The 71,882-nt window shown below is 47.8% G+C and overlaps 1 protein-coding gene across 2 annotated transcripts; it reads left to right on the top strand.

Moving 5' to 3' along the window:
* Positions 1-16,864: 16,864 nt before the first annotated feature.
* On the top strand, positions 16,865-39,339 carry LOC146193830 (uncharacterized). 2 transcript variants are annotated; one of them, XM_084602846.1, is made up of 4 exons: positions 16,865-17,063; positions 20,172-20,445; positions 25,260-25,430; positions 37,306-39,339. In XM_084602846.1, the coding sequence occupies exons 2-4, from the start codon at positions 20,410-20,412 to the stop codon at positions 37,501-37,503; spliced, it is 405 nt and encodes a 134-aa protein (XP_084458972.1). In that variant the 5' UTR covers positions 16,865-17,063; positions 20,172-20,409; the 3' UTR covers positions 37,504-39,339. The 2 variants fall into 2 exon arrangements, with proteins under 2 accessions (XP_084458972.1, XP_084458971.1); XM_084602845.1 differs by having other exon boundaries at positions 16,865-17,304.
* Positions 39,340-71,882: the final 32,543 nt, after the last annotated feature.

Here is a 71,882-nt window from a genome sequence, read left to right as displayed (position 1 = left end):
GCCTAAGGTCTCTCCCGTATTGAGCCACTCATAGTTGCGGGCGTTGCGGACGAGCGTCAGGTCGGGGGAGGTATCCCGAGTTATGCTGGTACCGACTCGAGTCGGATGCTGCGGGTCAGTAAGTAAGGTGAGTGCCATGTCAGCGATGGCGGAAGCTAGTTTCCTGCCTTTAGTGTCTTCCTTTGGATATCCCCATAATGGGCTAGAAGCGTTAAAGTCGCCGACTATAGCTAGGGGAGCTGTGTGAGCTTCTCTTAGTGCTTTGATAAAGATAGCGTCAAAGGCTGCGCGGCGCTGTTTGGGGCGACTATATATATTGAGTATATAGGTGCCCTTGCTGTTACGGTGTTGTGGTAGCAACTTTATGAAGGTATATTCAATGTCGCTGTGTAGGTCAAGGTCTACAGTGGTTGCTGTGCATGATTTGTGGACCAAAATACATGTCGAGGGGTTTGTTTGATGTGTTGAGTATCCTCTGATCTTAGCCTCCATATTTACTTCTTGCAGGGCTATTATTTGCGGCGCATGAGAATAAGAGTCTATGTATTGTTGTAATGTTTCCCTCTTGCGCTTTAGTCCCCTGCAGTTCCATTGTAGGATGGTGAGTTTAGGTCTTGGTTGTGGCGCCATGTTGAGGATTAGAAATGTGTGTCGGATCCTGTGGTGGATCTTCAGGTTCTTTATCAAGTTCAGGGATGACTAGGCGACGATTTCCCATTTTGCCCTGTAGTTTTGTGCCCTTGTTGTGAGAAACATCCGAATATTCCTGAATTTTTCGGTCAATTCTAATCTCCTGCGCTTGCATCCTGATTAGAACTGGTTCAAGTTTTTCCATCATGGGCTTGATGACTGATTCTAACATGCTTTTGATTGTCGTCTCGATCATAATTTGTAATTTATTGGCCATGAGATCTTGGACTGTGTTTTCCAAGCGGGTAATGCGGTCCTGTGTTTCGGTGTTCTCAATAAATTGCGGCATGGGTGCCTGCGGTGCTGCTGCCTGCGGTTGTGGTACCTGCGGCATTGGCGCCTGCTGTGGCGTCTCTAGTGCAGTTTGCCTGTCGATAGTGCTAGTATTTAGCTCCTGTGGGTACGGAGGGTGTACCTCTTCCTTGTCCTCCTCCATCGGACATGCCTGTTGTGTCAATGGAGGTAATGTGTTCTTCGGGTTGGCTGCGACGCCTAATTGCTCTTTTAATTTCCTATTTTCTGACTTTAGTTTCTCGATCTCTGCTTTAAGTTGTTTGTAAGCCAACGCTTCGGGGGAGGAGGCAGCTACATCTGCCCAGCTCACCTTGCCGTCGTTGCGCTGGTCCTTGTAATGGGGTCCTGTTGTTTTCTCAGCTGGACGACTGCCGGTGGGGTGCGACGCCTTGTCGCTAGTGTCACGTCCTTTGCTTGATGACCGGGAGCCGCGTGGTCCTGAGTTGCTGCTGTTGGACTGGGCCCGTTGGGTCAGTCGGTCCCCGCTGTTAGATGTGCCTCTGCGGCTGGACCGGTCCCGAAACTTGGCCCTGGACTGGTGACTGTCTTGACCTGTCTTGGATTTGGCTGGTTGTGATGTTCGGTACTTGAACTTGCATTGATTCGACCCCATGGGATGTGGGCCTTCGCACACTGTGCACTTGGGTTGGCAGTCATGGGCTTCTTGAATGTCGTCCTGGCCACACTGCGGACATCGTGACTGCGCAGGGCAAGGGCAGACATCCGCCCGGTGTCCAAGTTTCCCGCACAGCAAACAGGCTGGTGTTGTTTTCTTGTACAGGCGCACAGGAAGCGCCTCTCCGTAGTAAAAGACGTGAAAAGGGACCTTTCTTCCTTCGAAAGTGACGGCCGCTTTGTTGGAGGAACCTAGTTTTCTCACGCTCACCACTGGTGCGTCCGGGGAGCGAAGCGCTTCCGTGATGTCTTCGTTGGAAACCCTAGGGTCCACCTGTATTACTCCTTTACATGTGTCGTCAGAAGGCCGGAGGTAGGAGTACACTGCGTGTGCTGTGTCCCCTAGTTTAAGTTCTTGAATTGCGAGGATCTTTCTGATTATTTCGGCATCTCGTACGCCGACGACGATGATGTTTTGTTCCCAAATGGGCCAAACGCTGAGCGCTGCTGATGTGTTATTAATGCCTGCTGCCATGTGCAAGGAGCTTCCGAGAGTGTTGCTTCCCCTGAATTTGCTGAGATCCAGCGTTCCTCTAGGTTTGATTATGATGACTGCATCTTGCTTGTCGAGACGCGGCTGCGGAGGAGGCTTCCAACGCTTGACTTGCGTGCGTGGCGTCTCCTGCAGCGGCGTATCAGCTGCGGCGGTGAAGTGGCCATCTGGCGTTCGTCCTTTCTGCCGTGCCGAGCGGTTGTTACGGGCTGATGCGCGTTCCCACTCTTCTATCTTGCGTTGGATGTTGGCTTCTGTTACTTTGTCGAAAACTGGCGTTTTCGCCTGCGGAATGGTGACGATACGCATTCCATCCGGGTCGTACCCCGTCAAGGTTGTCATGATTTGCGGCAGAGTTTGCCCGCGGAGCCGCGGCGGGCAGCTGACTCGAGGCCTATCTGTTAGGCTTAGCTACTCGCTCGATCCGCTTGAACTTGAAATCCTCGTTGAAAATGGTCCCACCTGAGAAACGGTGGTCTCCTCGTTGTTCTGAAGTGCCCGGGAACAAGTCCTGCTGCTTTTGAAGCGCTTTGAAGCAGTGGAACTGCCGCGGTTTCCGCGGAAAGCGAAACGCGCTGCAGCTCCACCTCCAGAACATCCCTCCATCCTACCTTCCCGCTTTAATCGCCCTCCAATAAACTTTCTCCCCAGTTAAGCTGCGCGACTTCACTGCTTTCCATCCTCCTTCCGCATCCCCCCCCGAACATTGCCACTCTGGTTCACCGCAACTACACGGCGATAGAGCATCCTCTCGACGTTCCAGAGTGCACGCATCTTTTCCTAGAACTCTTCCCCCGGCGGCGAAAGGATGCCAGTCTCTTTGTTCTTAATGTCTACGGCCCTCCTCGCACACCTTCAGCTCCTCTCCTCCTCCTTCTACGCAAAGCCCTTTCTCGCGCACATCGCAACGCGCTCCTCATTCTTGGGGATTTCAATGCACATCACGTAAGCTGGGGTTATCCTGCAAACTGTAGGAAAGGTCTCGCGCTGTGGACATTCGTACAGAACGAACAGTTATCCGTCCTTAATGATTTTTCTGACCCAACCCGCATCGGCTCCAGCGTCCAACGCAACACTAATCCGGACCTTTCCATCTGCAAAACGTCTTAGACGCAGCGTGGACGAACACCTGGGTCTTTCTCGGCAGTGACCACTATATCCTTCTTGTACATCTCTTTCTCTCTTCCTAGCCTATCCTCCCGCCAGAGTCTGAGCCAGGTAGTCGACAGCGATCGGTTCCGCCACTCACGGCAACATGCCCTCACCTCCATCTCAGACCTTTCTCAATGGACTGCCACCTGGCTCAAAGATGTTTCATCCGCCACCTCTACCGTCCCTACCCCTCCTCACTCCTCTACGGCTGACAGCCGCCTCCTTCACCTATGGGAGGCGCATCATTCCCTGCACCGCCGCTTGCTTTCACAAAAACACAACCGCTCAATACGCCTCCGCCTTGCCCGCCTGGGTATGGAAATTGAGGAGCACTGCTTATACCTCACCAGGCAGCAGTGGGGCCAGACCTGTGACTGCATGGCCGGTAACCTCGGGCTGAGGGATACGTGGGCGCTCCTACGTGTCCTCCTTGACCCGTCGCATGCCAACGCCACGCAACGCAGGGATGTGACGCGCCTCCTACAATCTTCACCGCTATCCGATCCTGATTTCCTTCTTGGACTCCGAGATCGCTATCTCTGCCCTTCCCTTCCGTCGTCCCTCCCTTCCTACATCGGCACCATCATTTCTGCGCTTGATGCAGATATCACTTTGGGGGAGGTTTGTGCGGCGCTACATCAGCTCCGCACCACTTCCGCACCAGGAGCAGACCAAATTTCTAACAAGGCCCTCCGTAAACTGGACACATCATCCCTAGAGGCAATTCAGTTCAGTTCAGTCGTTCAGTCGTGTCCGACTCTTCGTGACCCTATGTACCATGTCACGCCACGCTTTCCGGTCTGTCACTATCTTCCTAACATCACATAACTTCATCTGCAGTGCCTCGAGGATGCCATCTAACCATCGCGTTCGCTGCCTACCCCTTCTCCGGCGACCCTCAACCTTTCCCAACATCAAATCTTTCTCCAGCGACTCCTCTCTTCTCATCAGTTGACCAAAGTAGCTGAGCTTTAACTTTAGAATTTGACCCTCCAATGAGCAGTCAGGGTTTACAGCCGACAATATCGACTGATTTGATCTTCTGGCCGTCCAAGAAACTCTCAAGAGTCTTCGCATCCATACATCACAACTGGAAAGACCATAGCACGAGTTATACGGATCTTGGTTGGCAGACTAATGTCTCTGCTCTTTACTAGGCGGTCAAGGCTAACCATTGCTCTCTTTCCCAGAAGCAGGCGTCTCCTAATTCCATGGCTGCAGTCTCCTTCCGACGTAATCTTGGAGCCGAAGAACAGAAAATCTGGCACAGCTTCCACTTCTTGTCCATTGATGCTCCAGGACTTGATAGGGCAAGACGCCATGATCTTTGTCTTTTTAATGTTCAATTTAAGCCCAAACTTCTCACTCTCTTCTTGTACGCGCATCAGAAGTCTCTTGAGTTCCACTTCACTTTCTGCCATTAAAGTGGTATCATCCGCATATCTAAGGTTGCTGGAACGTTTTCCAGCAATCTTCACTCCAGCTGAAGACTCGTCCAGACCGGCCTTCCTCACGATGCACTCTGGATCTAGGTTAAATAGGCAGGGCGACAGTATGCAGCCTTGCCTCACTTATTTCTCAATCCGAAACCAATCAGTAAGACCATGCCCAGTTCTGACTGTGGCATCTTGCCCTTCATACAGGTTCCTGGTGAGACAGATGAGGTGAATTGGAACTCCCATCTCTTGGAGCGCTTGCTCTAATCTGCTGTGATCTACGCAGTCAAACGCTTTCGCATAATCGATAAAGCAGAAGTAGATGAGTTTCTGGAACTCTCTTGCTTTTTCCATCATCCAGCGAAGGTTGGCAATTTGGTCTCTAGTTCCTCTGCCCTTGCAAAACCCAGCTTGCACGTCCGGGAGCTCCCGATCCACATACTGCTGCAGTCTACCTTGGAGGATTTTCAACATCACCTTGCTGGCATGCGAAATAAGCGCAATCGTGCGGTAGTTGGAATAATCTTTGACACTTCCTTTCTTTGGAATGGGGATGTAAACTGACCTCCTCCAATCCTGTGGCCACTGCAGGGTTGTCCAAATCTTCTGACATAATGTCTGCAGAATGTTAACAGCATCATGGTTGAGGTTTTGAAGCACCTCAGCTGGAATGCCATCATTTCCGCTAACTTTGTTCTTAGCAAGGCTGGCTAAGGCCTATTCAACTTCACTCTTCAGGATGCCCGGCTCGAGATCAGTAATTACAACCGTCTTACGTTGGGTTTGCACATTCGTGTCCTTCTTGTACAGTTCCTCTGTGTATTCCTGCCACCTCTTCTTTATCTCTGAGGCTTCAGTGAGGTAATTGCCTCGTTTGTCCTTTATCACGCCCAGCTTAGCACAGAAGCTTCCTTTGATATCTTTGATTGTCTTATACAGAGCTCTTGTGTTCCTTAATTGGCTGTTGTCCTCAACTGCTTGGCACTGTATGTTCAGGAAGGCATTCTTATCTCTCCTTGCTATTTTCTGAAAATCCGCATTGAGAACCTTGTATCTTTCTCTTTCCCCCATAACTTTTGCCATCCTCCTTTACTCAGCTATTTGTAAAGCCTCTTCAGATAACCAGTTTGCTTTCTTGCATTTCTTTTGCTTTGGAACTACCTTAGTAGCAACTTCTTGTATTATATCACGAACATCAGTCCACATCTCTTCAGGCTCTCTGTCTTCTAGATCTAATTCTTGAAATCGATTCCTCACTTCCACAGCAATTTAATTTGATCCAGATCATACCTGAAAGGCCTTCTAGTTTTCTGCGTTTTCCTCAATCGAAGCTAAATTTTGGCAACAAGAAGCTGATGATCTGTGCCACAATCGGCCCCAGGCCTTGTTTTTACTCCTTGTACAGCGCTTCTCCATCTCTGCCGGCAAAGAATATAATCGATCTGATTCCTGTACAGGCTGTCCGGTGAAGTCCATGTGTACAGGTGCCTCTTGTGTTTTTGAAAATGAGTATTTGCTATGGTCAGGCTGTTTTCTTGACAAAACTCTACTAGCCTCTGCCCAGCTTCATTTGGCTCGCCAGGACCGAACTTGCCTATAATTCCGGATATTTCTTCACTCCCGACCTAAGCATTTCTGTCTCCTATGAGAAAAATGACGTCTGATGATGGGGTACGGTCTAAAAGGCATTGTAGGTCCGCATGAAATCTCTCAACGTCAGCTTCTTCAGCAGTAGTGGTTGGTGCATAGACTTGGATAACTGTTATGTTGAAAGGGTGACCTTGGATCCGAAGTGAAATCATTCGGTCATTTTTGGGGTTGTACCCTAGCACTTTCTGTTTACTATGAGAGAGACCCCATTCCTTCTCTTGGATTCGTGCCCACAATAAAAGACATAATGGTCGCCGCAGTTAAATTCTCCATTCAGGTTCGCTTGAGCTCGCCGATACCCAAGATACGGACCTCTTTAACAAACATTGGCACGAAGGCACTCTGCCTTCTGAGTGGACCCACGCTAAGGTAACCTTCATCCCCAAGCCTTGCAAACCCTTAGACATTCAAAATCTCCGTCCTATTTCCCTCACCTCTTGTTTCGGTAAGCTCTTTGAGCACGTCGTTCTAGACCGCTTGCAGAGCTTCCTCGAGGACAACCATCTTTTCCCGGATTTGATGTTCGGCTTTCGCTAATCCCTCTCTACACAGGATGTCATGCTCCAACTCTCCGAAGAGGTCCTTCACCCTCTTCACGCCAAGCGCACTCGCGCGATCATGGCACTGGACTTGACGAAAGCATTTGACAATGTCTTCCATACCGCCATCCTAGACGCCCTTTCTACCCTTAACGTGGATTCCCGGATCCATGGTTACATCAAGGCTTTCCTTGCCCATCGCACGGCTGAGATCTCACTCGGCACCCTCTCCTCTCTCGCTTTCCCTCTTGGAAATCGAGGTACCCCCCAGGGTTCTGTTCTCTCTCCCCTTCTCTTCAACATCACCCTTTTCCCTATGGCACGTGCTCCAGCTACCATTCCTAACCTTTCCCATGCTTTCTACTCTGATGATGTCACCCTCTGGGTGACTACCGGTAATCTTGGAGAGATGGAAGCCGCACTCCAGGCGGGCGCTAAAACGGTCGCCGATTATGCTCGCACGGTCGGGCTAGCTTGTTCCCCGTCCAAGTCCGAGCTCCTGCTCCTCCTGGCTCGAGGCATAGTACTAAACCTCATCTCCTAATCTTAACGTCAGTATCGACGGACATCCCATCGCTTCTGTCTCTTGCATCCGTATTCTCGGTCTCTTTCTCCAATCCAATGGCAAACACACTACTGTCCTTTCCCGCCTTACTACCACCGTCCAGCAGACGGTACGGCTGGTCCGATGGGTCGCTAACCGACATTACGGCATGCGCGAGCCCGACCTCCGTCGTCTTGTTCAGGCCTTTGTACTAAGCCGCCTTGTCTACTCCCTCCCCTACCTCTTTCTGTCTCGCGCCGAGGAAGACAAGGTCCACTGTCTCATCCGCCAAACCTATAAGTCGACTCTCGGGCTTCCCACTTCCACCCCCACTTCTCGTCTACTGGAGATGGGCATCCACAATACTCTTTCAGAACTTGTGGAGGCCCATCGCGTGGCACAACTAGATCGTTTATCTCGCACCACCCCTGGCAGAGCCCTTCTTACTTCTCTTCGCTTGACCCCTGTCTCCCCTGTCTGTGTCAGCCATCCCTTGTCCAGCTCCCTCTTCTCCATGCTCACTGTCAAGCCCCTTCCCAACATGCACCCTGAGCATCATGCCACTCGCCGATCTTCCCGCGCCTCCCCCCTCTGGTGCCAGTACGGTACACGGTCCGACGCCGTGTATGTTGATGCGGCCTCCTACCTCTCGCATCCCGCCTATGCCCTCGCCACTGTTTCTAATACACGAACCCCCCTCTCTGTCGCCGCTATCCATGCTCTCACTTCCACTGCTGCAGAGGAAGCAGCCATCGCCCTCGCCATTGCCAGCACACCAGCCCTTTTCATATTTAGCGACTCTAAGACCGCAGTCCGCAACTTTGCAAAGGGTAGAATCTCTTCCTCTGCGCTCAGTATCCTTAAGCACTCCTCCCCCCTTCCCGATCTATCCAACTCTTTTGGGTTCCGGCTCACGCGGGGCACCCTGGAAATGAGCCGGCAAATTCTGTCGCTCGCGAAATGACAGACCGAGCTGGCCCCCTCCACCCCGGGATGGACACGCGTGACTCCTTCCTCACCTTCCATGACATCACCCTCAACTACCGCAACTCCCGACTATCCCTCCCCCCCCCTTCACAAGTCCCTATCTAAAATCGAACAGAATACGTGGCGCCATTTACAGGCCCACACTTTCCTCTCCCCTGCACGCCTTGCCCTTATTCACCCCGGTGCCTTCTCGCCCCAATGCACACTTTACATCTCTCCCCGAGCAGACTATGCTCACATTCTTTACTCTTGTCCGGCGCACTTTCCCCCCGTCTCCTGGCAAATAAACAGCCCGCATCTGTGGGAGGCTGCTTTGGCCAGCTCGGAGCCGCATATTCAACAGCGGCTTACGACCTGGGCAGCGGAAATCGCCGCCAGGCGTCACCTGCAGGCCACGACCAGCAGCCGGAAGGCCACCCACGAAACGCGGGCAATATAATTTTTTTTATTTTTTTGGCCTTCTTTGAATAACGTTTGTACCACCACCACCAGTCACAGCGCGCACTATCTGGCGAGGTGAAATAGGCGGGTCATCAAGCCCGCCTGTTCGAAATACTCACACAGGCTCACGTATGTTCGCTCGCGGACGTGCGCACTGCCCGGCGGCCACAGGAGCACAGCTACGCTGTCCGGGATTACCCCCTGCGCTCTGTAAGCCGCCAGCAACTCACGTCGCGGTTCGGCTAGCGCGGCGCAGTGCAGTAGAAGATGCTCGAGAGTTTCTACCGCGCCACAGCCGTCACACACGTCATTGGTGGCAAGTCCGTGGCGCATCCGTCTTTCCCCAGGCCACACACATATAATGCGTGCACGGAGGATCATTGCGCGGTGCAGCCGAATCAGCGAGCGGCCGCTGACACTGTGAACGCGCTCACCTCTTGCGATGCGTGGGTCGGGGTGCTGCGTCCGGAGGTGGTCGTCGATTACCGCACTCACGTCCTCCAAAGCGAGTTGCTCGTCGCTAGGAGGGAGTTCATATGCTGCGGTCGCGAGCTCGTCGGCACGTTCGTTGCCCTCTATGCCGCAGAGCTCGGGGATCCACTGTGCCCTTATAGCGCAGCCGCGGTCCGCCAAGCGCAATTGAGACGCACGCGAATCTGACACAGCAGCGGAGTTCCCCGGCCGGTGGTTCAAAGGCGGCTGAGGGCAGCGCGGGAGTTACATAGCACGGTACACCTGGGTAGCGGCGGAGTTAGTTCAAGCAGTAGATCCAAGCCTAGGCGTAGGCCCAGCAGCTCCGCCGTGGTGGAAGAACCCAGGAATGACAGATGCAGCTGTCTGTGCAGTTGCAAGGCGGGGATGGTAGCCGCCGCTGCTAGCGACGGCTACGGCCACGAAGCCGTCGGTATAAACGAGGAGGTGGTGTTGGAGTTCCTCGTAGATGGCTGCTCTGGTCAGCTGCTGCACTGCACAGAGCGGTGTGGTGAGTTTCCCTGCGATTCCGACAATCTCTCGCTGAACTTCCGTAGCAGCGGGCCGGGGCGACAAGAGGTCGTAGGGGGGCATTGCATTGGTGAGCTGCTCGTACTCGAGCAGCGCCGCTCCCATGCGCGGGTGGCGATGATGTCGCAACCGATGTAGTAGCGGGCCGCCGTCCTCTGCGCGCTGTAGGCGATTGATGTGTCGGAGCGCCCGCCGCGTGGCATGAATCGAAGTTGTAAAGGCCACGCACCTGCCTCGGCCAAAGTAGCTGCGCATTGAGAGTTCTGAGGAAGGCCGAGGCAAATGCGGAGCGCCTTGCGATGCTCGACCTGTAGCTTCCTCCAGCATGGTTTGCGCAGTGTGACGAGCGGTAGCGCGTAGAGTATTGCCGCCACAGCCGCGGAGTTGTAACGCAGCTTGCTGGGAGATGCTCTGGCCTCGAGCAGTGAGCCTGTGTACGGCGGCGGTGGTTCTCTTCATCTGCAGGCAGGCCTTGATTGCCGCGGGTCGGAAGAAAAGGCGCTGGTTTATGTCCAACTCCAGGTACCGCACCGAGCGTCGCCACGGCAGGAGGGTCCCGTCTAGTTTTAGCGGCGGTGATCGCTTGCGCGAGCTCGGAACACAGGCCATTGCGACGGACTTGTCCGCGCGGAGCGAGAGACCTAGGCCGTGGAAACAGTCGCTCACCGCCGTTGGAGCTGCCTGCAGGCACGCGCGCACCCGTTCCGTCTCGCCCGGCGGTCCCAGGTACCACAGAGCAATGTCATCTGCATACATGGAGATGTAAGTACACATGATGCCGGCCGCCTGCAGTCAGGCAGCCCGGCACCACCGACATCGCTACATTGAACAGCAAAGGTGACAGGACAGAGCCCTGCGGCACGCCTAGCCCGACTGGGCGAAGCGCCGAGAGAGCACCCCCCACGCGAACGCGCATGGCGCGTGCCTGGAAAAAGCTCCGAACGTATTGTAGCAAGCGTCCGCCCACGCCAGCCTTCTCAAGCGTCGTGAGAATGGGAGCGCCGCCGACGTTATCAAACGCGCTCGACGCGTCCAGCAGTAGAAGCAACGCAACCTGCCTCACTGCCTTCGCGTGCTCGAGCGCGCTGACAACATCGTAGATGGATTTCGCAGTGCGCCGCGCATTCCGCGAAAGCCCGTCTGCCGCTCATCAAACAAATCCGCCGCCGCAGCCTACTCGTTAAGGTGATGTAAATCTATGTGTTCCATGAGCTTACCAGCCGCAGATAGCGCCAGTGGACGCTATCCCTCGAGCTGGGTTGGTGGGCGTCCTGGCTTGAGGATGGGGCAGACGACTGCCGTGCGCTAGTCCTCCGGGAGGGTCCCGCGTTCCAACACTAGGTTGATCTGCTGCAGGAGAACCAGCCGTTGATCTGCGTCCAGGTTGCGCAGCATCTGGTAAGTCACGTCCCCATCCGGCCCTGGCGCCGAGCGACGGTGGCAGCGCTGTAGAGCGGTGCTGAGCTCCGTCACTGTGAAGGGGGCATCCCAAGCGTCACCAGGGGTAGGAGCGCTGGCGCTGTCTCCGGGGCTCACTGGGGAAGTTTGGCTGCCTGCGTTCGCGGGGCTTTGCGGAGCAAAGCGGTCCGCAAACCGCTCAGCTACCTCCTCGTAGCTAAGGCCACTCGAGATGGCGAGAGCGGCCAGCGGCTGCGGGTTCGCTTGTGGCGTTGTGATGCGTCGCAGGATGGTAAAGAGCCACCGCGAGCTGCAGTCCTCATCCATCTTCCTGCAGAGCGATGCCCACTGCCGGCGGTAAAGTTTATTGGAATGCCGCCTCGCTGCTGCGTCTAGCCGATTGTATACTGTCCAGTTAGTTTGTCGGTCCGTCCGCTGCGCTCGTCACTCAGCTTTGTCGCGTTTTTGTCTCAGGTCGAGCAGCTTGTTTTCGGGCGTTGATTGCCCTACCCGAACCTCTACGCTTTGCTCAAACATTTTCGCGCTCGAACCTGTTTCCGGGAACGTTCGGAGAAAGCCTTTATTGGCTCATACTGCCGTCGAAAAAAGCTCTCCGGGAGAGCGGCGCACCTGATCGGTCGACAGAGAAGGGACATCACCAGCCACCAAAATCTAAGCGACCAACCAGAAGTCTCATCTTGTCTAGCGTTCCTGCTATCTGCAATCCCACACTTGAAGGAGCGCCAAGGAACGCCACGCGACAGGAGCGATGGTGTACTGTCCAAACGCCAACGGTGTTGGAAGAAAGGTTGGTTGTACAACTTTTAATTCCATAGGAAACGGGGAGTCGTGCGCCCGCGGATTAGAGGCTGGCAGGTAGCTCTTTACTTGTTGCGGCCTCTTCCGCCAGATGGACGGTGCGGTGCTAGATCGCAGGGTCCGCACTTCGCAGCAGGGTATCCCAGGCTTCTCTACTTGTAATAATTTGTCCTATCCCTGGAGATTGTGGGCACTCCCAAATTATGTGGTCGAGGTTCCCTCTCGCCCCCCAGTGTTTGCAGAGATCATTGTCCCTAAGGTCTGGTAGCGCGTGAAACGCCCAGACCGGGTTCATGAACGTATTAGTTTGTAACTGCCTCCACGCGACAGCTTCTCTATTATTTAGTCTAACATCTGGCGGGGGTACCAGTCTACGTCCCAATTTATAATGGTCGATGATTTCCCCGTAATTTTGCAGACGCTCGTTGTATGCCCAGTGTTCGGGGGGCTCGACGGCTACCCGGAAGTAGAGAGCTCGGGCCAGCTCGTGAGCCGTCTCGTTACCAGGGACGGCAGCGTGAGCGGGTGTCCAAATTAACTGAATTTTCCTATTTATCGTTCTTTGGGTAAGGATTTTGGCCGCCTCCGGTGATATCCTCCCCTTCCCAAAATTTTGAATGGCAGTTTTGCTGTCGCTAATTATGAACTTGGCTTCTGCTCCTACGCAAGCTAGCGCTATCGCAACTTCCTCCGCAGTCTGTGTTGCGGCCTCTGATGGCTGCCGCGGATACCGGTACCCCTCGGCCATCGGCTACCGAAGCTACCGCCGCACCTGTTCTGCCACTTGCCGCATCGACATAGACTACTTCCTTTGCTCCCATGTTTTTGAACCATCGCTCTAGAGCTTCGGCTCGTTTGGCCATTCTTTCGACATTAAATTCTGGATGCATATTCCTAGGGAAGGGGGGGCGGGGGGCTACCAAGGCATTTCGGATTTCACTATTAATTGTGACTTTTTTTTTAACTCCTCTGTCTGGGTTCAGGCCTACTTTTGCAAGGATTACCCTGCCCGTCTCGGTCGTGCTTAGTCTCTCTAATAGAGGCTTTACAAAAGTTAGCGCCATCTAGTGAAAGAAACAGAAACTGTGCGCGGCGGCCATGCTTTGCTCAGTCCGCCCGCGCCTCCCATCGAGTACACTGTCAACGTGCGCCTTCGTAGAACTACAGGTAGAACCCGTGCATGCACCGAAAGGTGCATTGGAATACTCACAAGCGATTGTTTCATTTTTTAACATCACAGCAGTCGCTGTTAGCTCAAAACTCTATTCGGAATGATGCCAGCATGTTGTTGCGTGCCCTTCTGCAGCCAGCTCACCGTCGTAGTCGCGCACGGAATCAATGTATACGCGTGTATGCGACCGTTCGTTTGCAGTCCTAATCGGCTTTACAAGGGCCACTTGCATCATGTAAAGCATTACTGCACGTCCCTCTGACTGGGAGCTAGCTCACAGAATGTGCTATCCCCTAGAACAGCAAGGTTGTTTTGCGCGCTATGGAGCCTTGTGAACTTGAAGGATAAGCTTATGCTGCAATGGAGGACACGGGAGAAGGAGCAATGCATGCATAACGAACGCTATTATGCAAATATGTTCCTTGAAACATTTTGTACGTAGGTTGCATTTACCATTGCGTATTGGATTTAAGACACGGGCATGATTACCGAAACTACTTTTCACAGTCGTACGAAATGGTAGTGCTTGATGCAGAGAGCAATACGGTTGTCTAGTGCGCCCGAGGTGCGTGTTTCACGCTGCAAAAGCAAGCGGCTGCCAAACCCGCGGCGTCTAGAAAAGCAGGAAAAGATGACACCCCACTAGTGTGTTGTAACATGCTCACGTCCACGTCCAGAGCGTGCAGCTCAGCTTTTATACCAATTCCAACGCGGCCGATAGAATAACGAAGCGTGCGCTTCATTTTTGTGTTTTTTTCGAGTCACCCGATGGTTCGCTAATTCGCAGCTACCTGAAATTCACTGGAATTTTTAAATATGTCGATTTCTTGTTTATTCCCTCTGTCAGAAAGTAAACATTTCAAGCCGTAATCTCATATGAAAGCGCTGACATTGGAAGCTTCGAGGAACTCGGAGGAGGAGGAACTCGGCTGAAACGAAAGAAATTTGAAAAGTCAACTCGCATTACTGCGAAGTGTTTGTGCTTTGTGCAGCTGGCTGTGTTCATAAAATCAGATTTATATTATATCATATTGTTATAGAAACATTATGGGTCACTTAAGCTCCGCTGGTAAAGGTATAACGCGATAGTGTCTCTCTCTCATACACACACACGCACGATGTTTTCGTTCTTCACGTGTTATATTTTAGCTCATGCATTTATTTATTTATTTATTTATTTATTTATTTATTTATTTATTTATTTATTTATCAAATACTGCAGGCCCCAAGTGGGCCCTAGCAGGAGGGGCGAAAAGAATACAATGCAGTGAAATATGAATTCATCAAAAGTAACATACTACACACAAGTGTAGTATGTTATATGTTGTTATGTATGTTATGTTATAATTCTATCATTTCTTTATTTATCTTTATTTTATTTTATTTGACGTTTTATATTTTTATACACCAATACGCATGCGTCAGCAACAATCGGCTTTTCATTCTGAGCAATTTGTCACTTTTGAACACATTCTTCAATTATTTCAATTAATAAATTACTTCTAAATTTTCTTCCTTAGCATCATCAAGCACTGGTTTTTCATTCTGACACCTTTAAACCCTTACTGCCCAATTTTTCCTTTTTTCATTTCTTTATTTCATCAATTGATCAATTAATTACAAAGATTTTACTAACTCGTCATCGCCTATCGCACACCAATCAATATTCAATCACTGGAAGCACAAATTGCCATGGCACTTTTTATTTTATACAACCCCCGATTATTTCCGAGATCAATGCCAACTACTGCGTCGACGGCATGAGAAGGAAAGTGCTAAGCGCCAGTCCAACTTGCGTCAAATTACACGCGATCCTTCTGTCATAAAATAAAATCCATCCTCGCTCATTTCACCAACCAAGTATCTTCCAGTGGGATGAGCGCAAACCAAGCAAACAAACTCGTGATGATCTCTCATAGGCGTTTAAGGAAACAGCAAAGGCACACCGACAAAAAAAAATCCACATTACAGAACTCTGGACACTGTACCTGGATAGGGATGACGCTGCGGATTGCCGAGGGGCCCATGCACGACTCGTAGAGCAATTTGTAACTGCGCTCGGCAGCGCGGCCGGTGGGCCCCGCCTCGTCTGTCAAACTACGCTTCTAGGCGTCGCTAACAGAAACTGCCAGGGACCGAAGAGAGGTCCAAGCACAGCACACTAGGTTAAAACGTGAAAAGCTCGAACAGAACGGCGAGCGCTGACGGACGGACACGAAGCGAACGAATGGAGCGAACAAAATATGGCGGCTAGCGCGGGATAAGCGTGCCGCTCACGGTTGCGGCTTGCCAGACGTACTTTTGTAAGCCTTCTATTGGGAGACTCGCACTGCCTCCGCAAATTCTGCCCACGTGTTATGCACCCCGAGTTCGAGGAGTCGGAATTCGCTCGAGGTACACATGGGCAGTCCTAGCGCCTTCTTAACGCATCTTCGAATCAGGGAGTCTAACTTCTCTTTTTCGCCGGCCTTGATGTCCAGGTAGGGCGTGGCGTAACTGATTCTGCTTATTAGGTATGCCTGGAATAGTTTTAGTAAATTTCTCTCCTTGAGGCCTTTTCCTTTAGTGGCGACCTATACTCAAGAGCCCGAGGGTTTGCTTCGCGTAACTTTCAAATTTTTTTCAGGACCTCCGTTATGGCCGTGGGATTGAATGACCATTCCCAAAATCCTGTTCTGATCTACTTTTGGCACCGGTTTGCCCTCCACCTGAATATGAAACTCCCCGCTATTCTTGCAGCGGAGGTACTTTGGGTTATAAACGAACAACTCAGATTTATGCGGGGAGCACTAAAGTCCCCTTTTAGCCGCGTAATCGACAATGATGTCGGTCGCTGCCTGCAGGCGTTCCTCCGTACTCGCATCGCTCCCATGGTTAATCCAAAGGTTAATATCGTCCGCATACATGCTAAAATTTAGCCCCTTGATTTGGTTGAGTTAACCCGAGAGGCCTCTCATTGCCACGTTGAATAGGAAAGGTGATAGCACTGAGCCCTGCGGTGTGCCTTTGCTTCCTAACTCTATCGTAGGAGATTCTAAATTTTGAAATGTCATGCAGGCTTTTCTGTCCGATAAAAAGTCTTTTATGCAGTTGTACGTTCTCTCCCCTACTCCGAGCACTTAGAGTCCTTCGAGGATAGCCTCGTGCCTGACATTGTCGAAGGCCTTGGTGAGGTCTAGGCCCAGGATCACTTTGGCGTCTCGCGATCGCGAGTCTATGATATCATGCTTTAGTCGGAGCATTACGTCCTGCGTGCACAAGTGTGGTCGGAAACCGACCATTTCGTGCGGCCACAGGTTGTTTTGCTCCATGAAGCACGTTAATCTCGTCTGTATTACGTGCTCCAGCTGCTCCAGCAACTTCTCTACACATGAGGGTAGGGAAATCGGTCTCAAATTTTCCAATTGCGGAGGTTTTCCCGGTTTAGGTATTAGTATTATATTTGCCGTTTTCTACTGATCTGGCAACTGGCTCGTTTCCTAAAGTTTTCCAATGAATTCCGTTAGAAGACTATTAAAGTGATCGTCCAGATTCCCACGCCCAAGGCAGATTAATGACTATAGTCGAAACCAGCCGAAACCAGTCGAAACCAGCCAAGTCACACACGAAATCCAGACAACAAATTCGCTACGCTGCGCGCGCGCGACAAACAAGACGTGTTTCAGCAGTGGCGGCTGTACACCGGCCATGACTCCACCTTGTTTCACCAATATTTGGCTTGCATGAAAAGTGCGATGTGGCGAAGCAGTGGATGGCACGCTGATGACGTGCGGTATGTACACATTTTAGAACAAAATTGGCTTTAAGCGTCGCCTTCGGGAATGGGAGGGAGCTGGCGCTGCTCTTAGTAAAGTTTTCTGAAAAGAATGACGCGTTGCTGTGGCACATCGTCGGTCTCAACCATGTTGAAGAAGGAAACTTTGAGACTCTTTACGTCATTGTGACAACTTCACATCATTTGGACTCGAGTTCCGCCTCGTACACTTCTAAGTTTCTTGGTCTGCCTACGCTAGGTAAGTTCAGAAGTGCAAGATGCCGGGCTAGCGCCCGTGTCCGTGTTTCGTCCCGTTCTTAGCGCTGTTTTATTTCATTGCGATAGGTAAGTTCCGTTATTGTTGTGTGTACTTGATACGCTTGTTATTACATAAGGATCATGGAAGACAGTTGGGCTTGTTGGTGTGTATTCGTTAATGACTGCGACATTGCAACTAGCGTGGAAAAAAAAGGACAGCGACAAAAGGTACCGACGGGACAGCACGCAAGAGGAATGCCAGGGGTACAGAAGATAGCGCAGAAATGCAGGATGTGTGCAATGCGGCTGCATCGCGTCGATTGGGTGGCGCTTGATGTTCAATGCCCGTGTCTGCTTTTATTTGGTGTCTTTCTTGGCGCACTTTTCGGCCCTCTTTGGGCGTGCGTCGCGCACGGCTCACAGTAATTCTTGTCTGCTACCTCAATGGTGCTTGGAACATCAGTATGCATGATCTGGTTGTAATTATGCTTATCGATGGCCGCGCGGCGGTGGCGTTGTCCGGATGGACACGACACGCAAGGTGCATACTTGTATGTAGGTACCGCGCGTTGCAAGTACTTTGCTACCGGGACTTTTTCCCGGCCGCGTTCCGAAACGCAAGGCGACCGTGTACTGTGCAACGTTAACCCGCGCTCGATCCCGGCCGCAACTGCCGCATTTCGATTTAGGCGAAATACAGGGCGCCCTTGTCCTGGACGTTAGTGAACTTGAAATTATCCTAGGTGAACGCCGTGGAGTTGCGGAGGTGCAATAGTACGCGCCTTCAGTTATGGTTCAGGCGGTGATGAACGCCGTATTGAAGTGGAGCGCTCCGGTAACTTCGACTACGCGGGGTTCTTCAGCGTGTACAGTGCATTGCACAGTACAATTTTTCTCTCCTGCATCGAAAAGGGTCTGCCGCAGTTGGGATCGGAACTACGTCTTTGTAGATTAGCAAACAACTGAACCACCGCGGCGGGGTGCGTGAAGAAGCCACTCACGTTTCCACTAGTTTCTTGCTGTCAGTGAGGGCCAAATGCGATAGATGGACAGCGGCTGTTTATCAGGAAAAGCTCGGCGACAGGTGGACAGTCAGCTTCATGACTATATTGTAATTCTGTGTGTATGATTGTCCTTTGGTCTGGCGACAAGGAATGTAAGGAGGAAAAATGCTATTGTTATTCTACCTTTTCCTGCCATGAGTTTGCATGCACCGTTCATTACACTTTGCAAAGGATATACTATCTATATTCTCTTATGTGGCCTTATGCCTACAAGAAACAAACCTATCTTCTAAACATAAAAACGTCTTCTGCCTTGACTGAGAGCACTCAAATTAGCTCTCAGGTGGCATTGCCATTTAGTTCGAAATAAGATCCCAGCTTGTGAACATAGCTTAAAACCAGGGCCTGTATGCCGAGTTTGCGTCATTATCAAAGTGTCGCTATCTCACGTGACCGAGCCGTCTGAGCGGCCGAAACGCTGAAACCAGATGTTACCACTATAGAACCAGAAGAGACGGCAACATCATGTTCCGGTGTTTCCACCAATCAGATGACTTAAGGTCGGGGAGATAGCAACACTTTCGATATCGACGCAAACTCAGAATACGGGCCCAGGTTCAAAGTAGTGGCATCCATCTTACTCACGTTTGAAACATTTAGTGTGTAGTATATACCTCGAGCCAAAACTGAAATTATCTCTTTATGAATTAGACCTTTCTAATCAGCTGCCAGGACTGTATCTCGTAGTTGCAAGTTTTAATGACCACTCTACTTTGGGAGAGTGAAAAAACTGGGCCATATTGTAGATCTTATTCTTTCTAACAATATTTGCTTTCTGAACACAGGCAAATACTTACTGCTCTCCAAGCACAGGTAAAACGAGTTCTTTTATAACTGTTTAGCCCACCATCTGTTTTAATGATTTTAAATGAGATGTTTTAGGTAATACACATGGCAGCGATCATTCACCAGTATTAATAACGTTATCATCTGCACCGTCAATCACTCCAACTAAACCACATAGCTGGAAGTTACACCTAGCAGAGTGGGCAATGTTTCAAGAAGAGCCTCGTTAATATTTTTTCGGACAGCCTTACCGTCGATGAACTGAATGATAGGTTCACTGCCTGCATCCTCACTGCTACACACCTTGCCATTCCTCAGTTGTTCAGAGTGGTAAGACAAAATCACAAATATTGTTACAATCAGAAATGCAGAACAGCAAAAAAAAAAAAAGGGGCAAAACAAAGCATGGGTTGTCTTCCGTAGATACCAAACTTACGATAACTTCATACTTTTTTAAAAGGCAAGGCTAAAGCTCAGTATATTCGTCGTGGGGCAGAAAAAACTTCTTTGAACAATTACGCATCATCCATAAGTAGCTGAATAACATCCAAGGAAATGTGGGAGCAAGTTTGCAAACTAAATGGCACCTATACACCCTTCACACTTCCTCTTCAGACTTTCCCACGGGCACAAACAAGTTTAGGAGAACAAGTGGATATATTGGGTGAACATTTCTCTGCTGTGTCAAGTTCTAGATACTGCACGAATCTTTTGTAAAATACAAAAGAACAGCTGAAAGACAAAAACGTCCAAAAAGCGGCAGTACAAACGAAGAGTAGAATAGTTTAATTACAGGCCAAGAATTAGAGTCCTCTCTGCTACACACACTGCAACTGGTCTCAGTGAAATGCTTATTATTAAATTATGAAATGTTCGCCCATCTAACAGAATCATCATCATTAGAAGTACTTAAAAATTAAAAAAAAAAATGGATTGCCGGAATACTTCTCTAGGCTGATTGTACCATTCCTAATGTCAGGAAAACAACTGACATCTGATTCTGCTATCATCTGTGCAGATGCGGCAGAACGCAGTATTTCCCGGATCGTCTAGCGTTGCCGGTTCCAGGAGCCACTGGTCACTGCGGGCTGCGTGGCCTTTTGAGAGCTGTGCCGCCGTGTGCCTAGTTGCCATGCAGTCATCGCCGCGATCAACGCTGCAGGCATCAACTGCACCTGTGCGCCCGACAGAGGAATCTTCTGCATAAATCAAAAGCACTGGACGAAGCAGTCATTTGACAGCTTCGGTGGCATCTTATGAACAGCATTGATTCTGCTGTCATAACTGTGCAGGTTAGTTTGTGCTCCTATTATTCTGTGTGATGTAACGATGGTTGTGCTTCTGTCACTGCCAAGTACTTGTATTGTGTCTTGTTCCTGGCGAATTTCTGTTGTGGCGAAAACACTGTCCTGTGCCTGCTGCAATTGTGATGTGGATTTTCTTGAATATGAAGAATGTGTAGCTTGTTCAGAGTAATAGAGAAGTCGTTCAATGGTAAGTACGAGACTGGAAGGAAAACTTTGCGGTGCCAAAATTGCAGAAGCTCGTCGTCTGGTGGTAGCTGCACAAGGCAAATGAAATGTACAGGAAGGCTCTCCTTGTATTAATTAATCTTGAGCTAGAAATTCTCCCTCCCCTTGTAGCTCGAGTGGAAGCTATGGAAGGATCTGTAATGCACATTTCTGCTATTTTTGGCGCGAAGTCAGTGAGCTCAAGTTTCAAAACAGGCAGCTCAATTTGAAAATCCACGGAGTGTCCTTTGTTGAAGGTGAAAACTTGCACACGATGCTAAAGGAAGTTGCAGATCAGCTGGAAGTTCCCCATCTGGACAAATATGTCATTGCGGCAGTTCACAGGCTGCCCATTCAAAAAGGTAAGATACGTGGAATAGTCGTGCGTTTCATAAGGCAGGCCATTAGGGAATCTTGGTTGAACAAGAAAAAGACTAAATGATAGTTGGCCGCATATTTTCATCCAGGAAAATTTGACCCATCACAACAGAGACCTGCTACAAGTAACAAAAAAGTGGATGAAAGAAGCACAGTTTAAGTACATGTGGCATGCACATGGAAAGGTTCTTGTGCGGAGGGCTGACAGGGCAATTCGGTCAGAGGCCATGAGGACCTTGATTGCCTTCACCCTATATGATGTGCCGAGGCAGAGGTACTGAAATGCGTGCACATAAATACCAGGTCTGTCTGAAACAAGGCGTTTTCTTTAGAATTATTCTTTAATAAATTTTCTTTTCATTTTTCAGTTATGTTCAGTGAAACATGTGGCACAAATAAGAGCAACATATTCAGAATGAAAGGCTATAATACCTATCATATCAGCCGACCTTGTGGTCGCAGAGGTGGTGTTGCCGTTCTTTCTCTAGAACAAATGAAATGTGAACTGCTAGATTTTTTTAGCATTGAAGTGTTATCTCTAATAGCAGAAAAAATAATATCCTCAGTCTGTTATAGGCCGCCAAGTGGGCATATTGCTGCATTTCTTGATTTTTACGAAGGCTTCATTTCAATTGTTGCAGAGAATAAGCTTGATTTGGCTGCTGAAGGTGATTACAAAATCTATATGGAAATTACTACACTGATAAGCACAAGTTGCAATACTCTTGTCAAATGAGTTAGATAATATTATTAATCAACCGACCAGAATAACGACTGAATGTCAATCGGTATTAGATATATTTGTTACAAATTTTTCGTCGCCTGACATAAAAGCTGGTGTCTTATCATGTTCTATTAGTGACCATCTTCCTTTGTTTTCATGTTTACATTATGCCGGCGTTCAAAAACATCCACCTGTTGAAATCTTTTACCAACTGATAGCTGATACGGCTCTTGACGCGTTTCGTGAGGAGTTGCTTCAAGTGGACTGGTGCGAAGTTCTCAATATCAATGATGCTGACAATGCCTAAAACGCATTTCTAGAGGTCTGTAAACGTTTATACCAAGTTCATTTTTCTGTTAAAAAACATCAAAGAAATAGAAAAATTCCAAAACCATGGGTGACTCAAGAAGTACTTTGCTTTGGGCTAGTTGGTTCATGGTTGAAGTGGATTATGAAGACGGCGCGAAAGCGACGAGGACAAGGAAGGAACACCAAAATAACAGGACAGGCGCCAACTTTCAACTGATAGTTGGCGCCTGATAGTTGGGACTGAGTTGAAAGTTGGCGCCTGTCCTGTTATTTTGGTGTTCCTTCCTTGTCCTCGTCGCTTTCGCGCCGTCTTCATAATCCACTTCAACCATGGGTGACATATGAACTCTATCAACAAATGAGAACAAAAGACAGGTTCTGCAAACAATTTCTTAACACTCGAAGCCGTAACAACTTGACCGCTTTCAAACAGTATCGAAACAAACTAACGAATAAACTGTGCATTGCACATGAAGAATATTTCTCGTCTTTCATGGATGTCAAAAATGTGCCTAGTGAGTTGCTCTGGTGCTCTGGGACAAATTAAATATGCTTTTGTGCCGTGATAACCGACATAGCTGCATATCTAAACTGACCAATGAGGGCAAACATTTGCATGGGGCAGAACTAGCAGTTGCTTTCAATTTTTTTTTATGAACGTCAGTATGTCAGGTAGGTCTTCAGATGCATGTAAATATGTAAACATGTGGAATGATGCGTCTATATTTCTTCGACCAGTCACAGTGCAAGACGTGATTTCAACAATCACAAATTTAAACAATAGCAGCAGTAGGGACATTGATGGCATTCAAATAAAACCTGTGAAATATGTTGCAGATATCATAGCAGCAGTTCTTGCTGATATTTTTAATATCTTCCTAACTACATCAAGATTTCTGGCTAAGATGCAAATAGCTAATGTAGTAGTTCTTTATTAAAAGGGTGATTGAAATTAGTTAAGCAATTATCGATTGGTATCTATCTTGCCTGTTTTCTGAAAGGCTTTTGAAAAAGAAATTAAATCACAATAGGCTCTCGCATTTTGTGGACTACTGTAATTTATTAATACTGCAGCAGTTTGGGTTTAGGGAAAACATGTCTACTGTATTAGCCTTGCTTCACCAAAAAGAAACAATATTGTCACGTACACGGTGACTAAGGATGCCAATGATAGCAGGGGGTAGCCCAGACACAAGAACACAGCAGCACAGACGCAAACGTGCAAGCGACACTTTTTCGTCCTCTTCAACTTCGTCCTCCTTTCACACCTCAGTCATGCGCCACCTGGCAACGCTAGGTGGCAATATGAAAGGAAAGAATTAGTGACTAGATTATTTGTCGACTTTTCCAAGGCTTTTGACTTGGTAAGTCATGAAATTTTACTGTGCAAGTTGGATATTTATGGTATACATGGGTGTGGGTTGCAGTTATTACAGTCATATTTATCCCAGCAACTACAAGTTGTCCAAATTAATAACTCGCAATCACGAATATTGCTGTTTCTTTGTGGTGTCCCACAAGGCAGCATATTGGGCCCCTTCTTATTTAATCTCTATATAAATGATATCGTTAATATCGTAGCGCCCGAAGAAGAAGATGCGCGATCGCTTGGAAAAAGGTGACGCTGCTGCCTTGACTCTCGCACGTGCCTGTCCCGCTCCTGTTGTGCTGCACTTTGCCATTGCCCTGTTGACCCGAGGTTTCTGCTGCTGTCGTATTCCTGTGTGTCAGGACGTGACAATATGAATCAGAACATCAAATTTATTATATATTGTTACGGGGTATGGATGCACTCAGGAGACAGACGCATACGGGGTAGGATCACACAGACACATTCACTCGCACATCACCGGCTCCATCATTCTCTTCTTTCTCATCCATCTACCATCCACGCATTTGCCACGCACTAGCACCGAGCTTCCTTTTCTTCCTCACCGTGACATCTCATCTTTCCAGTGGGGGGGGGAAGAGGGACAGGAAACTGGCTGTTTGTGTTTGACCACACACACGCATGCACGCACGCGCGCACACACACACACACGCACGCACGCACGCACGCACACACACACACACACACACACACACACACACGAAAGCACTGACTACACAGGGAATGGACAATAACACACAAGGCCACACCAACACACCAGTCGGAAATCTCCAATAAAATCACAGTCCAAGTTAAGTCCGGGGAGGCTGCTTGATGCTCAAAATGTCTTCAAGTGATACCGTCCCATGGCAACAATCGCTCACTCCAGTGCGCGGTGGCCGTGCGAGGGTACTCAGGTTCTAGTTTCACGCAGTGCGCACACCACGGCTCATAGAAGTTGATGAGCAGGCCACGCACATTGTTGACCACCTCCGTGTCTGGCTGGACCTTTGGCTTCTTGGGCTTGTCCTCGTCCTCCTTTTCACCCTCCTTGCTCGATGAGGAGTCTTTTACGGACTGGTCTCCCTGGCCAACCTCACCACTGCTGCCCTCTGTCTCGTCCTTGGTCTCTCTCTCGACGCCTTCAGTTTTCGTGGGCTCAGATGCCAGCTTGGACTTGTCCACATCCAGAGTCGGTTCTTTCATCTCGGTGCATCCATTGAGTGCCAGGTCTGTGTAAGCACATGAGACCTTCCCTGTAACCACGAGGACGAAAACCAAAACTGCTATCCCAGGCTTCAACATGAGCAAATCGTCTTTTTGGATGCTTTGCTCTATAGACACACATCTGACCAGCCGAGTGTTGATCTCAATGAGCTGCTGCAGGCACTTCACATCTGCAGTGGAGGAACCGTCCTCCTGTGCGAAGTGGTCGCCCATACCATGCTGTAGCTGTTGCTTCTTGAGTATTCCCGCAGCTCCCTCTCAAAGCACACTAGCCACTCCGAGTGGGCCAGAACACCATCCACCTTGACTACACGTAACAAGCTCCAGCAGCTACCTCTCCTTCCGCGCACAGTCGACCAACAACCTCTCTTCCGGGCTCTGGATTTCCTTCACTTGCCTGGTCTTTAGTGTCTCCAGTTCCCTGCTCAACTCCTTGGCTTGGGCTTCGGCTTTTCGTTCGTGTGCCCGCTTGGCCTCTTCCTTAGCCTTGTTTGCCAACTCCATCTGCCGGTCAGTCTCGCGGATATCTGCCTTGAGCTTCTTGCGAATTGTCAGGGCTGCTGACCTCTGCTTCTGTTTCTCATCCAGCTCCGTCTCCAGATCCCGCACCTGCTTAGCAAGGGCCCACCGCTTTTCCTTGGCCTGCTCGCCGCACACCTTCAGGTCGCGCTCGTGCTGGGCCTTGAGTGCCTGAATGGTGACGCCCAGCTACAGCTTGATGTCCTCGGCCAGCTCCGGCTCATCCTCCAGCTCTTTCAGGTGCGTCTTCTGCCCAGACTTCTCCAACTCATGCACATTTCGGTTTGCAGTGCCTTGCTACAGTCGAGTCCACTTATAACGATACCGGTTTTAACAATATATCGGTTACAACAATGAAAACCTGCTGTACTGTCCACTTTTGTATGTTTTCTCTGGTAAAATAACCCGCTTACTACAATGCCCCTTGCCACATTATCGGCTATAACAATGAAGTCTGCCTCCTGAGTTCTCGTGCTAAAAGGCCGTGGAATGCGAAATCCTTGAAAAGAAAAAAAGAAAGAAAGAAATTCCAGCTGCTGCACCCTTGCCGCCGCGCGTTCATACAGCAGAACCTGTTTTCTGGCCTTCTCCGCATTGTAAGCCACTCGCGCCTTTCTCTCGCTGCCCTTCCACCCCTCGGAACACAAATGGACTGCGCCCATTGCTCTGCGCTGCGCCACCCTCCGAAACACAAATGGACTTCGCCAATGCATCGACAGCGCTGATCCTCTGATCTGCTCATTCACCCGCTCGCCCCTCATTTTGCGCACTTCTGCAAACGGATTTGGTTGTATGTGCAAGTTGATTGCGTCGAAGTCGTTCCTGGCCACCCGGTTTCTCCGTCTCATTTGAATTGCCGCCGAAACGGAAGGTGGCTGATCCATCCGCTGATTATCGGACGAGGTTGCCGTGAAAAGAAAGCGCACAGCTATCGATTTGAGACAAAGTGCAGTATCGTGAAGGAGTACGCACTATCGCAACCGACGGTGGCGACGATCATCCGCTCCGCTGAGAAGTTTGACAAAGAAAAGTCCTCTTTGCAATGGGCGCAAACACGTTCAATAAGGCGCCTGACGACGACAGCGACGATGGCGTGATAGGGCAGGCTGCCTCAACGTTGTTTTCGCAAGAGGCCCTGTAGTTGATTCAGTCCCTCTGGGTCTTTGTTCTCGCGAGGGACCTGCCGCTGCACTATGTGGTGTACCTAGATGCCATGGAGAAGATGTCGACACGCTTCGCGTGAGGCAAGCAAGGTTAATGGACATGGGTTTTTCTCGTGCAAGCCAGTGAGATGTACGTGGTGAGATGCTTGTGGCGATTTCATCCAGGGGCCTGCATGCCCGAATCTCCTCTGCTTTTAAATAAAAGTTTCGTCTCTCTCTTCACCCCAGCATTACTTAGGGATTTTTTAAGCGTTTTGGTGACTCCTTTCGGGGCCACCAAAACGATGTCTCGGCAGAGCTCGCATGTCACTTGTCGTCCGTGACCCCTCTCTGCAGTTATGCTTTTTTCGTGCGAACCGTTTATAACAATTATCGGTTATAACAATGGAAATTTCGTGGCACTTGAATATTTTTATAAGTGGATTTGACTGTATTGACCAGATTATCCAGCTCCAGTTGCAACTGCTTGCGGGACCGCTCAAGCTTTTCGAGGGTGTCGCGCTCCTCGACCTCTTGCGCAATGGCCAAGATACGGGTATCCTCGCACCACTCCCGCTCGGCCGTGTCCCACTCGGTGGCTAGCCGCTCTGACACTGTCTTCTCTTCCGCCAGCAGCTGGTCAAACTTGCGATGCTTCTTCGCCAGCTACAAAACTTTGGCGCTCTGGTTCTCAAGCTCGATGGTGATTTCCTCGACCTCAGTCTGGAGCTTGCGCTTGGACTTCTCCAGCTTGTCGTTGAGGGCCTGCAGTTCCTGGATCTGCCGCTGTTGGGCCTCCATGTTTTTCTGGAGCCGCTTGTGGGCGTCCTCCCCCTGCGCGGCCACCTTGCTCTCCTAGTCCACCTTCTTCTTGAGCTCTGCCACCTGCTGCTTGAGGGCGATCTGCTTCTACAGGTTGTGCTTGGCCTCCCCCTCCTCTTCTGCTTGCTCCTGGAGGGCCGTGCGCTCGCTCTCCAGCTGCCGAAGACGCGAGCTCAGTGCCAACTTCTGCTTGGTCTCTTCGTGCAGCAGTACGCGATTCGAGCTCCTTGAGCACCTTGTTGGCCTGTTCGTGATCACTCTGCAGCCTCTGGCAGTGCTGTGCAGCATCGCTGCACGCCCGCTCCAAGTTGGCCAGCTTCCTTCGTAAGTGGGCTTCTTGATTAGGGCCCCGCTTGTGCCACTTGCTGGTTGCCGCGATGGCGAGGCTCAAAGCGGCGGGGATCGAATCAGGGCATCTGAGACGTACCTGGTGCCGGACCTCGGGGTCCCCAATCGCGACAAGAAAGGCCTCGGTGCCGATCAAGGCTACGGCGTCCTGAGGCGCCCCTGGCAGTGACTACAACACCAACTGCTGGATATCAGCGGCGAGGTCTCGGAGGCTTTCCCCAGGACCCTGCCGGTAAGCACACAGGAGCTGGTATTGGAGCCTGGGTAGCGGAGACCGACCTCCAGTCTTGTATGGCACTCTGCGCTGGGCGGGAGTGAGTGCCATTCCACCACTGCCACCAAAATGTTACGGGGTAGGGATGACACTCAGGAGACAGACGCATACGGGTTAGGATCACATAGACACAGTCACTCGCACACTACTGGCTCCATCGTTTCCGTCTTTCTTATCTTTTCTATACGCGCTTGTCTTGCGTGATAGCACCGCACTCCCTTCTCTTCCACGCCGTTACAACTTGCAGATGTTACCCCGTTGCACCCCCTTGTTGCTTCGTTGCAGATGATACTAGCATATTTTTTCTGGGACTAACATTGATGGACTTGTCTCTAATTGCAATAACACTGCAGTTCAGTTACAAAAGTGGTTCACATCTAACTCTATGAAGCTCAATGAAAATAAAACAAAAGCAGTTATTTTTCAGCCAAAAAATAGGCCCGTCCCTCCTCATGCTGATATTATATTAAACTCTCGTTCTGTTGATATTGTCGATAATTTCAAGTGTCTTGGCGTGATATTTAATGCCCACATGTACTGGGATTCTCATCTGAACCTATCACTAACAAATCTGGCTCGATTAACTGGTGTAATTGGTCGTCTGAGATACATGCTTTCTTCAAGAATAAAATATTAGTTTACAATGCTCATTTCTACTCACATATATTAATTACTGCCAATTTGTCTGGTTCAACTACATTCTTTAACTTACAAATGATATCTGCATTACGTCTACAATGCTGACTATAATGCAACAACTAAAAATTTTTCAATAGTGCCATGTTTTTGCAGCTCACAAACTACACCACTACTTCTTCAGTACTGGATATAGATATGAAGTCAAAAATGATATACATCACTTGGATACTTTGGCACATTTAGAAAAAAATGAACGCTATTTGCTACCAGACATGGAGAATGCTGGAAAGTTGCTGCATGCTGTATGACCTTTGGTATGGAACGCCTATATTTAATGTGTTACCATCACTTCTGAACCATTATCAGTCTACTAATTTTAATTTAGTTATTTCCTCCACTGCTGAACTTCGATCCATTTTTTCAGGCAGAGAAAATTGATTTAACTTGCCCTGAAGTCTTGTTTTTTCAAATCGAGGTTTTTCTTTTCAGCACAGACCAAATGTTTTGATTTGTTTATTGCTAAAACTGTTGATTGCTGTTGTCGAAACGCCGCTGCGAAATGGGCTGCGGACTCGTCAAGCTGCCTACTGGCAGCTTTTTTTTCCGTTGCCCTCCATCTATATTGCACATGGTGGAAATAAAGATTTGATTTGATTCCCAAGGAGCTATAGGTCTATTGCACTCAGCAGATGTCTAGCCAAATCATTTAAAAGCATTCTTAATATCAGAATAATGTTTACCCTTTAGCAACTGGACATCAACCAATGCAGTTTTAGAAAAACATGCTCAACAACAGATCACCTAGTTCATTATTAATATAAACAGCACGAACACGAAGACAAGAAACAAGAAAGCCACAGTACATGCGCTGACTCACATGTGCTGTGGCTTTCTTGTTTCTTGTCCCTTGTCTTTGTGTTCCCGCTGTTTATATTAATAATGAATAAGTACCAACTCGCCCAACAAAGTATATTGGTATCACCTAGTTCGCCTCGAAAGCGCAGTCCGAGAGACATTTATACACAAGCTACACTGTCTCGCTGTATTCTTTGATCTAGATGAAGTTTACGATACAACTTGGAGGTTTGGAACCCTACGCGACCTAGCCAGCTTAATAATCTGTTACAGAATGCTGAAAGTTGTGAGTTATTTTTTAACCAACTGTATATTCCAGGTGTGTCTTAGTGCTACCCTGTCAAAAAGCTTTACTCAAGAAAATGGTGTTTCTCAGGGATGTATTTTAAGCACAACGCTCTTCATAGTAAAAATGATCTCCATTTCCGAAGTAATGCCAAAATCTATTATCTATTCGGTGGGTTTGAAAGGTCTTCAGATATCTTACTTACCCGATTCCAGCGTGCTCCCAATTCTAATGTGCACCCAATTTTCATAGTTAACAAGAAAAAAAAAACATATCCCCTATTCTAACGCACACAAATTATTTGTGATCAAGAAAACCGGGAAAACTTGTGCTAGAGGAAGGGGAGATTTATTGCTGGACTTTCACTTTTCGTTGCTCTCCGATAGCTCCTTGTCTGTCGCTTTTGACCGACCGCAACATATCGTTCTCTATGCCATCCAGCGCATTTGCGATGCCACACTTTTTGAACGAGCGTTTCACCATGGCCGATGGGATTGTAGCCCATGTCTCGAATGCCCATCCAGCGAGCATCTCCAGGGGCGCAACATTTAAGCCTACTGTTCGATATGAACGGCTGGGAGCTAAGCCACTCATTGTAGAGAACACGAACCTGATCCTTCACTGGCTTGTTCAAGCACACATCCACTGGTTGAAGCTGCAACATAGGTATAACAACGAGGTCGGCATTGCACGCAGTGAGCTTGTCTTTAACGCGCTGGTCAAGTGACACTTGAACGCGTCTAGGACGAGCATAGCACGAAGCCCAGTGTTGGCCCCGGGTCTTTTGCACCACACGCAATCATCCAGTTCACGACCATGTCGGTGTCCATCCACCCTATCTCGTTTGCTCGGACAATGACTCCTAGGAGAAAATTTACTGCCTTCGGAAGTGTCTTGCATTTAAAAATGAGGAACGGTGGCAACTTGTGGACATCGGCAGAGCAGCAGAGCATTGCAGTTACTCGCGTCTTCTCATTGCCTGTCGACAAAAAAGCACTTGCTTGGCCCCTTTCCAACGGTCGCATTGACGGGCATGTCGAAGTACACGATGTTTGGTCAGCATTGGCGATTTGTCCCAGCTTGTAGCCATGTTTGTGCTATAATGAAATAATATAGCTCTGAAACGCACAAAGCTTCTTCTCAAAGGCTTGTGGGAATTTCTTACATATGCCAGTCCGTCGCCGAAGAGAAAAGCCCTTCCTTTTCATAAAATTTGATATCCAGTTTCTACTGGCCTTAAACTCGCTCCTGGACGTACCGCGATGTCTAGCCAGCTCCAGCGCTTTTACTTTTATCATCTCAGTATGACTGGTATATGGTTCTCTCGGAGTTTTTTAACGAAGTCCACTAAGTCATTCTCAATTTCAGTAAATTGGCCTTTCCGGGATTCATTGAGCCCTTTGCGTGTCGACTCACTGAGGGAGATGCGGTCTTTCTGCTTTCTCCAGTCCCGAACGCACATTTCTGGCACGCCATAAGCACGTGCAGTGGCTCTGTTGCCGTCGGTTTCAGCGTTTTTCTTTCAGTGTTTCAGTGTTTTTCTTAAAGCCGGCCTTGTAGTGGAAGCGGGGGATCTTTGGTGCGGCCCCTGCCATCGCAGTCAGGAAGTGCATAGACGGAATGGTTGCGATGCTACTACACAAAACAAATCTGGGCTCCCAGCGTCAGCGAGCATTATTGCTGACACTGACAGAAACAAACAGCTTTGGCGCCATCTTGAAATGTCAGGGGCGATGGGAGGGTTGAAATTCGCGCCATTTCGGTTTACAGTTAAATCTCGTTACAAGAGACACTCGGTTATGAGACACTGCCATGTCTGCCATGCTAACAACATTGCATACAAGAGACATGGCTACAAGAGACACTCGGTTACTAAGGACAACGTTTTCAGGTCCCTAAAGTAATTTCTTCATTATTAAGAAGAGAGACAAACTCGGTATGCTCATGAAATGCAGCTAAAGCGTACCAACTCGTACATGCTGCACTTCATATTCCCTTAGCTCAATTCTGTTCCATATCAGCATCCTTTTTGTTGTATATGTCAGGAACTGAGAAAGAGTGCTTCCCCATGATTGCGAAGTCAAAACGACCCCGTTGTTTCAGCCACTGGCATCGCATTACTGTCACCTTCGAAGCAAATCAGAATGCATGAATGACATCCAGCATATTTAACTCCTCGCTGTTAAAATTTGATCATAAGATGAAAGCTCAGAACCTCAATGCCTTTCTCTTTGTGGACAATGCTTCTTGCTGTACCAAAGTTCTCGTGCTCAAAGCCACCAGTTATTTTTTTCCTCCAAACTCCACACCCTACTTCCAACCAACAGACAAAGGCATTATGCACTCTGTCAAGTTGCTGTACAAAACAAGGTTGGTAGAACGCCTGTTGCTCGACGGGCAGCAAGACTGTACAATAGTAATTGATGCGAAGTTTGCTGTTCAGGTGATTTCAGGTGTCTGGAATGTCCTGAGAACTGAAGCTGCGAAAAACCGTTTCATACAAGCAGGCTTTAAATATGATGAACATGATGTAAGAGGGCCCATATATGGATACTGTGGAAAGCTTCCTTGAAGATGAAGCTTGGGCGAGCATCCAAGAGACTGCTGAGGTACCAGAATCATTAAGGAATTCGTATCTGCAGATGCGGATCTTGTGTGCTTCCGAAGAGCTTACAGACTGTGCAATTCTCGCACGAGTAAATGGCACATGTGCCATAGAGGATGACTACAAGGACATTTCAGAGAACAAGTGTCAGCATGTGAGGGTGACGAGCATGTAAGAGTGCTTCAAAGGTATTAGAGCAACAGGAAGGCTTGAAAAGTGAAGTGCTTTACTATCAAAATTTGGGAAGGAGTACACTCTGTACTCACAAAAATACATACTAGTATTAATAACTTCTTTAAGCCTTCCTGAACAATTCCTTGTTAATGCGTGTGAATGCATTTATATTCTGATGTGCAATAAACTGATCAACACAGTGCATTTAGAATTTTTGGTTACAAGAGACCTGGCTTTCGAGAGACATCTTTTTCGGGTCCCTTGAGTGTCTCTTGTAACGAGGTTTTACTGTATATCCGAGTCTAACACGCATGCTTCTTTATGGTTTACTTTTTCTGAAAAAATGTGCGCATTAGAATCAGGTAAGTACAGTAGCTTGCACGTCCTCCAACATATCAATGTGTGAGAGGCAAATAAAGCTGACAATAAACAGACTAGTGAGATGAGCAGACAAGAATGGATTTCAGTTTTTCCCACAGAAAACAGTGGCAGTTATGTTCTCACTCAAACATGGCATACAAAATGACCCCAACCTACACCTTAATGAGACTAATAATTACCAGTCAAAATGTGCACAAATTTCTGGGGATAACTTTTGACAGAGAACTCACATTCTTGCCTCATATCAATGCTCATAAAAAGACTGTTGCCAAATCCTAAATGTACTCAAAGGAGGAGGAGTAAGAGGAAAGGCAGGGAGGTTAACCGGAAGAAGATACCGGTTTGCTACCCTGCACTGGGAGAAGGTGATGGGTACAAGAGGGTTAAGAAATATGAAGTCAGTAAATCAGTGATGTCAGCATAGTCACATCACAGCCACATCACGTCGCATCACAGCAAAATCGCAGCCTATCGACCAGGCCCGTGGTTTTTATGAAACAGAGCTGTGCTGTACTCGTTCTTTCACAAAAACACTGGGGATCTGATAGAACATGTCTTTTGCGTGTTTGTCACTCTGTCGTGCGGTCTTGTTCAGATTATGGTTGTCTAGTCTACGGGCCTAAAACGTCTAGACCCAGTGCATCACCTGGATCTGTCTCACATCTGGTGCATGTAGGATCTCTACCATAAGCATTCTGTACGTTGAAACAAATAAATGCTCCCTCGAACGCAGAAGAACCACTCTTAACCTTTTCATATGTCCTGAAGATACGCTCCTTATCAAACCACATCATCATCATCATCATCAGCCTGATTATACCCACTGCAGGGCGAAGGCCTCTCCCATATTTCTCCACTTAACCCGGTTCTGTGCTAGCTGCATCCACTTGACCCCTGCGAACTTCTTAATCTCATCCGCCCACCTAACTTTCTGCCGCCCCCTGCTACGCTTTCCTTCCCTTGGAATCCAGTTTGTTACCCTCAGCGACCATCGGTTATCCTCTCTTCGCACTACATGTCCTGCCCATGTCCATTTCTTCTTCTTAATTTCTACTAGAATGTCGGTAACTTGAGTTATTTCTCTGACCCACTCTGCACGCTTTCTATCTCTTAATGTTACCCCTACCAAAAAAAAAAAAAATCAAATCAAACCACATGCTTGTTGCTAAATGCACTTCCAGTCTACTGTTCAACAATAGACCCCTGTCAATCAAACTTTTGTTACTTCAATTTGAGGATCAATGCCAAGAAGTAGGAATACTAAATGCCCTCCGTGATAGTTTATCGAGGCACGATCCACTGCCATCATGGTACAGCCTGCCTATTGTTTGTGATTTCACAATAACTCAGTTTCGTAAACTGAAAACTCCACATGCACACATTCTGCTAACATTCCTAGCTCTTAAAGAAAAATATTCGGGTTGTACAGAATTTTATGCAGATGGCTCCACAACAACAAAGCACGTTGGAAGCGCAGTAGTACAAGGTAAAGAAGAAAAAGCAGTAAGACTGCCACAGTGTGCAGGCGTTTTCAAGGCTGAGTGCTACATACTTGCTTAAGGCATTAAGAAATATAGTCAGTGGGAACATCACAAACAGTATTATTTACACACAGTTCTCATAGCCCTTCACTATAAAAACGCAGTTGCACCACTACTTAGCGACATACATAATATATCAGCAGCCTCTGCTCAAGGACATAACATTCTGTTGTGCCCCAAGTCATGTCGGCACTGATGGCAACGAGAGAGCAGCCGTGTTGTGCTGCTCAAGGCCATGGAAAACAAATCAAGAATAAATATGCTGTACAGAGTCTGCACGAAACTAGTGCACCACAAACTAAAGGAAGAATGGCCAGGGGTTGAGTGCTGCTCCATTTTCTTCATTCTGCTTCAAAAATGTAATATTGCTTCAAAAGTGCTCCAAACTGGCTGCCTCAGTGTTCTGCCATCAAATTTAGCAGAACACGGATTCTTGCTGCACAATGGGCTGTTAACGATATTTCCTCCAAAAACGCGATGACAGACAAGCAAGTAGAGTACGCCAAAATTTCATGTCTAGCTCTTTCCGATGATATCGTGCTACAGTAAAAGCTTGTTAATTCGAACCTCACGGGACCGGGAAAAAAGTTTGAATTATCTGATGTCCGAATTCTCGTATGACCTCTGAAAAGCTGACAAAAACCATTTGTAATAAAGTAAATGTACCTATTGAGTCGCGTAATGAACTCGCTCGCACAATGAACCCACCCAGCCCCGATTTGTGCCTACCAATCTGAAAAAAAAATGAGCCGTTAGCGTGTCTCTCCGTTTCGCGCCTTCAGGGTCCACAACACATTTCTTGGCAGTGCGCCAAGATGTGCGCAGCAGTAACAGTGTGTTTACCTTTTGACTTTAGCTCCAGCAGGCGGGGAGTGAATTTGGCAAAGTGCCAGCGCTTGTCCGGTTGTGCAAGCCTCCTTTTCAGTATGTTCGCTTTATCATGCTATGAGCGACTGGGGCAGGCATCATCCACTGCCACTCCAATCATCGGAAGGCGCAATAGCAGCAAGCGGCTTTTGAAGTGAACTGCTCTAAAAGCCGGCGTTATGATCGCGGCTAACTTGCATGTTTCGTTGACAACTAATGGGTGAAAGGATCGATGGCTATCTCAAAAAAAAAAAAAAAAAAGAAAAGTTTAACCTATAGTGCCTGTCTGAGATCACAGCCTATCATGGACGTTGGCTGGGACCGCGCCGACAGTACTTATATCCCTATTTCCAAATTAATAGGGTTGGAATCAATGAGTATTTAGTTGCGAGCTACGGAGGTTACGCAGAAGAGAGAGCATGCAGCCGCCATCGTGGCCATGCACTGACCTTGCTGCCGCCGCCGTTCCCTCCCTCCAACACCGCCAGCCGCTGAACCAGTCATGGCGCCATTCAAGTTTCACCCACTCTTTCATGGTTTTGCCTGGTTCCATCTTCTGTCCCCGTTTTGGATGTGCGCAGCTTCTCATTATGCCTTCCGATCGCATTCTTCAAGGTAGGGCCTGCGGTGCTGCCCTACCTTCATAGGGTTTCCCACAACTTGAAGAATGTGGCGAAAAGATACGACGTGCCGGTGGTGCTTTCTGCACCGTGCAAATTGGCCTCGTTATGCCCGCTTATCATGTGTTGTGAAAGGCTGTACTGATGGCTCCACTGCCAAGCTAGTGAAGCCTTGGAACGATGATATCTACTCTTTGTTACCCTCCACCCTAGCTCTAGGGACCCAAACAATTATGCGTTGCCTATCTGGGTCTGTTCCGTCCATCCACTTATTTGCTGTGTGACTAATCCTGTTATTTTGCAAGGCTTGACGGGGGGCTTGTGAGTCTGAGACTATCCGTGTTGTCTTCGACTCTAGCTTTCGAGATTGCTAGGGATCTTGCCACTTCTTCCGCCTTCCGGATGCATTTGGTCTGTACAGTTGTTTTATATATGAGATTGCCTCGCATGTCAGTTACCGTGGCTGCTCTCGCCTCTCTTTCTGTTATAGATGACAGTAGCGCACAAACATTGCACCAGAAATCAGGAAGACATTAACGGTCAGACCGCTGCGCAGGAATATGGACCCAAACAACCATGCCGTTGCATCGACGTACATCACAAAATTTTTTTGTTCAGGTGTTTATCAAAGTTTTGGCTCTGGCATTCCTTCTGCCGTCATGGTTGGAGCAGTTTTCGTGACAGTCCTGTGAGTTGAGTGCCTTTTCTTTCACTGGCTCCTCCATGGTTATTGGGGGGGGAAGAATGCGGCGTGCCAGACAAGCTCGTCTCATTGAGACAAGTCCTAGCCGGTGGCATGGCTGCCAGAGACGTTTTCCACTGGAATAGTGAAACGACCGGAAATGCTGGCCACACCGTGCAGGCGCGTGGTGTTTTGGAAGACCTGATTTTGGGTGTGGCGCGGTCCAGAAATCGCGTAGCTGAGCTCAGAGCGCGCGAAAGTCATGTCCGACTGCTCTCAGACGCGCTGAAGGAATCTGGTCTCTACAAAGACGATGAATTTGCCATTGACATTGGTTTGTGAGTAGTGGGTGCGAATGTTTGGGTGCTTACCCAACTTATACCAAAATACCAGATTCCAAGGTTTGCTTGTAAATATGACTCTATACTGGTTCAGAATCACTTCATCTAAGATGTTCTTGTTATTGATGTACACCCTAGACGCCGGATGATTGACGTCCTGGAGAGTGTAAACGATGTTCGTGTTTTTGGCAGCAATTTTGACTGCTGCAACACCAGTTTCAATGGTTGCACTGCTTGCTGATTGTGCTACGTACTCAACTTGTTTTTCATTTAAGCCCAGCAGAGTATGTCTTTCTGAGTTCTGCAGGCAATGACTTAAATGCTGCCTGCATCGTCAACTTTGTACGTGAACAAATTGGGGATTGACTTATCTGCGTCTGCCAGTCATGCCCACTGAGTGTCAATCTTGGGGTCTGCCAGGAGACACCTGCCAGCTCGTCGCTTGGTCGGGTTGTCAGCGATTCCTCTCACAATGTTTAGGTGCGACAGCAAAGTGGTGACTGGTGCCCCCTTATGTGCTCTTTCCTGTCTGTTCCAGAACTGTAGCTGGTGCCAGCCAGGATCTACCTTACAGTCTGCTGGGTGGACGCAGGCCGGCGGGAAATTTGCGACGAGTGGTGGAGCAGCGAACACGGTTGTAACTCCCAGCTGCTGCAATTCTTCTATGGTTGCATCTGGGTATGCGTTGAACTGCACTTTTGGAGGGTATTTTGTACCCCTGAAGACGGTGTCATAGACATAGACAGATAAGTACGCTTCCGGCTGTTTGTGCCTTGCAATCTTCCTCAGGATGGTTAGGATGAAGGGCATGGCTACGGTGTCGTAGATTTTTGGCACAAGCTTCATGTAGTGGTTATATGTCGTTGCCAGCCGCACGGAGATGAAGCATAGTGGCTGTTGTTTAAAGATCTGCTTGACAACACAGGTGCCTAGCGAGGAATCTTCTGGTCTGTCAAACAGCTTGTTGCATACCACCGTGTGTCCGCAAATGTTTCCGGTATATTCGAAAACGTCCTCTTGTTGAATGCTAACATTTACCCTTTCAGTTCCTGGTCGGTGAAGCTCCCCAAGCTGCTCTATGCAGTACAAGCTCAGATCGGTGAGCTTCATCGTGGTCTTGTTCTCAAAAGCACCCAGTGTGGTGAGACTACCCAAGCCGGCACATGGTTCATATATGAACTCCTCATTCTTGGTAATGTGTGAAACATACCTTTACAACTGGTGGCAGGTTGCTTGTCCCATCCGAATCGTAGTCGTTCCGGATCCGGGTTGTAATGTGGCCAGCAGTTGCCAGCAGTTGCCACCACTTGCTGCCTGAATGAGGACATTGTAGAATGTGTTGATTCTCCTCCTGAAGAGAACAAAAAAAAAAAATTGTTTAGAATTGCTGCACCCAGATTTAAAGGGGAAGAATTATCAAGGCAAAATTATTCTTTGTTGTTTGTCCCCTGTCCCAACTGTTTCTAATGTGGTGCCATACAAAAAAGGGTCTGATTACACACACTGTGAATGCATGTGTTCACTATATTTATCTGCCACTCGCCATCTGTCTAGCAAACAGCATGTGGAACCAGTAAATGTTTGGTGATAAAGGTAGATGGATGGCTATGGCTGAAGGTATGTTGCACGGGCCTTGAACATTTTTATTACAGAAAGTCCGACATACAAAACTCTTGCAGGTTCAGTGTCGTGGGTACAATGGTGTGGTTCGATCATCGGGACAAATTCAAGTTTGCATAAATGCACAGGCACGAGTGGCTGGGTGCTTGCTTTATTTTGTTTTCTATGTGTGTCCACAGCTTGAAATGGGACGATAATGGGTATTCTGTGTATGTACATACTTTGAGTGTGCAGGCTATAGCTACATGCTACTACGAGCATGACAAATGGTTGTATACTGGTTGGCACGGGTAAGTTATTGAGTAGTAGTGTTTAACTGCAGAATTGCTCCTGGCTGCCTATTTTCATGAAAACATGGCACAATTTTCTGCTCGGTTCTTGAGACTAGCACAGAATCTCTGCTTGCTTATGACGACAGCGGGTGGAGAGCCATTTCAATGACTCATGCTGCCCTCGACTCAACAGTTGTTACGAGAGCTTCTACGGACAGACAAAGCTGAGGGCAGAACGCTTCCCTGCTTCCCCTAACCACTCAAACAGCGTCGCTGGCACAGGTGGGTCCAGCTTTCCCATCTACTTCATAGGAAACGTGCTTTTGAGCTTAGTAGAAATACAGTAAAATATTGTTACAGGAGACATAGTTACAAGAGACAATCGGTTATAAGAGACACTTGAAAATGGTTTGGTTGGTTTTCCTATGTTTGCCATGTTAACAACATTGCATACAAGAGACATGGTTACGAGAGACACTCTGTTACTATGGAAAACTTTTCCGGGTCCCTAAAGTAATTTTTTCACTATTTATAAGAGACACAATTAACCCAGGTACACTCATGCAATGCAGCTGACTCGTACCAACTCGTATGTGCGACAGTTTAGATTCCCTTAATTAAATTCTGTTCCATATCAGTGTCCTGTTTTGTTGCAATATGTCAGGAACCAAGAAGGAGTGCCTCCTCTTTGCTGAGGAGTCAAGATGTCCCTGTTGTTTCAGTCCCGCAGGAATGTGATGATAGTGGCTGAAACAATAAGGACATTTTGACTTCCCAGTCAAAAGGAGGCACTTCTTCTTGGTTCCTGACATATTGCAACAAAATAAGACACTGATACGGAACAGAATTTAGATAAGGAAATCTAAACTGTCTCACATACGAGTTGATAGGAATTTTTGGTTACAAGAGACTTTGGTTACAAGAGACACCTTTTTGGGTTCCCTTGAGTGTCTCTTGTAACGAGGTTTAACTGTATGTGCATTCCAGCACCCGCTGCTTGCGGCCCGCTTTATGCACGACAAGATGAAATTTTGTGCACTTTTCCAAGGCATACAAAGCGTGCAGGACTTGCTCGCAGCCCTTACTCGTCTTGTGGCGATCTCTCTCTCTCGGTTTCATGTTGTTCCAGCATTTTTTCAGCTAGTTATAGCTGCATTGGGTCACTCCATGGTTGCAATTATAGAGCCGCACATTCTCTAATCACACATTTTTATTCTTGGCTAGTGACGCTACATCAGTCTTTCTCCACTCCGCCTCGTGCCAGTGTTGGCCGACCAGACTAGTCAGCAGGACTTTTTTCTTGTGTGTAAAGTGAGGGGCTGCTTTTCGCTGGAAGCCGGATTCTTCTTGCAGCGAAAGCCGATTTCTGAGGCATCGTGGCAATGGTACCTAGCGCTTCGTCAACTGTGGCTGAACTGATGATGATGGTGACGGTCGTCTGTGGTGCAGATTGTCTATTAAAAACATCATTTATGCAAGTGCGGCAGGCAGCACCAATATATGATTATGCCTGTTGGCATTTTTCTGCAGAACTCACTCCCACATATGGTCCATTTATGAATACTAATCGAAATGCATAGTTTTATCGGCATACAATGCACCATAATGCAATGAAATGTTTGTTAATCTTGGCATCGGATGAACATGTGCCCATCAAGTCAAGCATGTGCTTGGCTTGACACAGCAAGTGAGCCTTGGCGTGTTCAAAACACGATGGCCAACTTCGGCATATTGAGCTCTGCTTGGTGCCTCAAGTCAAGTTCCCCAATTCTAAGCGTGGTCCTAGTTAGGTTTCTGCATTTGAGGCTTAGAGCAGCGCAAGAAACTTCATGGCTGCCAAATTTCTGATCCAGGAGCACTGTAAAGACCTCAAGTCTTCATCAGGGCTTTATGAATGCGCTGTTTTTTTTTGCATATTTACTTAGGATGATAATTCTATGTATTATGCTCTGAAAATAAAAGGGAATACATGAACAAACAAGATTTTGTTTTGCGGCGCTTCCTGCAAGTTGATGCTCATGTGTATAGCTTGGGTGCGTGTGGAACACCCGGATGTTCAGCTTGGTGCTCTTGGTGGTCGCCTCATCAGCAACTCGGACGAATGAGAGCAATTTTTCTACAGGCCCGTGCACCGTTTTATTTTGGAGTCACTAGGCGCATTCTGTGTCGCTATACGTTATACAAATTTGTCAAGTTTGTAACACTTTTGCGTTACACTTATTTGCATGAGGTATAAAACAGTTGCTAACATTCAAGCTGTCACACGGGTTCATATGAATTGAGAAGAGCAGTAACACCTGAATACTTGGAGAGTTTGGTCTTCACAGACCCTTGTATATTGAGTGCGTCTTAAGTTCATTCATTATTCGTCCCTATTGTAGTAATCAATCCTTCAACTCTCTTTGTTACTTAGGGGCCATTATCCAATTGAAAAGTTCCAGCTCCAGGATATGTGTGTGTGGCAGTCCCATCTTTTACAATTGAGAAGCTTGTAGCTCTCATATAGTCATAGGTTGGCAAAATCGCGTGTGCTCACTCAGGCTCACTCAGAAAAATTTGGTCCATCTGCGGGCTCACTCTCACTCTGATCACTTAAAGTAATCAGAGATACTGGTTTGCCGCGTCCTGTACTTTACAGCTCTGAAGGTCATGTTTTTGAGTTGGTCAGCTAGTGAAACTTCTGCGAACTTCCACCGTAGAACCCAACAACCTTGCGGAGATTGTTCTGCAATCTGGTAACTTCACTGAGAGCAGGTGCTCGAGAGGGCTCATTGGTGCCGTGTTTATTGACGCTGTTCTTGTGCATGTTCGCAACAACGGTAACCTCTTTCTCCGAGTCCCAGTATCATGGCTGTTCATCGCTCTCAAAGTTCGTTTACTTGATGAAGTCGACTGCATTGTACTCGCCACCCTCTGCACGGTTATGAATTGATGTGGTTGCAATAGTTTGCTCCTTCTTCGTCAAGCATACAAGAGCAGTGCATCGACATCAGTGGTGGTTTCACTGCAAAAGCCAGTATATGTAACCCCTTACCCCATAAAGTTTTATTTTTGCGCAAAAAAATTTTTGTGACCTTGATTTGTGACAGAAACACCTATGCCGAGCTTCATTTAAAAGAAAATTCATGAAGCTGCATTTTATAATAGAGTTTCCTTCGCATGATACACCATGCAGTTATGGGTGTATTTTGTGGATATACAGTTAAACCTCGATATGTTGAAGTCGTAAAAATTGGCAGTTTACTTCGTTATAATGAAATTTTGTTGTATCAAAATTTTCTACCTAGCTTGCAGTAACATTACCAAAGCACTTGGCAGTTGTAAGGACTTCATTTTTATTTTCTCTGGAAGTAATTTGTGACCTTTTGCATCTGCTTACCTCACACTGCATTCATAGGCCCACAGGGCACATGCATCGCTTCTTGCTGTCCTATTAAACTCGTGTAGCGTCGCAGCAGTTCAATTGCGTCAAGCACTTCATGGTTGCTTGGGGCTTCGCCGTTTTCGGCATCAGTGTCATTCTGCATCAAGAACGAAAGTCAGAGGTTCGAAGGCGATCAGATACTGCCCTAGTTCTGACCATAAACGATGCCAACCAGCGATCCGCCTGAGTTACTCAAATGACTCGGTGGGCAGCTTCCGGGAAACCAAAGTATTTGGGTTCCGGGGGAAGTATGGTTGCAAAGCTGAAACTTAAAGGAATTGACGGAAGGGCACTACCAGGAGTGGAGCCTGCGGCTTAATTTGACTCAACACTGAAAAACTTTCCGTGGGTCCTCCTGCATGTTTTCGCATGGGTCCTCCTGCATGTTTCCTCGCACGTCTTGCACGATGGAGTCGTACGCCATTTCTTCAGTAGCAACAATGCAATTGTCGGCATAGAGGAAGTCCTCTAAAGCGACAGGGTCAGGAACGACCCCGTCACTTTTCAGGCATCTCCATGCTTTTTCAAGGCCAGCCTGATCGTCTCCCTCGCCGTGTTCAAGTGCATGGGCAGTGAACAGAGCTCCTTCATTGGCCTTGGCACTGTCGCATTCTTTAGAAGTACTCGTTCCAGCCGCAACGTTCTCAAACCCGGCCTTCCGGAAACAATTCTGAATCACATCCTTCGACGTCGCCTTTCAGGATGCAGCAACATCTCCAAAGCTTGAAAAATTTCCACCTTGGCGAAGCGTTTCAAGCGAAGATTGAGCAGTAGCTTTTTGATCAACCGATGGCGATGCGCGCACTTCAGACTGTCTGTTATTTCCTGGTCGAGCGGCTGAATCACTGAAGTACAGTTCGGTGGGAACTGCAGCTCAACATTTTTCAGCTCCACGTCGTCGACGTAATGGGCAGAACAATTGTCCACCAAGAGGCAAACACTGCGATCTTCACGCTCTATTTCCTTGTCAAATGCCCGGAGTGAGTCACAGAAGATCTCGCGGGACATCCACGCCTTCTTGTTTGAAGTGTACTCAACTTCCAGCTTCCAAACATTCTTAAAACATTGCGGCTTCTTACTTTTGCCAATCACAAGCAGCACCCGCTTGTCGGTGGCATCCGTGTTTACGCAGAGAAGAGCTATGATACGCAGCTTGCTCTGCTTCCCGCCGTAACAGCGATCCCCTTTTAGTTCTAGAGTCTGATTTGGTAAAAAAATCCAGTTTCGTCCACATTGTACATCTCTGATGGCTGGCACCTCATCAGTATTCTTGGCATTTCCTTCTCCAGCCAAGTAGCAGCTTCCGGCGCATCGGCCGACGTCGACTCCCTCCAGAGCACCCGTCCGATACACTTCCGACAATCCCGTAACGGGACTTAAAACAGTAGAGCCAACCACTGCTAGCCTTGAAGGCGCACTTGTCAAGTAGACAGCCGAAGTCCTTTGCTTTCTGCTGCAAAATTGCCCCACTTACTGGCACATTCTGTGCTCTGGCATCCATAAACCAGGAGAACACAGCCTTGTCCACATCTTCGTTAGTAGCCGTCCTCAGTCGCTTACGCTCGGCGCTTGTGCCATACTTTGCAGAGCTGAGGATGGTGTCTTTGGCCTTCAAGGTTGTTGAGAGCGTACTCTGAGATATGGCAAATCAAGTCGCGACATCTTTCTTTTTCTCGTCTTTTGAAACGGCTTCCAGAATTGCCACTTTTTGCTCGAGTGGAAGCGCTTTCCACTTACAACCACTCGCGCAGGAAATCAAAGCGAAGGAGAGTCATAGAGGATAATCGATGAACCAAGCAGAAAGCAGTGCACAAACAACGACTGCGGAAGTGGCGGCCACGTGAGAGCCATGCGAGAGCCATGAAAGGGTCAATGACAGATGGGCGTGCATGCTGACGCATCAGCCTCCACAGGCATGAGGAGGAGGTTCTTTGGATCGCAGCAAAGGAGTGAGCAGAGAAGGAAGGGGGAGGGGGGGGGTGGGGATGGAGCCGCCGCTCTCCTCCATTTGTGATGAAGCAAGAAGAGGCGGATACTTCAGCGGCTTATTTATTATCTCTTGCTTGTAGGGGGCGAATGCCGCACGCCCCGAGAGGCTCGTCCGCGTGGGTTACCCAAGTCTCGCGTGTTGGCAACGCTTTTTCCTTCACCATCATTGCCTGTGCGAAATGTTTTTCCTTCCGAGTAAAATTGATTTGTCTGATGATTGATTTGTCTGATGATTGCGTTCTAATGAAATTACAGAATTATTTACTTCGTTATATTGAGATAAAATATACATGGTTTCCAATGGGCATTATGTTATGTACTCCTCGTAACTTTGTTATATCGAGGATGTCGTTATACTGAAGTTCGTTATACCGAGGTTTAACTGTACACGAAACCTGGGATACAAAGAGAAACAATAAGAAAGATTGACAATGTATTAAAAGTAGGTAAAATAAAATTTTTTGCTGGAAAATCAGAATTTGTGGAACTTTAACAATGAAGCTCCTGCAGTGTGGTGACGTCACTTGCATCTCTTAATTGTGGTTCTGCTAACGAAATATTGCGAAGCAGTTTTGCTCTCTGTTGAAGCGCAGAGCAGCATTGCACTTCTTGCACGAAACATTTGTGAGGCGTTGCAAGAGGCAGGTTGCAGTGCACTCGCTTGTCAAGCCAACTGGGCATGTGGTCCTTTTTGTCCCAGTGAATGTCAGAAGTTGGCAGCGGCACCAGCAGAGTCTTCTTTGGCAGGATGAGTGACTCTATTCCAGACCTTGGTCGCCCTGCATGCTTTCTCTCGTGTGGCTTCCCTGACTTGCAGTCATCCTGGTACGACAGACTTGAGCTCAAGTAGGGAAGTTCTTCCACTTGCATGCCTTCGCTACAGTAGCCAAGCATTTACCGCAGTCAGGTCCATCCGATGAAAGATCCGATGGTACCATTTTTTTGGGCCTTATTTTGATTCGATAGTAGCCCTAACATTGAGTCTAGCAATTCCACAGTGCGCATATGCATATCATAGAGCAAGACAACATTTGGGCAGGGCACCATTTTGTGTGTCTTTTCATTGGCAAAGCAGCGCTCCATTTCTCCCGCTGGTTCACTCCCAGCCAATGTGGACAGCAAAGCCACTGTCGTATTGTCATGCCATTCAACTACTGAAAGCTTAGTCCCTGACACCTCACACATCCTTTCTTCATACGTTCCTCTCACTGTTTTCTTTCTCTTTTGGAAGTGTGCAGCCAGGTAGACGGTTTTGATGCACAGTTCCAAGGAAGTGTACTCCCTCATTCTCTTAAAAGACTTGCAGACGAATCGACACAAACCAGTTGTAAAAAAACGATTGGTGATTGTCTTATCTAAGGATGGTATGGGCCAACCTCACAGCAACATTGCTGCTGACCCCCAAGTCAGGCTCGCTTGGAAGCTGCTTGTTGTCTGCGGCACGAGTGGATACTTCAAAGTCATAGAAAAATCCAGACTTGCCACAGAGAGCAAATGCTTTGTAGCCCTAGCGATGTGGTTTCTTCTGGTTGTATTGGTTTGTTCAATCGAAAAGGACGATTTGCTTGTAAATGCGTAGCTTTCTTTCTCTGGGAACCGTGCTTAGCTGTTCGGGCATTTTGCTCAGAAGTGGCCTTACCTTATGCAATTTATCTTGCCCATCTTCACCAGGGGCAATAAAGTTTTGCTGTCATTGCAGTGAAGAAATAGCTTCAGTTCTTCTCAGCGGCTCAGGCTCCTCACCTCAGATACTTTGCGGTGTCTGATGCCGTATTTTTTGTTGCCCCGAGGGCTTGGTAGCTAAATTATTGACATATAAAGAGCCGTCCCAACAAACCTTTCCAGTTCCTCCACACTTTTCATAAGAGGCCTTTCAGGACTGCACTGAACTGACTACAGCAACGACCCCTCGCACATCATCTCAGAAACCTCCACAGGACAAAGAAATTTGAGAACTGTGAGGGAGTGACAAGCTGTGCGATAGCTAATGGCATCTCAGTGCTACCAGTGAACTCTTATTTCTTTTGGATCCCTGGTGAGGCAGGCTTTCTTCGGTTTGCATTTTAGGGCCACTTTTTTTGCCTCGAGTACTCAATGCTGCAAGAGGAGCTTCATCTTCACTATCATTTCTCGCTTCCAGATGATTCATCTGATAGCAGAGATGACACCCGGCATGTCTTCATCATTGTCATCTGAAAGCTGACTATCGCTAGTTCAATCTTCATCACCTGGAATGAGGCGGACTCTGCGTCTTGTTCTACCGTAAAAAGTGCTGACATTCATCATCATCATCCTCAGCCTGACTATACCCACTGCAGGGCGAAGGCCTCTCCCATATTCCTCCAATTAACCCGGTCCTGTGCGAGCTGCATCCACTTGACTTCGCGAACTTCTTAACCTCATCCGCCCACCTAATTTTCTGCCGCCCCCTGCTACGCTTTCCTTCCCTTGGAATCCAGTTTGTTGCCCTAAGCGACATTCATATTCTGGAATATAGAAAAAAAGGATTCCTCACCTTCTAGCAAACTCAAAGGACGAGAAATAGCTGCATTATGAAACAGACTTATTGTCTTCCTCAAGAAAATGGCAACCGTGTTATTGCACAGAAATATTACTCCTAACTGCGTGGTGTATCACATATGATACAGGCCAAAATATGGCCTTCACGGTGCACTGAAAATTATTTGCATTACCAAAATGCCCCAGATAAAGACAAGGAGCTACTCTCTGCGCTAATAATTTTTCTAAAACTGAAGTGCATGTCAGAATTACAAAAATACTGCATTCACTTACCAACTTTTTGCGCTAAGCTTGACATGCTGCATCCTCGTGTCTGTTAACAGAAATGAAGATCAAAACAGCTTCAAGAGTTGGAGCTGCCGCTGGTGTAGTTGCTAGACGGGATGTAAATTCCAGCTAAATATGAGATGAGTTTATTTTCGTTTTCGAGGCGTAAAAGAAGTTTATTGTGGAGCATATATGATACACATGTGGTAAGGGGTTAAAATATTGCTTGGTTAAAGTGAGCTCCACTTGTTTCCAAGCATACACCATAAGGCATAATATAGCTCCGAGGAGGTCACTGGAGTACTCCTTGTCATTGTCATAGCAAAGGAGCATGCACTTGAGCAGGTGGTGGCGATAAATCCTTCTTGTGTTGTGAATGATGCCTTAGTCCACTGGCTGCGAGATTTTAGTGGTGTTCAGAGGTAGAAATACTATCCTGGTGGTTTGGAGGTGTGGGATGCCGCCATGTGCCGGGCAGTTGGCGACGACAAACTGGATTTTCCTGCCTCTGTCCTCTAACTTGTGGTCAACTTACCGTACATACTCCTCAGATATTGCACCTGCCACCCAGCCTTTCTTATGATGCGTGTAATAGTTGAGTTCATCCTTTGTCAACAGTGAGGCTTCCTCATTTCTTCTTGACGAGTAGTGGCAGCCTGTGCTTACTACATATGTTTGCTTCAAACAGAACAGTAGCCCTGCCTTTGACCTGTTTTCTATCTTCGACTACAGTGTCCTTCACTGCGAATGCTTTTGTTGGCAGCATCTCATTAAAAAGTGCAGCCTCGTCAAAGTTACAAACATAGTCTGCATTGTACTCGCTAAGCAGTGAAGCCAAAGTGTGCTTCTTTCAATCCTCTTCTTTGTGCAGCTGCTCTCACCACAGATGTTAAGAAATGTCAAATTATTACTCTTTAAAACAGCTAGGTTATCCATTGCTACACTTGAGCTCTTCGTACCTGAGTTACGAAGCCAGGTTGTTGGCCTTCTCCTGGAGACTGGAAAGTGGAGTGTGCTTTCTGCAACGAGCATTGTAATGTAGATAGCACGTCTTAATATGGGAAGCCTAGACTCAGGACTGTTTCAAAGAATGTGTCTTGCTGTAGGCCTCTAGTACCTTCGACTTATTGCTCAGTATTATGGACAATGTTAAGAGGGGCACGCTGTGCTTTTCAGCCAACTTGGTCTTGGAGCAAGCGCTCTTGCTTGCCTCTTGGATCAAGCAGAGCTTCTGCTGCAGCGTTGAAGTCATATTTCGGTATTTTCATGCACTATCATGATTAGAACGCTAACACTTCTGCACAGCAAACAAAAAAAAGAATGCCACAGCAGCTGCCCCATAACCATATCACACAACACAAAGAAATGGCGCACACATGCTGTAGCATATATTTGCAGCATCGGAGGCGCTAAACACATGCTGCCGCTTAGGCTGCAAAGAGAGGGCAGGGTGAGGGGTGAGATCTCGTGACAAAAGCCTGTATATTTATATTTATTAGCTTGGTACAAGTACCTGCAGCACCTCAAGGGCATTATTGCAGGGAGGGCAATTGGAGGAAAACCTATGTCTTAATTGAACATGTGACAAAAACTTGAAACAGCTAAGTACAGGTAGTGAAAGCAAGAAAATACAGTAAAACGTCATTAATTCGAAGTCATTGGGGCCACGAGAATTCGAATTAAAAGGAGGGAGACATGGGTCTTAAAACTAATTTGTTATTTACCAACCAAATTTGATGAAAATTTGCAGATATGGGTTCAATTTTTCCTGCTGATTTCAAATATGCAAGTTTTCCTTCTGGGTCAGCTAGTTCGAGAGCTATTAGAAATGTATGAGAAAATTACTGTATTGTTTACCAAAACAATAGGGAAAAAAATACTCACCAGGAATTAATTTATAATATGCAGGTGGATACTACAAAGCGTAAGAAATGCAACATTGGAAGCAGTTTTCAAATTCAGCTAAGATTTAGCAGCTTGTTGAACTTGGCACTCACAGCCATGGCAGCTATTCAAGAACTTCAAGTTAAAAAAATTTAAAGCTGAAAATAAAAAATGTGCTTCTATTATTGCAGGCATTATACTCTCAGCTTCAGAATACAAAAGGAATCATAGCTCCAGCTATCTAGTTGCTGAAATTTCTTTTGGGCAAACTGGTAGTTCAAACATAGTTTTAAGAAAAAGCCAAAAATACACCAAAGTCATTTTAATGATTGAATGTGACAAATATTTACACAGTTAAGTTTGAAAAAGCCTAACAAGCCCCGGGTAAGGTCTCTCTCTCTCATAGGAAGCTGCAATGATTCTTGAATTGCTCTCATTCAGTTCAGCGTACAGTGTGGAAACTGACTGCGCGCACTTGTGTTTTTTGGTTGCACAACTGGCAGCAAGCGTCACTTGTTTTTCACATAAGCCTGCCACGTTCGCGCTGGCCGACATTCATTTCTAAAAATAGATAATAGATAATAGAAAATAGTCGTTTGGCGATAGCCAGTAGCCTGCATCACACGTGTCGCAAAAACATTCACAACGAAAGGGTTGTTTTTGAGTGCCCTCAACATGTGGTGAACTGATGACTGCAGCCTTCATGCACGAAATGCAATTTCAACGCAAGTTTGTATTCCCACTTATTTCCAATTAATTCCAGAACGCAACAGCACAGTTTGCAGTCTGGAAGTGACGCAAGTAAATAGCAAATTAAATTTAAATTAACAGCGAAGAACGAAGTTTAATTTCAGAACGCAACAGCACAGTTTTCAGTCTGGAAGCGACGCAAGTAAATAGCTAATGAAATTTAAATTAACAGCGGAGAGCGAAGTTTCACTGGGCGGTCGGGTCGCGACGCCAGCACTGTCAGCGAGAAATTCATTCTTCTTGTCCGTTGTTGCATTTGAAGCCTGCTGTTTTATTTGTCCGCAACTCTTTAGTTGCTCTGGTCTGCAGAGACGTGTCGTGGTATACACAGCTGGCGCGGGAGCCACTTTCGCCAGCTGAGAGTATTAGGTCTACTGCGGTGGGTTCGACGCCACCAATCACTGAACCCAACTTCGTCGCCTTGTGCGTCCCGTGATGTATTCGTTGTGAAAACTTTTGATTCGTGAACAATTCGCTTTCTTTTCAAGCTTGTTTCTGAGATGAAATTGCACTGCTGGTCGATGCATGTCGTGCTGCAGAGATCACAACACAGAAGCAAAATGACACTGCCTCTCACGCTGCGCTGTGACCGAGTGCGTTATGCAAAGATGGAGGCCTATTCAGCCAATCGGGTAGCGCCCTCACATCACATGCCCTGAGTAACAAATAGGATGACACATTGGGACGTTTTTTAGCGCGTTTTTTTTTCTCTGGCCAATAAACGGGCAAGAGTGGTAGTGGCGGGAATTAGAAGTAGGAAAGCTGCTCTTTCATTCGAGACCACGATGGCTTCAGTAGCATGCGTTGAACAGGAGCTGTGTGCCGCCAGCTTTCTCTTCATTCCTTCCTCTCTTTTTCCGGACTGGGCAAGGCAGTGCATTATGATCTAATTTCATGATATTTACAAACTTCTTCTTATTAATGGGGATGTTCCTTCGACCGACCACTTCATGGCCGCCGGCATGTTCTTTCACTCCTGGAATCCAAAACCATCGGTGCTCTTGTGAAGCTCCTTTGCCCAGAAATGCTTCTCCTTTTTCATTGTTGTTAAATGTCCATTCTTGAAGACCATCAATTTTCAGGCCTTTCTCAGACGTGCTTGAATAAGGTGCATTTGTGAGCCCTGTTTGCAGGCTGGGAGAGACAGCTCTGCCATCTTCATCAGACGTCATACCTGTAGACCTGGTATTGCTGTCCACAGGCTGGTAATACCCAGGCCACCTTCAGCCACCTAGGCATGAAAGCATCCTAAGGCCACGTCATGTGGGAGGACCAGCCCATTGTGCACCGCTGTCCGGATCATCATATCCATCCTGCAAAGAAGTCTGGCCATTGTCGGGTAGTAGCGCAAGATCACCAAGCGCTGTTGCGGACACAGACGCCGCAGACACCCTCTCCAGTAGCATGCTTAGGGAAGATGTCAATGATGATCTCTTTTGACTGGGGCATAGCACACTCCCAAGTATTTCCGTTCCGTCGCTGCAGTGGCAGCCGTTGTTGACTCTGCACCGATGTTGAATTGCAGCTCGGTAACCAGCTTTGTCTTCTCTTTCCCCGAGGGCTGCAAGGCAATAGTCAGGCTCTTTGCATTGATATCGAGGCCTCTTGCTACAAGGAACTCATTGAAGCTGTTGATTCAAATTTGCAGGCCCTGTAGCGACGCGGCAAGAAGCACCGCATCGTCAGCAAAGGCCACGGCATCTAAGGTAAGGCCCTGACTCAAAATAGATGCCCTCATTGCTCTTCTTGAGCCACTTGTCAAGTACAAGGTTGAAGAGGAGCAGAAATGATGGGTCCCCTTGGTGAACTCCTCTCGGTGAGTGGATGACTCTTTTGTGACTTTCAAACTCTCGTACTGTGGACGAGGTTTTGATAAAATTTTCATTGGCGCGCCTGGCCATTTTGTAGTTGCGAGACGACCTGTTCTATATTTTGTTGCCACCCGTTTATGGCGGCCATCTCATTCCTTAACCTTTGGCATTCCTCGGCCTGTTTCTGAACTGCCGCGAGGACAGCTTGAATTTGGATGTTGATATGGTTCATAAATTCACTCATCTTGGCATCTAACCTTTCCAAATTTTTCATTCTTTTCTCCATAGCCTGAATAGGGTCGGTGTCTTGAATTTCGCGTTTCACCGGTGGTGGGAGGGATGCCTCTGTGACCATCTTATCCTGTCCCTGCGGCTGTTGACGCACCGCTGGGGAGGTCGTTTGTCTAATGGGTTGTTGCGGAGGAGGTGTTGCCTGCCTCTGTGATTTCTTTAAGTTTTGGATCTCGGACCGCTGCGATTCGACTATCCCCGTTAAGTTTTCGATCATTTGCTTTAATTTCTCAATTTCCTCATCTCGTTTACCCCTGTGATTATTTTCCTGGGAGACCTTGCCCGCAAAACTCACACCCTTACGTTCCTTGCTCCTACCTCGTCTCCATGCGCTGGCAGTATCCCTTGAGCTTGAGCGTCCCCTGGACGGAGCGTTCTCTGGGCGGCGGCGGTGGTCTGCCTTGTTTCGTTTCCAGATTCAGGAAAGAGTCCTCGCGGAATTTGAAGTCTTCTGCGTTTTCGACTCTGATGACCCCTACCAGTCGTCGCTGCATGTTCCATCTTCTCCCAATGTTGCTCCTTCACTTCGTAGGGAGTGCGGAAAATTTCTTGACACTTGGGGTCTCCTAGTGTATGGACTTTGCCGCAGAGCTGGCATGTTGGTTCACATTTGTGTTCTCTTGACGGGTTCTCGAGGCCGCAGCCACGGCACTTGACGTTCGTCGGATCCGGGCACACGTCATCGCGATGACCGAGTCGGCCACAGGCGACGCATACTTCATATTTTTTGCGGTGCAGCTGGCACCTGTGCGCCGTTCCGTTGAGATAAATCCATCTTGGCACTTCTTTCTCCTTGAAGAGAATGAAGATCGACTTGGAATCTTTGCCCAGCCTGCGGACGCCTCGAATCTCGGGGTTGTCATTGCGATCTAGGCGGTATAGAATTTCTTCGACAGAATATCCGAGCGGAACCCCGTGGATGACTCCCTTGCCGCAGTGCTCGGGGGTGGCCATTTAGGTGGAAGTCTCCACTTTTTCACCGTCGAACATGAGGTGTTTCACGCTCACGTACTTCAGCTTCCTCTCCGCACTTGTAGTGATGACCAGAACGGAGTGCTGCTTCATATTTGGAATTATTATATCTTCCTTCTCTTCGCGTGGATTGATCCCAGGCGACATTTTGATGATGTCAGTGAGATGTGCTGTTCCATATTTGGTAAGCCTAAGTAGGCCTCCACGAGGTCGGAGAACACTTTTCTCGGCGCCATCTGGAATGCGCGTCTGCTGACGCTCGATCGACTTGGCCGCCATTTTCCTGCGTGCTTGCCTTTCCTGGGCTCGCTGTTTCGCATTTTTCTGCCCGCTCTTCTCTAGCGGCACGTACCTTCCTCCTTCGCTCATGAACCATTGTCCTGGTTCCGAAAATTCCTCTGGTGTAATCGTGGTTCCTTCCACAATATCCATGATTCACAGCTTTTGCACGACCACGAGCGGCAAACGATCCCCCGGTAGGGACGCCGTGGGCCCGGTCGGCCATTTTAGGCTTAGCGCCGTTAAGCTCAACTCAGCTACGTGCTGCGTCGAACAAACAAAGTCAAAAAATGGCAAAATAAAGTCCCACTTGCCGAAAAAATGGTATCCTCGTGGTCCTCTTCTCTTCTGCCGTCGATTGAGCACAAGAGCCAGGAAAGCAAGATCGACAGGCTGCCGAAAAAGCCAAAATTCGCGGAGCCCTTGTGAAGCGCGTCCGCCCGCTTCGGCTCTCCCTCCCCCTTCTGGCAGTGGAACTGTCGCGGCTTCCGGCGCAAGCGGCCGATTCTGCAACAGTACCTTCTGCTATTAGATGAGACTCCATTGGCAATTGCTCTCCAAGAAACCGGGGGGCCCGCAAAATTGTCGGGATATTAGGCATTTCATAGTGGCAGGGGAGAGAAATCCTCGGTCACAACACTCGTGAAAAGAAACATTGCAGCCATTGAACACGATCTAGAGTCGAGAGAGATCGAGAACGTGTTTGTAGAAGTTTTAACCGGAAAACAGAAAGACCCTAGTCTATTCATTCTAAATTTATACAGCTCACCCAGGCAAAGGAAGGTGAGGTTCAGAGCTCTGCTTCGCAAGGCCCTCAAAATTTCAAACAACCAGCCACTGTTGATAGTGGGGGACTTTAATGCACATCACCAGGAATGGGGGTACCCGCACCAGTGCCCAAAAGGTAGACAGCTGTGGGAGGATACGCATGACCTATAGCTCACTCTGCACACGGACCCCGAGAGCCCAACGAGGGTGGGCAATAGCGTCAGTAAGGATACATCCCCAGACCTGACATTCTCGAAAAACGTAAAAGGTCTAGAATGGCATAATTCGGATCAAAATTTTGGCAGCGACCACACTGAGGAAAGGCGTTAAAACACGCCGGGCTAGCGCGCCGGCCGTCGTTGAGTGGGATGAATTTAGAGATATCAGGAGGGCTCAGGAACTAGAGCCCATCAGAAGCATCGAGGAATGCGCGACGGCGCCCCAAATTGGACGTTAGAGAGGCAACAAAATTGCTCGAAGGTGATAACGCCCCGGAGATTGCGGACAGCCGTCTTCTGCATATGTGGGAAGCTAAGCAGAGCATGGAGCGTCGTCTCAAAAAGCAGAAATGGAACCGCAACCTCAGAAGAAGGATTGCGCGACATAATAAGGAAACCGAAGACTATACTTTCAAATTATGCGAACAAAATTGGGACAACAAGTGTGACGAAATGGAGGGGAGCATGAACCTGTCCAAGACGTAGAGCTTCCTCCGGCACTTGTTGGACCCAGACAACTCGAAGACGCAATCTGGTATAAGATTGGCAAAAGCGAGGCACGCTTTCGAAGGGAACGATGATGATTTCATGAGCAAATTAATTGAGACGTATGTGGGGGAAACTTCACGAACCCCACTTCCTGACTATGGTGGAGCGCCTAACGAGGCGCTGGACGCCCCCATCACAGAAGCGGAAGTGAGGGCGGAGATTGTAAGACTTAAAACGAAGTCGGCTCCAGGCCCTGACGGAGTAACAAACAAAATGCTCAAGAACCTAGATGATGACTCCATTAGGTATCTAACGGAGTATATGCAGGAATGTTGGGAAAAAGGCGAGCTCCCACAACAGTGGAAGACGGCAAGCATTATTTTAATACCGAAACCAGGGAAGCCTCCTCAACTGGCAAATTTACGACCAATTTCCTTAACTTCATGCGTGGGGAAATTGATGGAGCACGTCGTCCAGACCAAACTGATGAGTTTCATAAAGCAGGGTGATCTGTGGCCACATGAGATGGTCGGGTTCCATCCTCACTTGTGTACGCAGGACGTCATGCTCCAAATCAAACATGACATAATAGACTCAAAGTCTAAAGATGCGAAAGCAATTTTGGGGCTCGACCTCACGAAGGCTTTCGACAACGTAAAACATGAGGCGGTCCTGGAAGGGCTGAACAAGATTAATGTAGGTACCAGGACATATCGGTACATCAGGGACAATATTGACCACTATAAACCAAGATATATACAATGTTAGGATGCCATCAAAGCTGGTTGGGCAATATTTACCAATGTATGCAAAGATATATTTAATGCTGACAAGACAACCATAATGGCCAGACAATATTAACTAAGCCATGCCATGATATATGCAATGCTGGCTAGCCATCACAGTCCATCAAACAATATTGACCACTATAAGGCGATTTGTGTACATTGTTGGCAGGCCACCATGACTGTCAGAACAATATTGACCAATGTATGCCAATATATATTCAAAGTTGACCAGACAGCCATATTGGCAGAACATTATTGCCCAACCTATGCCATATGTGCAATGCTGGCCAGCTATCAAGGCTGATTAGACAATATTGACCACTAGAAACCAAGATATTACAATGTTAGGAAGCCACGAAAGTTGGTTGGACATCATTGACCACTGTATGCCTAGATATATTCAATATTGAGGAGGCATTGTTATTGACCGGACAATATTTACCAAGCTATACCATGGTGTGGAAGATATTAGCAAACTATTGCAGCTGGTTGGCCAATAATGACCAGGTTGCCTCATTGTGTATACAATAATGGCAAGCTGTTCAATATGCATGGGCATTATTGACCGCCATTAGCCAGTTGAATGCCAGTAATGGATATGTTATAGCGTAGCTGCACATTACTGGTAGCTCACTGGCGCCATTAGCCACTTGTGGGCCAGTAATCCCCAATCAATCCTCATTATTGGGCCGATAGCATGTGCTGCCTGGGAGAGGTGCGCTACTAGCGCTGCTCAGTCAAAAGGGGTGATGCACGGGGATGTGGAGTGACTGTCGATTCGATGCGTTTGCAATTTTTTATTATCATTCTTTTTCTTCCGGTGGTTTGGCGGGGTGGTTGGTAATCAAAGTGCCGCAGGGACTGAGTCGTTAGTGTGTAGTCTGCTTCTTCGCAGCGCACTGCAGGGATTGTGTATTTGCTTTCCTCATTGTATTCAAAACATCCAACCGACTGTATGCGAGGCTGCAAATGTATTGAGTACTTGCGCAATAGTTATTTGCGGGTGCATGCACCTACACACATGCAGTTTTGTAGTAGCAAGAAATAAATGAATATCATGCCTGAAATAATATTCTCCAGGGCACATAAATGTTGACGTTTTAAATTAAGCTGTGAAATTATACACAATGTTCGACATAAGGGGCTTAACTTAAGGTACAAAAGTGGCCGATAGAGCTCAGTGTGCATGCACAGAAGCAGTTAAATCCTTAGCGCTCTCTCCACTTCTGCTCAGGCCATTGCAGCGTATACCTCACTGGTACGAGAAAAAAAAAGGAAGCAAGCGTGCATTCTACTCGAGCAGTGCCTTGCTTAGGGCAGCTCCAAACCGCCACTCCTTTGAAACCGTGCTGTCTGCGTTGGCCAGCCTAATCGCACATCCTTTTTGCACTGGGAAAAAAGCATGCGTGCTGCTTAGCTCGCAGGATGGCTAGACCCTCCCTATGCCCCCCCCCCCCCCCTTTCTGCATGCTGTCACGCGTTTGAGCGTGCTTCGACTCTTCGAGGGCCAGCCTGAGGCCCCTCTTTTAGCCCTTGTCGGGCATTGGACTTGAGAGATATGATGGTGCTGATGGCGGCTGTTTCCTTTTTAACGGGTCGCCTCCACCTCGCAGCATGGCGGAGCCATAGCAAAAAAGAAATGCTAAAAAAAGCACTATATTTTGCAGCCCCCTCTCACTCCCTCCCAGTAGAATGAAAAAAAAAAAAAAAAGAAACACCGGCAGGACACCCAGAAGTACTAATGCAGGAAAACGTCACGTGATTGTGCGCCCAGGAAGGACCTGCAAAAATATTCTCCTGTTTTGCACAGTGTTGCCAGCAGATGTCCGTTTTAATTTCGCGACAGTAAGTTTGGTTTCGTTGTCACTAGATTTATTCAGCAATTTTTGACGCAGACATGGCGCAAAAGTAGGCAAAAAATCGATTTTGTAGCAGCATGTAGCAGGATTTCTGATTTGGCGCAATTAGCGCAGCAGTTCCACCACTGTAGGTGGTACTATCACCTGGCAGCTGCTTACTGTCCGAAGTGGCTTTCCAGGCATTCGGTGTGAATTTTACTGAGCAAAACTTACCTGAGGCTAAGCTCCTGCAAACGGTACTTGCGAACTTTGAAAGTGCATACACAGACAGCCTTAATGCATTTAGTGTCTTGTGTAGAAATTCCAGCATTATGCTGAAGTAATCCCTATGCATCCAGCCGTGTTATCAGAAAAATCCTGCAATCATTTTCAGTTTCTGGTACTGGCTCTTCGAAGTTGTTACTGTAGTGGATGGCCATAAAAGGTTTCTACATTAACGACACTTCACCACCGAAAAATAGTCGCGACAAAGTCTGGTGTTAATAACAAGCGTTGAATCCATCTGCTGTTGATTCTGCTTGGTATAAAGGTTGTGCTTTCTTATTAGCTCTCACTGTTTCCGCTACAAATGGACTGAAAACCAGCAATGCCAGCTTAACATTTTGGCGCTCCAACTTGCCGAGATTGAGTGCCTTAGAGGTAAATTCGTATCCACACTTCAAAAGTTCAGTTACTTCTAGCTTGTATAGCTCTCTCACATCTTTGATTGATGGCAAGTCAATGCAAACAGGACGGACGTTGTTGTTCAGCAGGTGAAAAGGGGAAAAATGGGATGTGCCTGGATTATTTTTATTCCACTCATTCCCTATGACCTTCAAAAGGTGTACAGTATCAAAAACATAAAGAAGTTGTGAAGGGTGTGCAGTATGCGAGTAAAGAATTCTTAGTTTATGTGGTTGATGTCATGGTGTCTCTGCTGAGCAAACTGTTGTTGGAGACAACTGCCACAGCCTTGTAGCCTATATCCTCCAAACAAAGGATGACCCTTGGAATGCCATGAAGTTGGTCAGTAGTTGGTGTTTTTACAGGAACAATATGTGCCACTTCTTTAGTGGAGGAAAACCCATTTTGTTTGTTGGCAGCAATCGCTGAAATTTAGCACACTCACTGCACATTGCAGTGAAAAGGAAAATATAAAATTTCATAAAGATGCCTTCTTTAGTTTTCGTTTTATTGTAATTTATAATTTTCTTGCTTGGGAAAAGCCTAGCATAGTAATGGAAACATGGTAGGGAGCCTGGAAAACTTTGCATGCTTGCCCAAATGTGCAGTCTACACCAAGACTGTGCTTGCTTTTTTAAATACTCTGATAATGTTTGTTGAGCATGACAGTCAGGTGACTTCTGTTTGACTGCTTAGAGGCATGTCGTTATTGCTAAACAATAAGTTAATGAAAAAGAAAAGAAACATATCAAGATTGTCTTTAAGTACAGCGCACCCTTTATGGTCACAGCAAAACAAACGGGATCAAAATCAATTCAGCCATTGCTGTGCTATATGCTTTCCCCTAGCAAGGTGATCGACAAAGAAAAATAAAATTGAGAAAACTGGCTGCAAAGTTTTGCAAGCACTGCACATTTATTGGAAACTACCAGGGCTGTATTATTCTGCACCATTTCTTTCCAGCATCTTCTTGCACCTTTGCTTCCTTGCTTGGTGGGCTTTGGATACCTTCTTCAGGCATTCTTGATCTTTTCCTTGAGTCCTCTGGATGGCAAGGGCACCAAGATGTACACCCAAAGTGGCGCACATATTTGGGTAGGCTCTTTGACTCCCTGAATTGTATTTCATGACTGCCTCATTTACTGCTGTCTTTGCTGCGAAAAGCAAGGCATGGTCGTCCTTAGACGGGGATGACCAAATAACCAAGTGCAAACTGTTAACTGTATTCTGGGTCCTCCCACCCTTGCAACGGTCGAAAAAGTGGTTGTCGGAAAGGCGTTGGTACACGGGCAGTGTGGCTTGGGCAACCCTGCTTGCAGGCCTGTATTTATGAGCAATCTTTGGTTCTTTTTTCGTTTCTGCTGCTCTCTGCTCACATCAACTGAGAGGAGGACAGCCTATGGTGAGGGTCACTGTCGATAGATGTCACGTGCCAATATGTGGCCATGACAGCGTTGTGCATTGCAGCAATATCGTTGCTGTTCTTGCTGATAGCCAGGCCATAGTAGTTGATGAGCTTTTTTTGTCGGCTGCCGTTTTTTGTCGGCCCAGTGGTTTTTCGTTCTTGGCCTTGCTCAGTGTGAAGCAAAGGCCATTACTAATTCCTTTTGTTTTGCATGGTTCGTTTAGTCTTCTTTTGTGACTACTATAAACCCACATGGTTGCTCATCTCGCTACACATGGAAAACACTACTGTCTCCATCAGAGACAACAGCTGTATATTACAGGTCATTTTGGGCCAGTGAATGGCCAAAAAGCTGCAGTGCGGCCTCCACTTCTGTTTGGCTGGAGCCAACTTCAGTATCTTTTAGACACTGATGATGCTATCTTCATTGAAGGTGTATACGTGGCCACTCTCTGCTAGTGCCAGGCTGCACCCTGGGTGGAAGTTTGAAAGAACAATACTGTCTAGCACAAGCCCTATGTGGAATTTTGTTATGTATCCTACCCCATGTGGGAGCTATGACCATGAATAAGCCAGATGCCATCATAAACTGCTCGTGCTTAGCGCATTATACCCTTGGTTGCTTATGTGCCATAAAACACAACACACACAACCAGCATAAGCAGTGGCCACATTTTCAGTGACGCCAACCACCGTCTCGCTGTAAAAATCTTCACAGCAGCTATGGCATCTGCAAAGATATTGGCGACAGCCTTCTCTGCACCAGGCTTGAATGAACAACCCCTTCATGTGGCCCTGGAATGTTTTAGGTGTGTTAACTACGATGGGACACATTCATGGTAGCACAGAAATCGTTTGTAGCTGTCTTCCCTTTCCCTGCATCTTTAACAGCTTACATTTAGTGAATTTTCACATCAAAAACCCTTTCACCCTCCTTTCTTTGAGAGGACCACTGGGATTCAATTGGGCCACAAGTAGTGCAGGACAGCACCATTTTCACTGCCAGATCAAGCCTGGTCCCACAGTGTACACCTGCGGAACCCTGATGGCATCTTGGGCACAGTGTTTCAGCAATCAGAGTTCACCGCGGAAACTGCAGAAGAATAAACTAATAAGAATAATATGTTCTTGGCCTTGCTGGTTCATCAAAGTGAACTTCTGTTTAGTTTTCAGATATGTGGCGCAAACAAACACAAACACAGGAGCTTCTCCCAAACACACACCCCTGAAAAAGCCGAGCGCCACATATCTGAATATGATGATGCACCAACTAGCCCCTCAAGCCGTTATTCTGTTTAGTTGCAGACACTTTGCAAAAGGAGTTGCGAATTCTACATGCCTGTGCTTCTGCCGTCACCATTGACACGAAACACGACTCAAGCCACACCTAAATCTAAATGGTAGGACGTTTGGACGACGATTTGTCCAGGGAGTCTTCCGTTATCGCACTGTAGCTTGCATGTATGTGTTGCACGATGCACCAGAAACAGAATTAACCATCACCGCCAGCGATGATGACCTTCTACCTGCATTGCCTCCAGTGATGTGATCGCGGCTACTTTGTGGGGCCATACATGAATGTGCGCGAGCCTCCGTTGGTGCGTCTTCCATCGACTATGTTATCGGCGTCTAAGGCACAGGGCGATCGTCAGCTTCATTGGCCATCTTCTGTTTCTCTCCATAGGAGGCTTGAATTTCCATTTTCCAAAAGGCGTTAAAGGGCGTTGAAAATTTATTTCCAAAGGAGCAACGATGCGTTAGTAACCTGGGCGATTTCAGAGGTCTGAATTCTGCCTAATGACACCGGCATTGTTTGTGAAGCAGACAACTATGGTTCTTTGTGGTCGCCAGCTTGCCTGCTGTCGCAGCAGCCGCCAGTGGGGAAACCTCTTTCAGCCCGGCAGCCAATCAGAGGCCTGCTTTCATCAGAGGGTTCCCAGGAGTGTAGAATCGCATGTTTACAATTGCAGATAAAACTATGTTGCTGTGTATTCTCTGATGGAACATACAAAAATTTACTTCTTTCCCGCAGGATGGTAATTTTTTCTTAGCCTATAAAGGCGCCCTAGTTCTGTCCTTTCTTTTTTATCTTCCCTGAATTCTTCAAGGAGGACTTTAAAAGGGCTTTCTTAATGGCACTTTTTCGGCAGTGAACTGTGTGTTCCAGACGGTGACGGCGGTGGCTCATCCTCCAAACAACTTGTGCGCTGCTCATCACTGGGCCCGCTAGATGGTAAGAACAGACTATTTAGCTTCCGGATAGGTGCAGCTTCAAGAATACTAAAATAACCCAGCTGCTAGTTTTCGTCGTGTTTCGTGGTGCAACCATCACAGTAGGAGCAATGTGATGTTCTTTCTCTAGGACGTCGCTTGGCTCCTGGAAAAAAGACATGCTTTAAAAAGCTGCAAAAAGCACAAAGCAGGCAAGAACATACTCACTCTTATTGTCACAGGAGGCCCAGGAGTGCCCCGACAAAACATTTTTGGCCCACATCCTTTTATACGCCCGCTCCTGGCTCTTCCATTTGTTTTACATTTGTAGTGCATTCATTAGTGTCAAGAACTGTGCCAATGCTAAATCTACAAGCCTCTGCCGCAAGAATTTCTTTGTCCTAAGGAAGCAGTCATCCAAACGGGCAATAACTTCCATGCACGGAAGTCAACAACCTTGTGCTACATTTTACAGCTAAGCGTGTTTGGATTTCAACAGCAGCACTAATGCTGTAGTTTCAAATAACCATTCAAGCTGATAAATGTACTCAGTAGTATTAACATCTGCGTATTCGTCAAGGGTCAACTCCACTGCTTTGTACGCCATCTGACAAACTATAATGCTGCAATAAAAGATAATGGGACTACACAAAAAGACAACTCATTCATGTTATGCGCAAACTTCCAACAAATTTCACCTTGAAGTAGACAGCCAGTGCCGATTAAAATAAAGAAAAAGGAAGACAAATAACAAGTGAGAAATAATGAGATTAAGAAAACACCGCTTGACAGCAGTGCACATGGTGAGAACATTTGTCATTTGCATTCAAGAAAGCTATCTGCTGCTTGAAAAGAGCAGTGCTTTTCATATACACACAGGCCCTCACTGCCTGAGACAATGAAAAACGGCTAGGCCCATTGAAAGTTGTGTCTTGTCATTCAAGTATTCATGCAGTGTCACTTGTTGAAAGCCACCTTTTTTCCCAACATTATCCTTTAATTCCTTGTACAGGCAAACCTCAACCCGGATCTCAAGGGACTGGAAAAAATGTCTGAGTTAACTGAATGCCGGACTATCGAATGGACCATGAAAACAGGAAAAACTTATGCGGCATGAGCTAACCTTATTTCTTGAAAAACTGCCTTATTTTGGTTTGCTTCGTCACTGCAATCTGTACTAGAACTATTTTCTTTAACCCCATCAGGTGATGGAGTGCACGCTCATTGTCACGAGATTCGACACAGAATTTCTCAAGTACAGCGAGGGCCTTGGCGGCCTCCTGCACTGTACAACACCTTGACGGATTATCAGAACAGTCATTTTTATTGCCATCAAGCACGTCAGATATGGTGTCATCGTCAGTTAGCATACCAGAAACAGCAACACCATCGTCTAATGCAATGTAGTCGGCTAGCTGGACATCGGGAGCAAGAAGAAACTCCAACCGGCTTGGCTTTCATCCATTTCTTCTTCGTCCATCCTTTCAGTGCCTTCTGGAGTGGCTTTGGCAGGTGCATCATGGTCGTCAAAGTGGACAAACCCACTGTGTCAGAAGAAGTCAGTGGCTGCAGAGCAGCCGTTGCATTTGGAGGCAGGAATACAAGTTCTATGCACTGCAACCCAGTCACTGCACTGCAGTTATGTACCACGAACAAAACCTTGATTTTTGTTCGTGGTGGTCGAGCTGCTGCATTAAAGCTTGGAAAATATCTGAGCTCATCCAGGCCTTTCTGTTAGATTTATAGTCCACAGGCAGACGGCGAATGTTCTTGAAACACCTTGGTTGATTTGCTTTGCCTATTACAAGAAGTAGCAGGTGCTCCGTGCCCGACATGTTTGTGGCTGGCCAGAAGCACGGCGACTCTTTCTTTGCTTCTGTTATCTCCAATGCATGGGTCACCCTTGGTTATTATTGCCTTGTCCGGCAAGGCCTTGAAAAAAAGGGCTGTTTCGTTGCCATTGAAGATATCTTCTAGTTTGTAGCGAGCCACGTATCAGAGAAGCTGCGTCATCTTCCAGTTGGTGATGCCTGCCTTCCTTCATCCACCACTGCCTTCTCCCCGAACACATTTCGAAAGACCAATCCATGCCTTTCTTTAAAGCATGCGAACCACCCTTTGGACGCCCTGAATGAGTCGAAGCTCATTTTCAATGCATATCTTTCAGCTTGCTGATAGATCAGTGGTCCACTCAATGGGAGCTATTTGTTAGGCATATCTGCGATCCATCGCAGCAGTGCTGTCTCCAGTTCCAGGTGTGCTGCTCAGCCTTTTTCTTGCTCCGGTGAATTTGCCACTATCATATGCTTCCAAAAGTTTTGTTGTTCTTTTTGTGTTCGTTTAACGGGCTCCTTTTGACTCGATACTTTTTCATTATCTCATGCTGAGAAACACTTTCGCTGACCTCCTTCAGTGTCTTGACCTTCGTTTCCAAATCATTGGCTGGCTGCTGCTGTCACTTCGCTGAGGGGGTGACTGTAGGGGGTAGTGTGACAGCCAGGGCTGAAGGGCTGGTCAGAGTAGCAATGATATGACAGATGGCGCTACAAGACGCAGGTGTGTTGGTGGTGGTGCGTTTCGTGCCAATGCGGGCAGGGTTCAGTGCTTTCGCTTAGCCCTTTTGCTTTCTGTCTGCTAAATAATGTTTGTGTGTTCTGCATGTACAGTTACCTTTTAACGCTATAACGTTAAAGGCCTCGTTCACCGAAAACAGTGGCCGGCATTGTGAGCGACAATTCCCGAGCATGGCTGGCACTGGCAGTCGACATGGTCGCACACTGACTGAGCGTAGGCCGTAGGGTTTCCTCATATTACGTTTCGCAGGCACCTCGGGCCACTCCTTCTATGGGAGGTTACATTTGAATCAGCCTGTCAGGTCACTTGCATTCACGCTCACCCGAGGCCAAGCAGGCACGTTAATACGGCTTGGTTGAAGCGGCACTTTTATGCGAGGTGGTAGCCTACAGTATCGCATTATACCTATAAAGGTGGAGCTGAAATATCCCCCATAATTGTTTGTTTTGATTTAAGAAGTTTGGACGGTCCTCGAGTGTTACATGCAGTTTACAGTTTACACTGTCAGCAGGGTTGCAGCATGACTTGCGTGATTTCAAAATCAATTAAAAATGTGGATTATAACAAATAAAGAAAGTCACTACAGCTGAAGAATCAAGAAAACAATGAGTAAACGTTTATATCAGGCAATGTCGTGGAAAAATAGGCTGGCCTACTTGACCCTTCTGAGCTTCAGGTTGTTAGAGGTTGGGTGTCGCTGGATGGATCACCGGCCGCATCGACGTCCGCTCCACCTCAGGAAAAAGTGCCGCTGAGCGAAGGAGTTGGGAGTTGAAGGACGAATACTTGGTTTATTTACATTGTTAGCTGTAGGAACGAACTCCGAAGAAGAACTACAGAGAAGAACTAGTCATGATGCTCGCACACACACATAGTTTTAAAGGGTCCGTGTTCCCTAGGTTCCCTAGGGGAAGGGCGGGCTTGTCGTCGAGGGAGTGTCCTTATCGCTTTAATGTCACACACATTAGCGCACTTTCACTCTTGCAGACCCGCCTCCTTGAAAGTTTGGGCTTAAAGGTGAGGAGGAAATCATTGTGGCGCTATAGAGAGCAGCACACGAGGAGCTCGCTGACTGCCGGCGTCTCAGTCTGACACACACTTGCGTCGATCGGCGTCATGTCTGCGTCCCATTGTCGAGGGCACTGCTGTGTCGAAACATGTCGAACGTGCCACTGCGTGCCGTCGGCAAGACGAATTGGAGAAGCGTAGTGCAGATTGCTAGCAAGGAACTCGGCGCTTTTTGGTTTGGGCTACCCCGTCGGCGTCGCAAGGGCCGCCGCGCGCTGTCGACCAGACGAAGGGGATGACCGCGTGGCCGCCTTGAGGGTACTGACCCAGGCAGGAGACGCCGGGACTCACTTGAACCTTATTGTTTTTAGACGGCCCGACTTAGCCTGCTGTCGCCGTCCGGCCGTCATCCTTAACAAGGTGCTTTTGGTGCTCCCTTTGCACTGCTTTGTCTTTGTTCAATGAATTTGTGAAAAAATGCAGCTTCGTGATCGCAAAGAACTGAATAATTTTTCCTGTGAGCTTTTTACAATGCGCCTCACAACCAACTTGCTCTACGTGTGCAGTGGCCAGGAATTGCAAAAAATTATGAGTGCTGAAAGTGTAAAGTTGTTGAGTAGAAAAAAACAGTGTGAAGGTTTCCTCTAGCACTGAAACAAGTTTGGCCAGCTGACTACTTGGGTATAAAAGGCCTCCTTTGTTGAAATGCTGAGTGAAGGCACTATTGACATCTGGGTCAGCCACCCCTTTGGTTATGCACGCCCGACCGACGGTCACATATACAGGTCCCGTGAACATATTGTTAAGGTTTATTTACAGAATGGTTCTGCACCTTAGCCTGATGTGCTAACCAACAGATGGTGAGCTTCCTCTTCTTTCACTTCTATCCCGGAGAGCCTCTTTTTGCACTTTGTTCTCTTCTGTTCGCATGCCTGGCATTTCCCCCTTCGCAGACGAAGCCCCTGGGCTGTCAGTCAGAGTCCCGAGCGAGAGTGGCAGCGCTTCATTCTTGCGACATGAACTACCTGTGTTTTTCGAGAGGGGCGACCTTGAGAACATTGGCGAGACACGACGTAGTTCAACTCTTGATGCGTTTGAGCACAATAAATGGGCCTGTGTAGTGCGACAACAGCTTCTGGGACAAACCACGCTTGCGGAGAGGTGTCCAGAGCCACACTAAGTCGCCGGGAAGATAGGAGACATCCTGATGCCGACGATCGTGGCGCTGCTTAGAGCGGTCCTGCGAGGCCAGAGTGCTTAATCGGGCTACCCGACGAGCCTCTTCAGCGTGGCAGAGGGTGCTCGAAACAGACGGCTCGGTGTCGAGCGAGAACGGCAAAATGGTGTCAAGAGAACATCGAGGCGGACGGGCGTAGAGGAGGAAAAATGGACTATAGGAAGTTGTCTCATGCTTCGAGGTGTTATAGGCGTAAGTAATGAAAGGAAGCACGTCATCCCAGTTCTTGTGCCGCAAGTCAACATACATCGCAAGCATGTTCGTCAGTGTCCGGTTTGTACGTTCGACGAGGCCATTTGTCTGGGGATGGTACAGCTTAAAGTGACGCAACTGGCAAGTACAATAGCGCAGAAGCTGTTCCACAACATCTGCCGTAAACTGGCGACCTCGGTCACTGATAATTACACGAGGAGGCCCATGACGGAGGACGACAGCGTGAAGAAGAAAGAACGAGACGTCAGCGGCGGTGGTGGAAGGGATGGCGGCAGTTTCACAGTAACGCGTGAGATGATCAACGCACACGATGACCCAGCGGTTGCCTTTGGACGAGCGGGGAAACGGGCCTATGAGGTCAACACCCACTTGCTCATATGGTGTGGTCGGTGGTGTCACCGGATGTAAGTGGCCCGGCGGAGAAGTGGTGGGGAGCTTGAACCGCTGGCACTGCACGCAGGAGTTCACGTAACGCTGAGTCGTTCGACGCATATTTGGCCAGTAGAAACGTTCCTTAATGCGCGTAAGAGTCCTGGCAAACCCCAAGTGCCCAGCTGTAACGTCATCGTGCATAGAGTGTAGAACAGAGGAGTAGAGGCTAGCCGGGACGACTAGCAGAAAGCGTGCACCGCCAGACGAGTAATTTCTTCGATACAGCAAACCATCGCGAATGCAGAAAGGGTTCGCAGATGCCGGATCATGAGCTTTTTCAAAAAGTGATACCAAGTCTTGATCTTTTCGTTGTTCTCGCTGGAAAGTGGCAAGATCCGGAAATTGTACGGAAATGGCGGCAAGATAGTCGTCAAAGTTGTCATCGCAGAGGGTAGTTGCGAGAAGCAGCCGCGAGAGGCAGTCAGCGTCAGCGTGTTGGCGGCCACTTTTGTAAGACACTGTAAAGTTGAACTCCTGAAGGCGTAATGCCCAGCGGGCCAGCTGACCGCAGGGGTCGCGTTCACCAGCCAGCAAAGCGAATGATGGTCGGTGATGACTGTAAAGGAACGTCCATAAAGGTACGAGCGAAACCGCTGTACGCCAAAAACGACGGCAAGGCACTCCTGCTCCGTCACGGTATAGTTGCGTTCAGACTTGCTAAGGGTGCGACTTGTGTAAGCAACAACGTGTTGGTTTCCGTCATGCCGTTGTATGAGCACAGCACCCACGCCGATGCCACTTGCGTCAGTGTGGAGTTCAGTGGGAGCTGTCGGGCTGAAATGACGCAGTATGGGCCGCGAGGTAAGAAGAAACTTGAGCTGGCGAAACGCAGAATCACATTCAGGAGTCCATTTGAAAGGCATATCCTTCTGCAAGAGGCATGCTCGGATCCACCGCTTTGCAGAGTTTTAGGACCTCTTCTATGTACATTGTGCATGTTTCACCAGGCCCTTGGGCTCGCTGGAATAAAGTCTGCTCAGCGCATTTCCGTTTTGCCGTGGTATCCCCGAAACAATTTCGAATCTCCTCTTCAAAATGCTCCCAGCTTGTTAAGGACGCTTCATGGTTCTCAAACCATGTCAGGTCTGTGGAGTCCAAGAAAAAAACATTTGCCAGCATTACAGTGGCATCCCAGCGATTGTACTTGCTCACCCGCTGGTAATTGGTGAGCCAGTCGTCCACGTCTTCGCCAGCCTTGCCAGAAAGGTCCGCGGCTCATGGTAATGCTGCCATGCGGGTGCCGCTGGACCTGGCTGCCGTGCATCGCCGTCTTGAATCATTGTGGGTGTCAAAGGGGGGAGCCCAGCGAGTCGTCGGCTCGAACGAGGTAGAGAGGTATCCGTGGTGATCTTTCAGCACCTCCACCACACTGTTAAGGTTTATTTACAGAATGGTTCTGCACCTTAGCCTGATGTGCTGACCAACAGATGGTGAGCTTCCTCTTCTTTCACTTCTATCCCGGAGAGCCTCTTTTTGCATTTTGTTCTCTTCTGTTCGCATGCCTGACAATATGATGTTTACAGAACAACAATTCGGCGTATGCATTAAACGCAACATGGGCAAATTAATGTATGCCATCTATATTGTGACACGGCCCCCCACTTTCGGAATATTATCGTATAATATTCTAGACCCACAGAAGGTGGCACACAGGCCTATACTATGCACAAATAAGCTTGCGGGACAAACATACCCATTATATAAAACTAGCACATAAGTCAATCTACACGCATGATACAGCATTTGAATGTCAATACAGTGCAAAAGAATGTCATGCGAAACTCTACAACCTGCTAAGATAATCGGTTCCCACGTTTTCCTTTGCGTTTATATGCTCGTACCTGATGCCTTGTTCGAGAGGTTGGTGCTGCATGAATCTTCTTAGCATTTTCCCAAGTGGCTCCAGTTCACCTGTACCTGCTTGAGGAATGCGATAATTTCCATCCTGAACTCGCATTTGCTGGGTCGCACTGTCAGGCCGGCTGCCTGGATATTTGCAAACAGCTGTCGTTCATCCACCGTCAAGCTATCAGAAAGCTTCATGTCTTGTTCGCCTTTTGTCTTCTGACAAGCCGGAACAGGAATAGCCCCATCGCTGTCCGATTCGGTGATGCCGTAGACCGCGTGGCATGCCCTTTCTCTTGGCTGGCTTTCTCGCTCTTCGTGTCTTTTAAGCAGCCCGGCATAAAAATCATTCTCTCCTGCTGTCTCGATCATGTGGTTAGCTTCACCTTTCTTTTCCTTGATCTCGAAGGGCCCCTTCCACTGAAGTAGTAGCTTGTCGGTAGGCAGCAAATCAGGACCTTGTCTCTAGGATCGAACATCCTTCCTTTGGTTTTTTGGTTGTACATTTTTGCAGAGCGTGCTGCGGCCTTTGCGAGCTCCTCGTGCGCTAGCTTACAAGTTTCTTCTAGACGATTCCGGAGGTCGAAAACATAATGATACGTTGTCTACGGCTCCTCGTCGAGCTGGCGGTTAGTCCAAAACTCCTTCAAAATCGCCAGGGGTCCTCTCACTTATCGTCCATACAACTCAAAGGGCGAAAAACTGAGACTTGCCTGCGGCACTTCCCCGTATGCAAAGAGCAACGGCGCTAGGTAGTGGTCATAACCTTTAGGCTTTTCGGCACACATTCTCTTCAACAAATGTTTCAGGATGCCGTTAAATTTCTTGGCCATCCCGTTCGCCATCAGGTAGTGCAGCGTTGTGTGAAGCTGGCGTATGGAGAGAAGCCTGGTCACCTCCTTCATCAAGTCGGAAGTGAAATTCGTGCCCCGGTCGCTTAGAACTTTGTTAGGGACTCCAAATCGAGGAGACATCTCTACCGATGCCTCAGCGACTTTCTCAGTTTGCATTCTCAGCAGCGCTACGGCTTCTGAGTATTGGGTTGCATATATCATTAGGGTCAGAATATACTGATTGCCATGTTTGGAAGGGGGCTGAATTGGACCCGCGATGTCTATGGCCACTCTTTTGAAGGGGGTTTCAATTAGTGGCATCTTTCCTAGCTGCTCACGGGCTACCTGCCCTTCGGGATTGTTCGCTGGCAAATGTCACGTCAAGCAACAAATCTTTTCACATCGACGGTGATGCCTGGCAAGAAAATTTCTTCCAATATCCAGTCCGGCGCCCAAATGCCCGGCCGTTATTCTGTCGTGTGCGGTTTTCAATACCACCCCGCGGTGGCATTTTGGGACAACCAGCTGACGCAGCACCTGCCCGATTTTCTCTGTGTAGCTTCTGTATAATAGCCCATCTTTCCGCCTGAATTCTATCTTGCGCTCTGTGTCCTATCGTTTGGCCGTGCCCGGCACGCGTCCGTCTTGTGACCCTTTCGCCCTCACTTGAAGCAGATGGGGCGTAGTTGTTAGTGGTGTGAGTGCGGCATTGTGAAGCCTGATGCCCAGTGCGGTTGCAAAGATAACATTGGGGAGCTGTTTTATGACTTCCTCTTTTATCGTGTGCATCAGGCCTCCCGGTATCGTCTCGGCTGTCTTTTGATTTGGCGAGATTTAGACTTCCCTGAGCCTCTGAAAACTGGTCAGCTAAATCCAGCATTTCTCCCAGCGATTTCGCCTTTCTTTCCTTCAGATACTGCGCCATGTGGGAATGACATCATGCAGAAACTTTTTCGTAATCAGGAGCTCTCGCAGGTCTTTGAATTCTGTTTTCGTACCTGACAGCTCGATCCAGCGATTAAAATAGTGGCTGAGATGCGCTGAGAACTGAGCTGTGGTTTCTCCATCTGCTGGTTTTCCGGAATTGAATTTGTCTCGGAAACCGTCCGCCTTGAAACGAAATCTCTTCAAAAGGGCCATTTTAACTGTGATGTAGTTGGCTGCATCCCTCGGTGGCAAATGGCTGTAAATGCTGAGTGCTTCCCCAATCTAACAAGTAGCCAGAACCGTCAACCACTGGCTCTTTGGCCACTTCTTGCTTTTCGCAAGGCTTTCAAAACGTCTTATGTACGCGTCTAAATCAATTTTTTTCTTCAAATGGGATAAGGACTTTACTTGCGTTTAGCTTTAGTTCACGCTTTTCCCAGCTTCCTTTCTTCTCTCTGGTCTCCTTCTCCAGTTGCTGGCACACTATTCTCAAGTGCATAATCTCAGTCTGACGTTCGTCAGCTTCCTTTGTAGCCGAACGCTCTTCCTCTACTGCCCGTCTAGCAAACGCTCACTCCTCGTGCTGCTTATCTTCTACCCATTTCCTAAGCTCAATGCCACTCAGGCCAAGCTGGCTACCCATCGCGATCAATGTTTCAAAATCCACGGTTCTATCTACGGAAACACTTTCAACTACTCAAGTAGAAGCTTGCCACAAAAAAATCCCATTCACGCACAACACTGCTTCACTCTACGGAGGCACACATCAAGAATCCACACGTTTCTCTCTCCGTTTGCCACGTTCCCTTTGCATCGAACGCCAGTTTAATTGTCACGTCCTCGGTAATCACCGGAGGCCATCACCGAGGCATGACAAAAAGGGAGGTGGTCGTTCGATGCCTGGTGTAGACGGGAAGCAAATGTGGAGAGTGAGATGAAGACGTTTTGATTTGAAACAACAATAAGAAGTCGTTTATATGCTCAGAATGAGGAATACACAAAACATATAGAGGGCAACAGTTAACATTCTAAAAGGCAACGACATGAGTGAAGAAATAATTGAATTACATATACAGGGTTAAACATGCTTTTCCGGGATGGAAGTAAGAATTCAAGTAACAGCAAGGGAAAGAAAGTTCAGAGCAGTGTCAAACATACAATTGACCGGGGAACGCGGCGGCAGTCCATTACTGGGACTACGCAGAAGGATGGCTCTAGAAGGCGATGATTCTTCCGGTGTGGCTCGCGGTCCGTAGATGTGGTGCCGGCGGCGGCGGCTCGGGTACCCTCCGGGAGTATGCAGCAGGTCGGATTTTCTTCTCCCGTAGCGAACTGGGTGGACTGACTTTGGGGCTTCGGCGGCTTCTTTTTAAACCTTTGTCGACGTTGCCTTGTGCTCAGGGTCGAAGTCCGAAACAAAACACACACTTAGAGCACACAAAGTAGTTCGCTCACAGAGGAAGGCTCACGTAGACACACCGCACTTTAGCACTGCGTGGCCGCCATCTTAGGCTTGAAATAGTAACGCACAGCAAAAACAACAGTCACGTGCACCACAACTTCGGT

Source organism: Amblyomma maculatum, chromosome 4 (genome assembly GCF_055883805.1).
Source record: "Amblyomma maculatum isolate TAMU_Amacu chromosome 4, ASM5588380v1, whole genome shotgun sequence".
Lineage (NCBI taxonomy): Eukaryota > Metazoa > Arthropoda > Arachnida > Ixodida > Ixodidae > Amblyomma > Amblyomma maculatum.
The sequence above is the reverse complement of the archived record's forward strand: the minus strand, read 5'-3'. Positions and strand labels throughout refer to the sequence as shown.

Bases quoted from the DNA above. Each gene is read 5' to 3' on its own strand.
- LOC146193830 (XM_084602846.1), top strand. From the start codon at position 20,410: ATGAACAGCATTGATTCTGCTGTCATAACTGTGCAG. The intron at 20,446-25,259 runs GTTAGTTTGTGC...TTTCTCATCCAG, and splicing joins CTGCTGTCATAACTGTGCAG to CTCCGTCTCCAGATCCCGCA. The intron at 25,431-37,305 runs GTGCGTCTTCTG...TGTCTGTTCCAG, and splicing joins TCATCCTCCAGCTCTTTCAG to AACTGTAGCTGGTGCCAGCC.